Source organism: Diplotaxodon limnothrissa, linkage group LG20 (assembly GCF_057381915.1).
Source record: "Diplotaxodon limnothrissa isolate DT_005_m linkage group LG20, D_limnothrissa_male_GT1.1, whole genome shotgun sequence".
Classification (NCBI taxonomy): domain Eukaryota; kingdom Metazoa; phylum Chordata; class Actinopteri; order Cichliformes; family Cichlidae; genus Diplotaxodon; species Diplotaxodon limnothrissa.
Genome location: NC_140615.1, coordinates 23082880 through 23141503, shown reverse-complemented (window position 1 = coordinate 23141503; position 58624 = coordinate 23082880). Strand labels below are relative to the sequence as shown.

The window sequence follows — 58624 nt, the reverse complement described above, 5'->3', positions numbered from 1 at the left end:
GCACAGTATATAGAGTGTCCCTAATCACCTACTCAACCCAGCAAAGTTGAGCCAAATTACAGAGTGCAAATGAACTGTTGCTTGTTGAGTCTGAGCAATTGTTCTCTATTATATACTTTTAAATGGCACCTCCCAGGCGCTTTGAATATTGCAAACTGCCTGATAGAATAACTTCGCTAGTAGGTTGTAAAACCCATTAATGGTTTTACAGTTGTATTGTTTGTGCATTAAAAACCTTTCCTCTGTTCTTTATATCCTTTCTCGAAAGGAAACACACCTGTGATGGGCGGTCTTTAAGGAAAGACGTTGGGCAAGTTGGTGAGTGGGATATGTAATCTGGCACCAGTTTGGAGAAAAGTTAGGGTGGCAGAAAAAGGGGTGGATCCAGCTTTTCCCCGTGTTCTGACAAGTTCAGCAGCAGCAGTCTTTTTTTTTCTGATGATTCATACCTGCCTGACACTAGAGTGATTATGTAGCACTAAAGGAAGAATGGTTGCTGTAATTAAACAGCTTGAAACTGTTGTTAATTATTAAAATTGTAATTGGGGCAATGGTTTGTGGTGAGATATGCAGTAGAAACAACTTTCAAAGGGTGTAATTTCCCACCGTGCAATTTACATACCTTCTTTGAATTTCCTTTGTTGTATTTTACTTTTTTATCTCCAACAGGTTGCTTTGGAGCATTTACGTTTGCCTGTCTCCATTGTCATTTCCATGAGGTAATTATTCTGTAAAAGGTACATGTCTGAGCCACGATTTTCCCATGCACAAATATATCATGCCATCCAGAGGAGGGGGGCAGTTTCAAACAAATGGACTGTAACTGCTGTGGTGCCTGCCAGGATACAGGAGAACTTACAAAGCTGGGTATGTAAATGTAAGAGGCATGCTTAAAAAATCTCTCTTGCCTTGAATTTTTGACTTGCAGACTTGTGGACACAAACATTCTTTAGAGTCATCACATTCATCAAGTTGTTAACTGCTTTCTCACCCCAAAATAGAGTTGGTTAGATTAATAAAATAAGAAAATAGCCCTCAGTTGATCCCATGCTCACCCCACGCAGTCGAGTAACCAAATGCCAACATGAGACTCAGTCCAGCATGCAGGAGTGTAGGGTGGGGGTTTACGCTATGTTGAGTAATGTCCTCCACACTGACGCCCTGTATGCCATTAGCATGAATAAAGACATAGTAGGCTGAAGACACTTGGCAGCCTGGGACTCTGGGAACATGATTTCAAATAACAACTCCAGTTGTTCACAACAAACTAAGTTTAATCTTGTTCAAGTGAAGGGAACATGGATTCGACAAAGTGACCAGTTCCAGCTGGCAGAGGGAAAGTTATCAGATGCTAAAATGTAAGTATAGAATGGAAAATTATTGATATCTCAGTGACGTGCAATAGGAGCAGGCAAGTTGCCAACCGTAATCGGCAAATACATTTAATCAGGTTGTTTTACAAACTAAAAAACTTTGCTGAAAAATCTCAGATCTTTAAAAACAAATAATGATTTAAAAGATATTCGTGCTCATCGGTCATGCTGTATGTTCACTATTTATACTCTTTGACTATATGCTGATTAGCATTCTCCATGGAGCAGTGAAATGCCTTTCTATTTTAAGCTACAGTCACCCATACAAAATATGTACAGCAGTGGTGGAAGAAGACCTTTTAAGGCCCTGAAATGATATTTTCTCAACACTACAAGCTCAAAATTTTAAAGAGGTTTTTCTGTTTTCACATGCAATAGTTCTTTGTTTTTCTTTTGCCGTTCAGACTACACTGAAGTAGATGAGTCTCATTTATAACAATGTTATAACACCTCATTACACCAACCAGAATGCAGCACCTTATTAGTCAGAATGAAAGAGTAGCTGGATTGTGTTATCACTTAGAGTTAAAGCTGGTCAAACCAGATTTTAGCGCTAATGACGTAGGTTAAAGAGTAATTATTATAGGCAATAACAAAAGCAGCTCTAGAAAAAGCAGCTTTGATAGTTGTTTATTGAGTTAGTTTTTAAGAGTAAATGTAACAATACTGACTTGTCAAAGTGCTGCATTGAAAGTTCTTGTTAACACAGACAAAAACATTTGCAAAACAAAATGTACTTGGAGTTTTTTCAGAAAAAAAAGCCACATTTACATTGGGTCTTACTCATCAGTGGGTGTATGTTTGAGGTCTAATCTATTTAGGTCTTGCATGCATTTCCTTCATCATAAAACATTTACAAAGCTATTTTCCAAAGACTTTTTAGTCCTGCATTATCTAAATCCACTGGTTTTTGTGGCACAATTTCAATTCTAAAGGAGTTGGGGCACTTTGTAAAATGTAAATATTTTGCAGTTGTAGTTGCACATTGAAATACTTCTTTGTGCATTATTCCCACATGTCACTGGGATAGTACTTCAAGTAATATACTGCTTCGTAGGGCAACTAGAAGTCAAAACCTCTGACTTTTAAATGATTTAAAAATAAATGCATTCATTTGCAGAATGGTGGTTATTATTGTGTTAATATGTAATGTTACACATTTGCTTTTATACAAAATGTAACTTCAGCTTTCAAACAAAATAAGTCAAGTAAATAACAGTATTTACCCACATAAAGTGAGGTAGAAGTGTAAATTTGTATTGAATGGAAGGTATAGGTTAGTATTCTAGCAGGTGTTTTGAATGGAGGCAATTAAATGTTTTTCCCTTCTTTTTCTTTTTTCTTTTTAACTTTATTGTGAAATTATCTCTAGCTATGAGAACAAGTCAGAACATGGGGTTTCCTGGACAGTGGTCAGCCCTGTTGTGTTCACCTACAGAGTTATTCAGTGCAAAAACATACTGGATCCCACGAATGACACACTGCTCTGGGGTCACTTAGGAGAAGAAGAACTTAAACACACCTTAAGTAACTGCAAACCACCGAAGTGATTTGTTGTCATTGATGAAAATGTCAATAAGCTGTATGGCTCCCAGGTTTCTCAGTACTTTAAAGCCAGAGGGGTCGTTTACAAGATTCTCCCTCTGCCCACCACTGAAGAGAACAAGTGTATGGAGTTAGTGACCAAGATCCTGGAGGAAGTTCATGAGTTTGGTATCGACAGACGCTCCGAGCCAATCGTAGCCATCGGCGGTGGAGTTTGTCTGGATGTGGTGGGCTTGGCGGCATCTCTCTATCGCCGAAGGACCCCGTATATTCGAGTGCCGACCACTCTACTTTCTTATATCGACGCAAGTGTAGGGGCAAAAACAGGAGTCAACTTTGCTGGCGGGAAAAACAAGCTGGGAAGTTATGTCCCACCAGTGGCAGCCTTCTTAGACTGCTCATTCTTCCAAACTCTCCCACCACGTCAGATCTCTAATGGGATGGCAGAGATGTTAAAGGTGCTCGTCGCTGCATGATGGCTGATCAAGAGAATGAGGTTCCTGATGGTCTTGCATGTATCAGCCCATTAACTCCTAAATGTATGTAATTTGCTTGCAGCTCACAGTAGAATGATCTTATTGTTCAAGCCATTGTTGTTGATCTTCTTTGGTGTCAGACTTTTAATATTTTGTGGGCAGGAAGTAATAACTGGCGAGAACAAGATCCATACTATTTGCAAACAAGATAATAGTTGTGTACAACTTCTACAGTATTCCAAAAAGCACTGAAATGTATCAATAAGACAGCTGATACTTCCCTTGCTGCAAGTTTGTTGTCAATATTGGAAATGAAAATGGTGCTTGTTCTTAAGAGATAATGCTAAATTCATTTTTCCCACTGATTTTGTGTTTTGATATTATTCAGAATTTTTTTTTTTGCTCATCAATAATGCATACTACCATTTTCTCATCTGGACACAGAATACACAAAGCTGATTCAAGCGTCATAGTTGGATGTTTTGACATTTGGCTCATTGCAACTAACCCTCTTGTAACCACAATTTAACCACAGAAGTGTTTACTGCATTTACTTACTCACAAAAACCTAGATTTAAGCTGCTACATTTTAAAATATCCCTAATAAGATATACAACTTTAAGTGCCCATGCTACTGAAAGCCAGCTCCTTTTAAACCTGAAAGTCCTCATAGTTTCTAGTGTCTGTCTATCACCATGTGCTGTGAAGCATGCAAAAGAAAAAACTAAAGACACCCCCACCCACAAAAAATGTGCTTTGTTTGTTGTTCCTTCACTCAAAGGAGCTCACACAATGCTGTGCAGACAGATATGGTATGTGCAGCTCCGCAGGGGTAAGATTTCTTCATGCTTATTTTAAAACTGAGTTAAAGGATTAAAAAAAAAAAGAAAGAAAATTATGTGAACAGGTTCACACATTCTGATACTTTCAGTGATGTAGAAGATTTCAGCTTACTGTTTAAGAAAGTTTTATCTGGTATTTCTATTAAATACTTTTATATCTATTAAACATGTCTGGAGGGAATCTTTGAAATTCATTTTCCCACAGTACAACAATGCAATGCATGTGATTGTTTATTATTAGATATTCCAGTTTAGAATAGAGTGTGTGTCTTCTCTTTCACTTATTGCCAGCTATTAAGTGTTATTCTACTGATACACTTTAGATGGCTCTGATGAAGCACCGGGGCCTGTTTGAGTTGATGGAGACTGAGGGCAGGAAACTGCTGCATACCAAGCTGCAGGTTTGCAAGACCAGGCCTGAACAGGAAGACAGCGCCACAGCCATCATCCGCATCGCTATAGAAACAATGCTTGAGGAACTGGCTCCTAACTTGTGGGAGGATGATCTGGACAGGCTGGTGGATTTTGGTCACCTCATCAGCCCAGAGTTAGAAATGGTCAAGTAGTATTTTCTATTGTAACAATATTCTATAACAATATTGTAGCAATATTTGAGAGTATGAATTCACTCATTAAAGGGGACCTACTATGTTAATTTCCAGCTCAATATCTTCTACTCTTGGAGTCTTTTATAGTATCTTTGTAAAACTCACAGCTCAAAATAATCCTTATTTAAGGGTTTGCATATAGCAACCCAAGTGATGAAAAAGAAAAGCATAATAGGTTCACTTTAAATGTGAATTACTGTTACAGAGTAAACGTATTTAGATATTATTTTATTAGCAGTTACTTTTTGGAGATTATCTGCACACAATTAAGTGTAACCTCCATGTTTTGCACAGAGAATATTGCCAGCACTGCTTCACGGAGAGGCAGTCAACATCGATATGTCCTTCATGGTATATGTGGCCGTCCAAAAGGGACTTCTCACAGTAGATGAGAAGAATCGTATTATCCAATGCATGCTGAGTCTGGAGCTTCCTGTGTGGCACCAGGACTGCACTCTGGAGCTGGTGCAGAAATCCCTTAAGGAGCGTCTGAAGCACTCTGCTGGCTCTCTGAGGATGCCTCTTCCCACAGGATTGGGAACTGCAGGTAAAATAATATATAGTAAAACTTTTCTTTCAATAATCAATTGACATTACAAGTTACACTCTCTCTGTTACATAAAGGATGCTCATTAGCATGTCTTTTTTTTCTTATTTTGTAGAAATCTTTCATGGTATGATTGGTGATGGAATTCTTTGCCAAGCCCACAAGAAATGGACTGATGAGCTTTCTTCATCAGGAGACAAATGAATTTTACATGACAATATGGACAGTATAGACATGATATAGATACACAACTGCTGCTGATTTCTCAATTGCATGTCCACCACATCCCCAAAGGAGGGCTACAGGACTGAGATCTTAAGATAAGATAAGATAAGATAAGATAAGATAAGATAAGATAAGATAAGATAGAACTTTATTAATCCCTCGGGTGGGTTCCTCTGGGAAATTCGACTTCCAAAAAAAGCACAGCAACGACCGAAGTTAGTTACAGAACTGTTATATATATATATATATATATATATATATATATATATATATAGCTGGATAGCGTAGTGGTTAAACTACACGCCTTTGGAACAGAGGATCGCAAGTTCGATTCCTGCCTGGGGCGTCTGTATCCAGTAAGGGTCCTAAGGCTAGACCCCCTATGCTAAGCAAGCCTACCGCAGACATGAGCGAGACAGATAAATATGAAGGCATGCCGGCTCGGACGTCGCCCGGATCAACAAGGTCCGCGTCAGGTGTTGAGGAACCAGGGCACCCTGACGAAAAGTGGGCTACTGGAACAAGAAGGCATCGGTGGGCAAGGGACGAAAACAGGGCGTTGTTGGAATGCTACTACGCAAGTAACCCCGGCGGAAGGGGCTACATGAATAGGATGAGGGACCTATGGATTCTTCGATACCCAACATCCACAATGACGGCGAAACAACTAGTAGCTCAGTGTTCCAACATTCGAAAGAAGGGACTGCTCTCACAGCTAGAGATTGACAAGGTACAACACAAATGCTACGGCAAGGAGGAGTCAGGACGCCAGGTCAGGGGGGAGATATCATCACCCCCACCCGAGATTGGGTACATAGCCCCAAGTGCGATAGGAGAAGGATCGTTGAGTGCGAGAGGAACTGACCTGAAAAATAGGATCATGGCCAAGCTTGAAACCTGGATCCCCCGTAGCCGGTTACCAAGATTACGTGAAGTACCCTCAGAAGGTCTGCTAGATGATGTTAATGCAGCACTACGGGCAATACCTACAACCACGATTACCGACACTAACAAGCTGATCTACAATACGGCAGCAGTGATCAGTGAGATGCTTGGCTACAAGTTGAACAGCCACAAGGGGCAGTACCCTCCATGGAGAAGGAGGCTAGAGGGCAAGATCAAAGTAGCACGGAGGGAGGTTAGCCAACTAACGGAGTTGCAGAAAGGTGCGACAAATAAGGTGCCTAAGAAATACAGCAAGCTGTCCATACCTGAGGCCTTGGAAACTGCCAAGCAAAGACTCACAGCCTTGGCCAGCCGCTTGAGGAGGTACACCAGAGAGATAGAAGGCAGGAGAATAAACCAGCTGTTCTCCACAGAACCAGCAAAGGTGTACTCTCAGTGGCAAGGGAACAATAAGAGAACAGCACCACCAAGGCTGGAGACGGAGCAATACTGGAAGAGCATATGGGAGAAGGATGCAACCCATAACGGCAATGCTCAGTGGCTAGTGGATCTGAGGGCAGACCACAGCGGCCTCCCTGAACAGGGTCCAGTAACCATCACAGTGGCAGATATCCAAGAAAGGGTCTCCAGTATGAAGAGTTGGACAGCACCAGGGCCCGACATGGTTCACGCCTACTGGCTGAAGAAGCTGACTGCACTCCACGAGCGTCTGGCAGCACAAATGAACCAGCTGCTAGTTAACAAGAGACACCCGGAATGGCTAACTGAAGGCCGGACGGTCCTGATCCCCAAGGACCCCAAGAAGGGACCGGTCCCCTCCAACTACCGACCAATAACCTGCCTCAGTACTACATGGAAGCTCCTGTCAGGCATCATATCGGCTAAGATGAACAGGCACATGGGTCAATACATGAGCGGGACACAGAAAGGAATTGGCAAGAATACCAGAGGTGCAAAACACCAGCTACTGGTAGACAGAACAATCAGCCGAGACTGCAAGACCAGACTGACCAACCTGTGCACTGCCTGGATTGATTACAAGAAGGCCTATGACTCAATGCCCCACAGCTGGATACTGGAATGCCTAGAATTGTACAAGATCAATGGGACCCTAAGAGCCTTCATCAGGAACTCAATGGGGATGTGGCGTACAACACTAGAGGCCAACTCCAAGCCCATAGCACAAGTTACCATCAAGTGCGGGATCTACCAAGGAGATGCTCTGTCCCCACTGCTGTTCTGCATAGGCCTGAACCCCCTCAGTGAGATCATTAACAAGACTGGCTACGGATACCGACTACGGAACGGAGCAGTTGTCAGCCACCTCCTGTACATGGATGACATCAAGCTGTATGCCAAGAGTGAACGAGACATCGATTCACTGATCCACACTACCAGGCTATACAGCAATGACATTGGAATGTCGTTCGGACTGGAGAAGTGTAGTCGGATGGTAACAAAGAGAGGGAAGGTAGTCAGAACTGAGGGGATTGAACTACCAGAAGGCAACATTGCAGACATAGAGGACAGTTACAAGTACCTGGGGATCCCGCAGGCAAATGGGAACCATGAAGAGGCCGCTAGAAAGGCTGCAACCACCAAGTACCTGCAGAGGGTCAGGCAAGTCCTGAGGAGTCAGCTGAATGGTAAGAACAAGATCCGGGCCATCAACACAGACGCCCTGCCCGTGATCAGGTACCCTGCTGGGGTAATAGGCTGGCCAAAGGAGGAGATAGAAGCCACTGACATAAAGACAAGAAAGCTCCTGACCATGCATGGAGGGTTTCACCCCAAGTCCAGCACCCTGAGGCTGTACGCTAAGCGGAAGGAAGGGGGCCGGGGACTGGTGAGTGTCAGCACCACAGTCCAGGATGAGACAAGGAACATCCAAGAATACATTGGGAAGATGGCCCCAACTGACCGAGTGCTCAGTGAATACCTCAGGCAGCAGAAACCCAAGAAAGAGGAGGGAGACGAGGAACCATCATGGAAGGACAGGCCCCTGCACGGTATGTACCACCGGCAGATAGAGGAGGTGGCTGATATCCAGAAATCCTACCAGTGGCTGGACAAAGCTGGACTGAAAGACAGCACAGAGGCACTAATCATGGCAGCACAAGAACAAGCTCTGAGTACAAGATCCATAGAGGCTGGGGTCTATCACACCAGGCAAGACCCCAGGTGCAGGCTGTGTAAAGATGCCCCAGAGACAATCCAGCACATAACAGCAGGGTGCAAGATGCTAGCAGGCAAGGCATACATGGAACGCCATAACCAAGTGGCCGGCATAGTGTACAGGAACATCTGTGCCGAGTATAACCTAGAAGTCCCGAGGTCAAAATGGGAGATGCCCCCAAGGGTGGTGGAGAATGACCGAGCTAAGATCCTGTGGGACTTCCAGATACAGACGGACAAAATGGTGGTGGCTAACCAACCGGACATAGTGGTGGTAGACAAACAGAAGAAGACGGCCGTAGTGATCGATGTAGCGGTTCCGAATGACAGCAATATCAGGAAGAAGGAACACGAGAAGCTGGAGAAATACCAAGGGCTCAGAGAAGAGCTCGAGAGGATGTGGAGGGTGAAGGTGACGGTGGTCCCCGTGGTAATCGGAGCACTAGGTGCGGTGACTCCCAAGCTAGGCGAGTGGCTCCAGCAGATCCCGGGAATAACATCGGAGATCTCTGTCCAGAAGAGCGCAGTCCTGGGAACAGCTAAGATACTGCGCAGGACCCTCAAGCTCCCAGGCCTCTGGTAGAGGACCCGAGCTTGAAGGATAAACCGCCCGCAGGGGCGTGCTGGGTGTTTATATATATATATATATACACACACACACACACACATATATAAATACAGAGACAAATATAAATAAAATATACAAAGGGGATAAATAGAATAAATAGGAATAAAAAATAAAAATACAAGTGAATTGCACATTTCAAGTATTGAGTCTATTGCACTGTTGACTATTTACAAAAAGTATTGCACAAGGTATTGTACAGTGAGGTGAAGAGGCACTACAGCTTAGTTGTTCCCCCCTCCTTTGTCCTCCTGTTTCCCCTCCCTCTCCCTCCAGAGAGGAGTTAAACAGTCTGATGGCGTGTGGGACAAAGGAGTTTTTAAGTCTGTTAGTTCTTGTCTTGGGGAGAAGCAACCTGTCACTGAACAGACTCTTCTGATTGTTTATGGCCGTGTGCAGAGGATGCCCAGCATTGTTCATAATGTCCAGCAGTTTCTTTAATGTCCTTTTCTCTGCCACTGTCACCAGAGTGTCCAGCTTCATGCCGACCACAGAGCTAGCCCTCCTGATCAGTTTCTCCAGCCTGGATGAGTCCCTCTTTGTGACTGTGGAGGCCACTGAGTACAGTGAACTCATTGCCATGTTCAAGAAACCAGTTTGAGCTGATTTAAGCTTGGTCACATGGTGCGTTATCTTACTTGAGGCAGACATCAAAAGATCCTAAAGGGATGGACATGGTCAGAAACAATACTTAGGTAGACTGTAGTATTTAAACAATGCTCAGTTGGTACTAAGAGACCCAACGTGTGCCAAGAAAATATCCCCCACATCATTACACCAGCCTGAACTGTTGATACAAGGAAGGGTGGATCCATGCTTTTATGTTTTGTACACCAAATTGTGACCCTACCACCCGAGTGTCACGGCTAAACACAAGATTAGATCAGGGAATGTTTTTCTATTTTTCTATTATGTAACTTTGGTAAGTCTGTCTGCATTGTAGCTGCAGCTTCCCGTTTTTAGCTGACAACAGTGGCACCTGGTGTAACAAGCTATATTTGGGTTACTTTTGCCTTCCTATCAGCTCAGAGCAGTCTGGCTATTCTCCTCTGACCTCTGGCATCAAAAAGGCAATTTTACTGCTTTTCACTGGTCATTTTCTCTTTTTCAGACCATTTTCTGTAAACCCCAGACATGGTTGTGTGGGAAAATTCCAGCAGATTATCACTTTCTAAAATACTCAGACCAGGTCTTCTAGCACCAACAACCATGCCATGTTCAAAATCACTTAAATTGCCTCTCTTCCCCATTCTGATGCTCATTTTGAACTCAGCAGGTCGTCTGGTCATTCAACTCAACTTTAGTTAATGGTTTACAACACACCATAATATAATGCAAAAGCTTCAAAAAGCAGTTGGCAGAATAAAAAAAAAAAGAAAATATCAAAAGCAATGCAATAATTTTTGTATATACAGAAGAGGACTTTATCTTATAAAAAATATACATGTGTTTAACTAAACTTACTGTGTTGCATTATCCCTTTTAATTGAAAGTGTAGCATTCTAAATGACTGAATCTTTGTAAATTAAGTAAACGAGTAAAACTGAACACAAACCAAAGATGTTTGTTTATGTGAGTTTATTATATTATAATAAATTATAATAAGTATAATTAGTATCGAGAGCGAAATAAAGGCAAACTCCACCAACATTCAAATAAAACTTTTAATATTTCTCACAAGATAGTTTCCACATTGAGTACCATCGAGTTTGAGCTCACTAATCTGAAACCAGTGGGTACAGTAACTACTGCTACATTCATCTCTTATAAACTGTAACAATAAGAACAGTAGCAACATCAGCAGAGAACATTGTTTGTATGAACCACAGGAATGACAATTAGAAGACAAGGCCTAAATTGAGCTAACATACCATAGTTTTTCATTAGTGGTTTATCCATAACATGCCATAACAATTTACAGCTCAGAGAGTCATTATGAGAAACGAGTTAAGTGACAGCTTTAAGTAACTGCCACCACATAGTGTAATGTTTATATCTTTTCTTACAGTCACATTTTAGGGTTATTTAATTTATCTGTTCTACGTTTAGCCACAGATCCATGTTACAGGTATGTGGGTGTTGTACTGTTTCGAATCAGTCCCTGGACCTGTGTCACCATAAGAAACAATCTACAGTCCACTGAAGCTTCATCAATGACAAAAAAACCAAACAAACCAACACATTAACTCAAGGTTCACTTCTCAGCTTGTTCAAGAACTTGGATTTCATAGTTAGCATCCTCATTGGATGGCAACACTGTAAGATAGCTGAGCTGCTGTTGAGTAAATCTTGAGTCATATTCTCTACAATGTTCTTTCCACATACAAGACTGAACTCTAACCGTGTACTTATTTGCATTTTACATATAACCTTTGGGTAACGATCCATATATTGCTTAAAACAAAAGAGGTTAAACACCACTAAGAAAGGTGGCTTTGTTTTGCAGGTTGTGTCTTTGTAGAAATGTATTGCCTTCATGTGGCACACAATTTGGCAGTTATTACTGAGACCTACATTCAAAGTTGTCACCTAGAAACCTAAGAAACACTGCCTTCAGTGTAAAATGTCATTTGAAAAAACTAAAATGAAGAGCTAAAAATATGGAGTTCCAAAGTGTTCGGTACTACATAAATATATATAGTATTTGAATATTAATCATAGGTATATAAATAAGTCAAATATAATAACACTATTAGTCTACAGCATCATTACTGGCTTTGTGAACCTGTAGCACTGCACAACGACACTTTCAGGTAAATGCAGGACTGGGATTAGTGGCCATGTTTTTTTGGTAGCGAAAAAAAACAAACCACTCTAGAAGGTTAGCATGACAGCCATCTTTGATTATTTTCCTAACAGAAATCGTGTGAATATATTCACTGTATATATTACCCTGATCATCCAGGTTCCCCACTATAAGAATCAGTGGCTCAGCAGCTCATTCTTGTTCATATTCAAAGCCTCTACTGCAAAGGTGGCTGGCATTAGCTCTGCTCAAAAGGTCATTGGTGCCTGTTGCAGTAGCAACCTAAGGACCTGGTGGCACTCTTGAAGAAAGGCTCGCCAATTGCACTTATAGAGGTTACTTTGGTATAGTTAACAACCAGATCTGTATTAGATCTGTATTTGCAAGCAAAGTATGGTTGGCTGAGCTCAGCCTTAGAGACAGGATGATGAGTATGGATATCTGGAAGGAACTCAGAGATGTTGAGATGAAGCAGTTGGGGTGGATTGGACATCTACTGGGAGCTTCACTTTGGAGGTTTTCTGTGTACACCCATTTGAGAGAAGACCCTTGGGCAGACCAGGGATTATTTATCTTATTAAGCCTTGAAACACCTTGGTGATACCAAGCAGAAATTGGTAAGCTCTGCTGGGGAAAGGATATCAGGTATCGCCTGCTCAGACTGCTGCTACCATGACCCAACTTCAGTGGAGTGGAGTCAACGGTTGAAGAAGTCAGTAGATTTCTAAGTCAATCAACATACTAAGTAATTAATGATAATAATACAGAACACTATTTCAAATATTATGTCAGGGTATAATTATTAATTACTTATATATTTTACTCTGCATTTATAATGACTTATTTCCTAATTTACTTCCTTATTTAATGTTGAACACTTTGGCGTTCCATAATAACAATACTCGTGGTTCTTTTGTTTGAGGGACTTGTAGTGTAGCTCTACGAAGCTCAACACACCAATATAAACATCAACAAAACATTTTTTTTCCTTCTCTTCCATCTTCAGGGTAAAAAACAAAACAAAACAAGTTTAAGGCACTTAAATGAAAAGATAATTGCCTCGACACCATTTCAGACTCATTCATAAAGAGAAACCCCTTTGAAGACATGATGCTGCTTTACAGGCACAACTTTAACCATTGCATAGTTTGACAAAATGGAGGCTGTGCTGCAACAGGGCTCGTAGTATATGGCAGGTGGTTATTAAAAAGGCATACCTATGGAACATGCTAGAACTGTTCAAAACAAACTGTGGAAATATACAACCATCCAAGAATCCACAGCTTTTCACAAGATTCTGTATGCATTTGAAATAGTTAGTTTGTGCTCAGATTTAAAAGAAAGACAGGCAAACAAACCAGGTTTCAATTATCAGAAGTCATTCCAGTGTTTTGACAATGTCACGCATTTCATACAAAATCCCAAAGCAGTCTCCTTATACTCCTTGGCAATATAAATGTTCACATCATGAAAAAAAAAGTCCTGAATGTGAAATGTCACTGATGTGGTATATCAAAAAAAAAAAAAACCCCAACAAGAATAATTTAGGAAATCAATGGAAATTTGTAAAATCTGAGATTAACAGGTCTGCAGTATTACAGTATGGAGTCTGTGCTGGGATACTCTAAGTTTAACCAGTTATGTCTGTCTGATCACTAAAGATAAAAAAACATTACAATAATTGACTAACATCTATTAGATTAAAAAAAAAAAAAGATTTCTATAATTAAGAAATCTAGAGCTATCAAGAGACAACAGCTTCTTGTCAGACCATTTATAGCCTATTTTTATTCTACTAGTTTTGAGACAAATTTGGGGGTATTTTGGCAGTTTTGGCAATGAGGAATGTACTGGTAACATACTGGGTCTGTAATTGGCACTGGCTAGTTAAAGAGTGTGTGGTGAATGTATAACACTGAATAAAAGACTAAAATTATTCTCGTGTAATGAGTTCATTGTAATTATCTTAAAAGAGAGATTCTAGCTTTTATTTATTCATTTCTTAAATGTGCTTTCATTTATTAATAATGGCTCCATGTAATAAATTAGCTTTAAGGGGAATGTATTCATAACATCTTGTTTACACACGCGTGTGTATTTATATAATCTACAGATGATTTCATATTTGTCAAGCAAGAAATTTCAACTGGAAGACTGACAAAGACTCTAACAGCCAACACGTGCATAGCAATACGACAACGATGTATACACATCTTAATAAGGCATTGGCACATTCAAGTTCAATCTAAGACACACAGAGTGTAAAGCACTATAGTAATAAATAGATCTTTTTCCTTCTATTATTGCTATTGATTTAAAAAGCAGTGCTTATCTCACCACAAAATATCTACATTTCTGACCATGATTTATAATTTCCCTAGATTCTTTGGAATCAATAGAAAAAAAGGATAATCTAGCCTCTATCCAAAGATAAATGCATATTTTTTTTTAAATATAAAAACTTCTATTTTTGTAACTCATTGTCATCAAAGTATTGATTAAAGCAAACACTTAAAAAAAATCAGTCCTTGAAATCAGGGTCAAGGGCTTGAAAAGACATAACACGAGAAAACAAACAAACAATTTGGAAAAAGATTCAATACATGTAAACACAGGTGGGAGAGAGGAGGAGTAAAACAAACAGAGAAAGGACAACAAACAGAAGAAAGCCTTTCCAGCAGCTCAAAGTGTGTTTGCCACTGACTTGTAGCAGTAGGTGGAGGGGCTGAAAATGCAGGTGAGGAGTGTTCCAGTAGGGGGTGCTAACAACCCTCATTCTCATCCATGCTTACACTGCTCTTGCGACTGCTGTCCTTTGAGGTGTCTGGGGAGACGGATGAGAGCAGAGGGTCGCCCCCCCTCACCGGTGATAAGGTGTCTTCCATGAGGATGTCGCTGAGTTTGGAGCCCGACTTACTGTGAACGCCGTAGTGGCCCTCGGAGAAGTTGGAGTGGCCTTCGTTTAGCTCGAGGTTGCTGGGTGTTTCAGGAGTGCAGGCGGGGTGTTGTTGGTGATGGGGATGGAGTGTGTACAGGTCCTGGTGACAGTCCTCCAGAGCAGGTTCTTGCTTGATGGTCCGTACCCCAATTTCAGCAGAGCAGAGCGCTGAAGATGCAATGGCCAGACCGTGAGCCCGCGCCTGCATCTCTAATTCCTGTAAGCCAGAGAGCGACACAAACACGTGCAGGTTAGGCATTAGGTTAGTGAGCACTCCTAATCTTCTAGTTTGAGGTTTGAGGATGAATGTTAAAGTATTGCCTTTTCTTTGCTGAAAAGCAGAGTGGGAGATAGTTAGCAAAGCTGCCAAGTGAAGGTTTTTAAATATCCAACTGACTGTAACAGAGTCATTTAACATTTAAAACTTGCAGAAGGTTTTCTTTTTCCTCCTCTAATACACCGATGTGCAACTCTAATTAACTACAAAGAGCTCAGTGTTGATCACAGATTCAGGCTCCTCTCATCTTATGATCAATTTGTTACAAGATGACGATCTTAACAACTTTGCAGTATGAATCTGTGCCTTTCCTCGTTTTCCCTTAAGCTATCTCATAAAAGTGTATTCATTTCTTCCAACATTAGTATAAACGTTTTTCTCCTCCCCTTTGAAATCCCTACACGTGACACATTTTTGAATTTTCTCATCTTCATCAAAGCTTTTACCTGTATTCTCAACATCAGATGCCGGTTGGCATGCTCAAGCTTCTTCTGACGATTCTCCAGCTCCTTGGCCCTCTGCTGTTCCCGCTGCAGCTTCCTGATGTAGTCCACTGATGCCTTCAGGATAGTGCCTTTGTTCCAGCGCATATCTCTGATATTTAAAAAGGAACCATTATTTTTACATCCAAACGTTTAAATGTCAGTAGATAGTCTAATGTACGCCTCTGCAGTTAACAATTAAGAAAGAGGAGAGAATAAGATTGAGGAAAAATGAGCAGAACTTTTGCAGAGGTCATAAAGTTCTTTGCAGAAATTGTTACTACACAAGACGTTTATGCACAATAGGTAGCCTGAGTCACAAGCAGTCATAAGGATGACCCTGAGCTCCCTGAAAAAAACATGAATGTTGCAGCAGATGTTTTGCAGGAATAAAAAATGATCTTTAGTCAACTTTATGGGAAAACATCCCTCCTGAGGATTTCATTTGTACAGTTAAGGTTAAGTTAGGTCAATTTGGAAGTGGTACTTACACCTTACAGGCAACTAATAAAAATTGGCAATGCTAGAAAGAAAATGTGTGCCTGCTTTTTCATAAATGTGTACTCATTTAAACCAGGTCTGCTGGTGAGAATCTTGAATTTGTGCATGTGGGTGGAGGAACCAGCTGGACTTAATCAAAACAACCAGGGCTGAACAGACATAACAAAAGCAACTGGGATCTTTTTAGACCCACAGGCGAGGTCAAAGGGCACAGCGATGAGAGAAGAATATGGTTAAAAGCTGAATTTGACAGTGTAATTATTATAAGCCTCATATTACATTTACAAATTTACAACATTTGCCTAAATCGAAAGATCTGTATAACTACAAACTGCATATAACTGAATGACCAGCTAGAAAAATGCAATTAAAACACAAATCATTTCCGTTTGCTATTTCATAAGCAGCAAATCTCTCCACTAATCTTGAACACTGAGTTATTAATCTTGCATTAGACTGGCTGGATGTTTGTGGTTGCCATTACATGTATTTTTAGAAGAGTTAATGTAAGAATATATTAAGTAACTTACGGGTCATTTGATTTTGGAATTAAAGTTCCCAACTCCTTAATTCGATCATTGATGTTAAACCGTCGCCTTCTCTCAACTGCAGAAAAAAAACAGAAAGGGGAAAGTATAACTAGGAATATAAGTATAAATATATAGATATTAACAAGAATTTGCTAATGTACTTAAAAATGTAGTTTAATAGTTAACCCTGTGACAACCAAAAGCACATTTAAATATTCTCACTTACTCAAATTGTGGTTGTCCTTCTTCTGCCTCTCTTTTGCCAGGGCTCTTACCTCTGCTTCTGAACAAAACGCATTTTGGTTGATCGACTAACCCGACAAAGCACGTATACAAAATGTGCAGCATCCACATTTTAAAGCTGAATACTCAGACGTACCCACAGGGAACCCTTCAGGCCTTTGATAGGTGTCAAATTTGCCACAGGATCCTGACTTATCCAGCATATGCATGATGGCCGGGGATTGTGAAACTACATGAGTAATAATGTTGTTTTCATTATCACAATGTACAGAATTGAAATGCAATACAAGACAATAGAAGACATAATCATGTAAAGTCAACATCGCCACACAGAGGAGGATTACAAAAGCTGGACTGGATACAAAATGCTATATAATGAGCTGCGCAAAGGCCTGGAGAGTAGAACGTTACATTATCATATGTTGTTACAGAATTACTGTTGCCTGTGCGATACAGAAGCTGAACAGATATTGTTAAATGGCACAAGTTAAACATCTGTAAGAACTTTATTTATTTTTATTTCTATAGCTCTGAGTAATTTTCATGCTTACCAGAGTATTCCCTTTTGATGTTTGGCAGATTGGCAGGGCAGGAGTTGCTGATGGGCAGACCTTGCTGGGGCATACCCTGATTGCCATACATGTCAATGAGGTTAGCAGGCACAGGGATCTGGGGAATTGAGAATTAAAAGAATTGAGATTTAAAACAGAGAGAAAAAGACGTAATATTATGCATATTATTGTGTTAAAAAATGACAGTTACATATGAAGCGCAGCACAGAAGAGATAAATTACAAGGTCAAAGTATTACACCAAGGTTGAAATCTGACATCATGGAATTTGCTTCTGTTTTACCCCAAGACACATCAAATGAAACGCAGTCATGTTGTAAACTGGCTGGTATGGATAAATCATGAGCATACATACCGTGTTTGCCATCTGAAGTCCTGGGTCCATTAGACCGAGGATGTCATCGCTGTAACTGGACTCCAGACTAATAATGTCATCAATTACATCGTCCATCTAAAACCAGACAAAGTACAAATAAGTCCAGCATTACTGATCAATTAATGTCCAAGCATCATTAACCCTCTCAGGCTCAAATGAAACTTTTTGTTGCTAATGCACAACCAAGTCCTGCAGTGGTACTTCTGAGTAAAAAAAACCTCATAAAATATGTATGTGGGGTAATCAGGTTGTTAGTTTTTAACTGTTGCAAATCGGCAACGCCTGCCTTGAGAGAGTTAAATAAAAAAACAGCCTAAAAAACTATGGAGACCTCACCTCTTTCTCGCAGTTAGAGTTGAGGGTCAATAAGGCCATAGGGCTGTTAGGGGCACTGTTGCCCGGCCCTGGCGGCATGCCCCCGTGGTCAGAGGACTGGTTGGGGCAGGGCAAGCTCAACGCCTGAGAACCAAGCTTTCCCAGGTACCTCTTCACCTGCTGCTGCTGGGACCGTTGGATATGGTACTTGGTTGGGTTCTCCAGGTGAGTCTGAACCTATGAGTGGAAAGATGAGTGAGGAAAATGCCAAGAAAAATGAATATGTATGTGAGAGGTAGGATATCTGATCTAAAGATTAATGGGTGTGTTGATGGTTGCAGGAGGCTCCACAGAACTGCTCCAACTACTGAAAGAGAAGTTATGCAAATATGCAGCTTGGCCACAGTAGCAATGAAATAGCACCAAAAGATGGAAGCTCATTTCAAAATGAGTGCTGCTTTTTATAAGTGCTGTTTCAAAGTTGTCTTTTATTAAAAACAACTCTAAATATAGCTCAAAGTCTTGTCTGTTCTTTGTATTTTACAGTACAGAATATAATATTAAAATCAACTTGACAGAGACTTCAAATCCTACGATGCATTATGCATTTTTCTTTTGAGACGCTGTCAAGAGTTGTTATCTCAAAGTCTCAGGAGTAAACAGTTTCCACATATTTTTCTTCAACTCCACTACTTTCTGCGGCTCCTCAGTAACAGTCCACATATTTTAAGGAACAAATATTGCACACGCTCCTATCTCTGCACTCGCCGCTTAAGGATAAATTTGATTTCTGTAGATCATTAATCCCCACACAGCATTAATGATCCAGAAAAGCTCCTGCAGGCAAATAAACAAACTTCAGAGGCAGTGTCTGTCTGGCTGTAACATTTTAAATTGAGCAGAGCTGCTCCAATCCCCCTCGCCTTTCCAAGTTTATATTTAAACCTTCCCGTCCTGTGCTCGCTTACGTTTGATGCAATTACGAATCAGTTTCAGGATTGCAAAATGTGGACGCTGTAGTTTATGATTCAATTTAGATACATAATGCAGTATCATAAATGGCAAAGACACATTTGTGTCAGTTTAAGACGAGAAATTTCAATTTAACCTCTCACATTATCTTTGAATCTATATTCATTTTTAAACATACCTCACAAGGTTGATATCCAAGCATCTCAAGCATCATTTCCTGTTTTAGATGTCCGATTTAAAACAAACAAACAAAAAAAAAACAACAACTCTAAACTGAGGAGTGCTCTAGCTGTTTCCTTCTTGGTTGCACCAGACGACTAAGGCTGCTAATAGGAGGACAGACACACCAGCTCATCTTTTAAAAGGCAAGAAACTTCATTAGTTATGCATGTCAGGGAATCTCTGTCAAATACAATGAGCCTTTTTAAATGTGTGTTGTTTTATGTAAAATCTGTATTTATTACTTTATGGTGTATCACTTGATGTCAGGATGTGGTGCAAACAGTTAGAGCCTTTGTTTTGGAAGGGCACCTCTTTTACTGAATCTTGCCCGGGGTGCTTACTCTGCCCTATCCACTTTGTTAACCCATGTGGATGCTTGGCGTGTGCTCCCTGTTTAACACAGCACAAAGAATAAAGTCTATGTCATCCTTAGTTGTCTTCAGCTTTTTAATTGACAAGAACAGGCGAATCATAAGCCCAAAAGAAATTATGCATTTTGTTGTGCATAAACTTTAAATGTCTATGCTTATTAACAGACCTGAGGAGGCCACGGGCTGTAGATGAACTCTAAGCTACCCCTGGCATTTTCCTCTGCCTATGTGAAAACTTCCTCAGTTTGCACACTGCACTCAAGAGTTTCAATTACAGCGAAAGGTTATAAAAATTAGTTGTTGAGACTGCCTTATAGAGTATAGATATTACTTCGTCCCATCTGTTGAAACCGATTCCAAATAAAAGTGTGATAGTCATTCATGTGTGCAGGTTTGCAATGTTCCAGATGTATATTTTATTATTTAAAATCATTGGTATTTTCTGTACACTATGGACATTCCCGTGATCGGCCTTATAATGCATAACCAGTATTCTTATTAACTATGCACTCACTGAATGCAGATTATTGTAATCTAATATAAAGGTTTTCACCCAGCACTGTCATAGAGATCATATATGATGTATATATTTTGTGTATGTTCTGAAAATCAACAGAAATGCCTCTCAGTATTTGCAGATTTACACATTTTAATTCAATAAACTCTGAAATATAAAATAAAGCAGACTAGTTTGAATGACTTAAATCACTTTTACAGGTGTATGTAAATAAAGCCGAGTATAACCATTAGGTCAGGTGAGGTTATCAATCTTATTGTCTCTCTGTGACTGTCAAATTCTTCTTTCCAGAACAGAAGCTCTTTCAGAGCCTCTTTTCCATGTTCATGTACCATTGTTCTTCAGGGGATACTCATGTGAGCCACATTAACATCCTCTACAACTGGCTATTAAAAATTGACACTATAGCTAGTTTTACTTACAAGAGCTGAGTCACATTATCTAGTCACACTTTGTATATCCTGCAGCTAAGACTCAGATCACCTTGGGCCGTAAATTGTCCTCACAAGGTTGTAAAGCTGACACCACAGAGGGGGGCACATTTACAGTCAGTCAATGACTCATTAACAAGAACGACATCACACTCTGGGCAAAAGAACGAGGCTCATTAGTGATGGTCACTAACAACATTCTTTATTCTTTACACTGCCTTCACCGTTGGTGTATTGTTATGCAAATGACGTCACCAGAAAATGTATAAAATTTGATCCATAATTGGATTTTATGCCACTTACTTATATATATGATGAAATGATTACATTTTAAAACTGCAGAGGCTCCGATCCTGATAATGGACTGAACCTAATCAAGAGCTATTAATGAGCAACACAATTATTTGCAATGCACGCATAAATAATGTGTAAGCAAACAGTGAATTCTTGTTATCTATGGTATTTATCAAAGACACAGGCTGATTTAAGTCAGTCACATTTAGAACAGGCTCTTAATTTTTCATTTCGATGCTGAAACAACAACCTTTGTTGTCCTACATTTTAATAAGGCCCCGTAAAGTTTTGAAAAAGAGAAATGTGTTCTGAATACATATCAACTTGATGTATTTATTTATTTATTTTTTAATAATTTTGCTTTAAAACTACTGTTAACACTCTATTTCAAAAAACAAATCAGTATGTGGGAAAACCTGTATAATCCACAGCATATGCCACAGCACAACCAGCGGCGTTGCAAATGTTTGTTAATTAGTGTCTTATTTATTCATATGAACTCTTATCTCAGCTTCTTTCAGCTGCTCACTTATTTGCAGGGGGTTGCCACAGTGGATGGATCCACATATTTGATTTGGCACAGATTTTGATGTCCTTCCAGATGCCCTTCCTCCCAGGGATTTATGTCTTCTCCTAGTCCTAAACGTGTGATCTTCTGCTTTGTAGGCAAATGCTTTAACCCCTACATTATGGAGCCTCTACTAATACATGTTTAAGCACAATGAAGAATTCTTTCAAGTAGTAATTACATAGACAGTGAGTGATTTTTCTGAAAAGTCTCACATCTTAGTTATTTCTTAATCTCAGAATCGAGTTCAGGTCAGATTCAGTTCTCAAGTATTGCAAATTTTGCTGATAATCAACCCCAAACATCAAGAATGGAACTGAAACTCCACACTGTATACTGCTTAGTGTATCAATTTGTATTTAAACAATCCTAGTGGCACAATTAATGTTTGTCAGATTTCCCAAAACAATTAAATTAAATTAAATTTAAATTTAATTAAATTTTTTTCTCGTTTTTGTTAACCAGGCAGGTTCTTCATGGTCTATTTAGTCTTATCAGTTGTTTTTTTGCAACACTTGGAAGTGCTGAGAACAAAGTGAGATGTCTTTGCTTCTTTTTCAAAGTTGTATGTTTTGAGTAAAGGAGAAATCAGAAATGCTGGACAGAGTCACTGGATGTAAAATTTACAGCTTAAAAAATAAAGCGCTACTTTTTAAAATCATGGCAACTGTTTTGCTTTCTTTCTGATTCATGTGACTAGTTTGAGGCTAAAATCATGCCTTTTGATAATTTGTAAAGGTATTTGGAATTAAATCCCACTCTTAAAAACATGCTATAACATGCTGCCTCTGTGTCTTCAGGCAGATGATGCCGTATTGGACAGAAATATGACAATATACAGTAATATTTCTAATACTTGAAACTCTCTTTTTCATTCCCTGTTTTTCATTTTTGTAATATTTCCATTACAGTTTGAGATGACTTGCCCAGTCCTTTCAGCATAGATACAATGATGAGACATGTTTCCTCCTCCACAGCTTTTCTTTCCCAGCCTGTAGCGTTTAGCCTCTCACATTTATCTTTTGGCCCTCTGGGGAGGTCCAGACCTCCAGCTTGTAAGCCACTGCTGTAAGCATAAACGTACAGAAAGACTGTTTGTTATACACACAAAGACACAAGTCTTGTGTGTGTGTATAACAAATCACACGCACATGGGTATTTTTGGCCTTTCTAGGCTTCTCGGCCTCGTGTCCACGTGCAGACACAGCTTTTAAGTTTAAGTTGAAAAACTAATCCTTTAGAAAACTTGCATGGGAAACTTTTTATGAACACTGTTTGTCAGTGATGATGTTTAGACAGAAAACTCACAGTGTCAGTGCTTCTTATTCGCCAACAAGTCTTTGGGGTTAGGGTTATATCACCGTCTGTTAGTTTGGCAAGCTCTTGGCAGTAGAGTGTTTTTGTATTTTCATGCAGACAGAGATTTGTTTTATAAAAAACAGTGATTGTGTGATTGTGATTTTTCCTAAAACTATTTTTAAAAAAAACACCCATGTACGTGTTAACTAATCCTCCATCCTTGTCTCATGCATTTTAACACACCCACAGCTGATAGCTGGCACTGTCTAAAGATAGAAACAAAAAAAAAGTTTATAAGGGATTACTGTAGGAAGCCTACGCCACCCCCTCTCTCTCCCACAGACACACACACACACACACACACACACACACACACACACACACACACACACACACACACACACACACACACAGAATTCTAATATAGAAACAAAGAGGGCATTCAGGGCATTATGTGCACAAGACAAAGTATAAAGGTGCCCTAATTAAAACTACAAGCACAACTGCATACACCCATTAATACAGCACATGTAACACTTGGCTTTGAGTGAGTAAAAGTCTTGATTCATTTGTGCTACATTTACACACTGCAGGGTTAGGGTTAACTAAAATGATTGGCCGATCAATGAAAATGCTAAAAAACAAAATAAACAAACTAATAAACGAACCTATTCTGATAACTTAATTTGTCATTTGAGTGAATTTTAAGGTGAAAGTAGTTTCTAGATTCAAGTGCGGTGGAGCTAAGAATGTAAGGACTTGCTGCTTTTCTTTATCCATGTGATAGTAAACCGAAGATTTTGTGTATTTGGACTACTGCTTGTAAAAACGAGCCTTTTTTAAGATATGAAGCTGGAATTTAACCCTTTAAAAAAATGGTGACTTTCGTTTTTCACTAAAATGTAGCAAATGAATGAATGACGCAAACAACAATGCAAACATAAAAATAAGATAATTTCGAATGAATCTCATTCTAGTACATGTAACTAGTAGGTTTAGGCAATCTGTGACAAAGACATGTTTAGCAGGTTGAAATCTGTTTGTTCTGTCTTTACATTGAAATGAGCACAGGGGCTTCTTCTAGCTTGTTTTGTCCTCAGGGATTTCCTAAATTATCCCACATAATTAGATGATCTCACTGTTTTGGGTGAATTCAATGGAGCCCCTGAAGGCTCACAGATCCCAGCCTGGAACATCTCGACCTTGTCAAGCCATACGGCTCCTGTTGTTACATGGAAATAATTTTAGGCGTGACAAATCATTAGTTTATAAGCTGGAAAAAGGATCATTTAATGGTGTGCTTACAAAGCTGGCACACTTTGTGGAAGCACAGAACATACATAGAGTGACAAACATCTACAGGACTGCTGCTGCATATAAACTACGTGCAAGAAGTTTATCGTGGTGATGTTCATGATTGATTTAGAACAGATACATCACGTACTATTGCACACATCTACAATTAATCATTAGGTTTTCAGTTTCTGTAAAGGCCCAGCACGCAGAATAATGAATTATAGAGAGATCTTAGTGCCAGCAGCCAGCATTCAAACTTCACTTAACAGTCTTTCCAAAATACAGTTTAGAAATGTGGCATCAACTACTAACTCTTGGCATCTGTATCCATGGAAAACAAAAAAAGCTTGTTGTTTATCATCTCGTTTTTAGCCACCAACAGGCCCAAGGGCATAAGCAACATAACCCCCAAAGAGTCAGAAACACTGCAGAAATGAGCACAAAGCATCCAGCTGTACTAAGAGAGGACGTAGGGTTAGTGCAGAATGACAAACAGTGATTTGTATTTTTTTGACTTGCATGCTACAGGCATTCCATGATGGGCCAACCAGGATATATTAACAAGACTGCCCCCATTTTCTATGCAGACTAGAAGAATAGGCCACTTTGTCTCACAGTTAAGCTGCTAATGTGCTCTGCAGAATTTGCAGACAGCAACTGTGATGCTAATGTGAGCAGCAATTTATGGGTTTTCCTCTGTACTTTTGTAATGCTGTCATGCAAAAGCCCAAATTACCACCGAATAAAAATCGTGTGTTGTTTGTATAAAACTTGGGTTAAAATGAGCAGGAACTGCTAAAAACAAAACAAAAAAACTCCAACCAAACAAAAACAGAGATTATGATCACGTGAATTTGCTCATCATCTACAATCATATTGAGCAAAAAGGTACTAATAACTAACGTGATTAAAGTGATTAATCAGTGTTGGTTACTGCGGAGAGAAATGTTATTAAAGCTATCCTGTAATTTCATGAAATGAACACTGAAGGTTTTTTTTACATGTCATTGTGTGCTGAATCAGTTCTGAAATCCAAACCAAACTGAAACATCTGTGTGGTACTTCTGTGTATTTTCTTTTGTATATCGGTCACGAGCCGTCATATAATCCACAAAAATTGTACAGGGTACTTTGTTCTTTTTGTGGCGCCATAAATCCTTTGAAAAAGGAAAAAAAAAAAATCAGAAATCATTTTTTTAACCCTTTCAGAAACCTATCCTTCGTAAATTTCAAAGCAGTGTTTTTTTTTCTCTAAAATATTCCATGGAATGAAAGGGCTGGGGGCTAATTACAAGCATTCTTCACTGAATTAGCGTTCGGTGTGTGGTAAGGCTGTGCTCGCCTTTTTCTTGATCCCCAAACTGATCCCCTTCTTATTCCTAAAAAGGTCAGAGGTCACTTGGTTAATTAAGGGTCCAATCAGTCTTTACATAAACTCATCTGAGCTTAATGTTTGCACTTTTTGAGGTCCAGCAGCTCTGCCTGGTACCCCTGAGCTTTATGTGGACTCTGCTAATCTACCAACAGACAGGAGAGCAGGTTAACCCAGCTCAACAGCACCAAGCTGGAATGGCCTTTTCATTTGAGGACTTCAGTCAATGAAGAATTTCTGTAAGCTCTCGCCAAAGCAGAAAAATGACTCTAACTTGATGTATTGTACACAAGGTTAGGGTTCGGGGAGGGGGCGTCCTAAGTCTTTCAAAGAGCTGCAGATTATAGAGAATAAGTAATGTTTATACAGCGTGAGAAGGGTAATGTTTTCAATGGCTATACTGTTTTTGTCCTTTACTGTTGGCCCATGCCACACACATCCAAGGGTGATGAAAGTGTGGCTGGGCAAGCAACCATGAAATCTCAGAGAGTGTTGTGGGTGGATTTAACTCAACAAAGATTATTCAGTAAATCACAGTTTATCGGCATCGTTACTACTCTGAGATTAAACAGTGCAATTAAAATGTAGTAAATGTCTAGGTAAAATTATGACTAAAAGCTTTTAGCATACACACAGCTGAAATTGTTTGCCAAACATAATGGATAAACAGCGTGAATAGCTTCATACAACTGTCAGCTAACAGTATGGGTTAACAGTTGAAATCGCAAGATAAAACCACAACTAAACTGTTGACATAGTACCGATTAACTGATTAAACTTTTACCTAACAAGCACAAATGTCTGACATTTTTAGACCTTTAACTACAGGCATTATTAAACATAAGTATTTGTACGAGATCCTCTTATGTGTCACATATATTTTTCACGTGGAAGACTTGTTCCTGTTATTGCACAATTTTCTAAAAGAGGAAGTCAGAGACAAAACCAGCTGCTTATTGACAATCCATGTTAAAGAAATGCAAAATCTAAAAATGCACAAAAAGGCAAGTGTCCTCGTGAGTAATTACACTAACTACACAATATCTTAACACCTCGATATTGATATTTTTTTCAGAAATCACAAACAGAAAAGTTGAAAAAAACGCACTAAGTTGATATGTAAGGAAGACAAAATTCTCATAATTTGCACAAAAACACTTTCCAAATCACTACCACACAGTGTTTTTTTTATAGGGAAAGCCACTGAATTCAAGGTAAAATGCCGGAACAAAAACACTACAAAAAAACCCAGCAATTATACCAAAATCCTCAGAACACGACAAGTCGAATGAATTTCTAAAGATGTTTCATCAAGATTGCAACCTCTGAAAGCACATGCTGTGGACAAACAGAAAGACTTACCGAAATGCGTTGTTAAAATGTGCTCTCGAACACTACGGTCTCTACTCGTACAGAAAATCTTAACAGTCTCCTGTCCCTCAGACTGCCAAGGAATCAAAGCTATGAAAAGATGTGAATGTAGCTGAGCAAATAGGATTAAAGATGGCTAAATCCAAATGGCTGGAAGCACAGCATGCATTAAAGAGGAATTCTCTCAGGAAAGATAATCCCCATATACGCATTTTAACACACTTCACTCACTCCTGTTTTTTTTTTTTTTTTTTTACACACAGTCATAGTAAACCATGATTGCCCGACTATTCATGCACGAGTCACTAAAATCTATAAATACATCTGGACCATTCAGGCTGCACCAATGACACATACAAAGTTTAATTCCACAAGTGGAAACTTTACACAGATACCGTAACAGCCTTCTAATAATACACACCACCCCATTCTTTGTTGCTCCCTACCATCAGAAACTTGAACCATGCTTTCTTACCTTTAGCACCTCCATTGGGACCTGTGCAGCAGGTGGTAAACTGACCGGGACACTGACATTGATGGCAGGCGTTTGGGCCTGTGTAGTTTGTGTGTACTGGGAGGCCTGTTGTCGCTGCTGCTCCCGCCGCTCCTGCTCCTGAAGCTGTTCCCGCATCAGCTGTTGCCGCAGCAGGATGCGCGATGTCATGGCCGAGGAGCTCAGCGGGGGCTTGGATGAACTGTGTTGGTCTGACGGACTGCTGCGGAGGGGAGAAAGGGATGATTGGATAAGATAAGAGAGAAGGCAGAGGGTCGATTAGAAAGATGAGGTGAAAAGAAAGAGTGCTAGAAAGGTTAGAAAGGGGTCAAGAAAACCAGAAAAAAAGAAGAAAATTGAGGGACGATGGATGTAATAAAAAGCCAATGTTAGCATGAAGAAAACTGGCAGAGAGGATGACTTCAGGGGAAGAAGTCAAAAGGGAACTATTAGCTTTTGTTCTGCAAAAATTAATATTAAATGACTGGTTGATCTATGTTGATAACCTGTTATTTTAACCTTTGATGATCAGTCATCGTCAAAAGCTTGTCAAACAGAACAAGCAAAGCTATGGGAATTTGCAATGAGCACTTTTTGTTGCTATTTTTTATTTTACAAAGATAAATAATTAAGCAGCCCTGCTTATTTGCTCTTAGAAAACAAATACTTGAACCTCCATGAAATCACTTACTATCAAGATCTATTATCAATTAAGATGTCCTTTCAAAAAGGAAAACAATGTTGTGATTTTAATGACTTTGGAAGGCACAGGCATTTTGCATTTGTAGACAAAACAAAAAGAGGAACATTTTGTCTGTAAAGGTTGTTTCAGTTTTCCCACTCTTTTAAATTTAGATGGCTACTCCCCAGACAGAGTCCTGAAGTCCTAAAATAGAGAGTCTCTGCTGAAGCAGAAGTTGTCGGGACAAAGCCTCCATCGAGTGAGTGATCCTTTTGATAAAACTCAGTAAAATGTCTGGCCAATCCAGCTGTGCAGTAATCGCACTAATTAGCCAGCGGAGTCAAACAGCCTCAGCTTGCAGCGTATTCAGTGGGTGTTGAGCCCTCAACATACCATAAATCTCCCCTCAGCAGTGGATATAATCTCATTGTCTACAACCACACCCACTGAACCCTGCACCAGATATTAGACAAAACAATACTGTATAACAAATATATATAATAAAATATATTATAAAAGCAAAACACAGGCTGAACTCTGGCTTTTCTCTGGAAGCACTTCAGTGGTTTGGGTGTCTAAATTCAACAGCTACGTTTCTTCCTTTGTTCCTTTGTGCTTCACCCAATATATGGAATCAGGTTTAGTGTTCAAAAGAATAATTCCTTCTGCTGTGTGACTTTGGGCGATTGTGTTTCCTTTCATCCCACAAATTTCACAACAAAAGTCACTAGATCTAAAACTCTTGATTTCCTCTGCCAGAGCCAGAGGCTTTGATTCTTCTTTTTTTCCTTTAATCTACTTCAGTGATTAAATGATCAACGGTTTGTTGCAAGAACAAATTCGTTTCTGTTCCCTTTCTTTTGGTTTTACAGTTCAAATGTGACATTTGAATTGATTTGGAACTACAGATGGATTTATTGTTACATTCTTTGGATAAACTAGAGCTGATTAATAATAATAATAATGATAATAATAATAATTAGTCACGTTTGTTACATGTTGAATGCTTTTGGTTGGAGAAATCAGCTTTTGTTAAAATGAACAGTTTTTTTTTTAAAATGAACGCTTAAATAAAAAAACATAATATACACTGAATAGTTTAAGTACATAAATGTACTGGATAGTACAGTACCTTTATCACCTACTAGAAATCAGTACTCCTAAAAACTTGAGGAACTTTCTGCTTAATTTGGATTTTCACGTATCTGACAGCTACATTCATGGAGGTTTTAAAAACACAATGAATTTAACAAAGAAGCTGTAATGTGTGGAAAGAATATAAAAAGGGCAACACAGTAGCATACAGTTTAAACTACCACTTACTTAAGTGCTTGCTTTTTACTACGTGCTTCTAGATGCACAGAGTGGCTTGCTCAATTTCTGACCACCAGGAGTGCTACTGAGCAAAGTTTTTGGGTGGGTCCACAGTTTGTATGGCATTGTTTGAATTTGTGTTGTGCATAAATGTCAAGGTTATAGTTAACTTCAACTAAACTCAAAGCAAAAACTGGTGTGAAAAGAACTTTATGAACCTACATAAAAGTGAAAAGTTGGAAAGAAAACTAAAATTACATGATCAGTTACAGGAAATGTTTTTTGTTTTAGTCTTTGTAAATTTGCTCACATTTGTCAACACAACCAGCCTGAGGAGGCATTGGTGCGTGCTTATTGAGAATACAATGTGTACATAACTCTTAAGTCAAATGTTTGCATAGTAATAGCCATTACAAACTTCCTAAGTCTTGCCCCTGGCAAATAGCCCACTTATTAAAATAATGCAGTAAAATGAATACTGAAACTAATAAAACGTAAACTAAAAGGAATTATTTTTAACTAAGAAAAATTTAAACATGCAAACCTATTTTGAAAGCTAACTTAGCTTTACTGAATTAAAAAAAACAAAACAACTAAAAATAAAGTAAGTGATGAGTGACTCGGTGAAGGTACTAATGCTTTTAGAAACCTGTCAAATAAGTGAAGCTAAACCAAGTAAGCCTCTATTCTGCTCACAGGCCTTACAATGCTACAAGATTTCTCTTTGTGCATCCTTTTGTACTAGTGTATATGGTCCTCAGACTATCAGTATAATATTCCTTTATTTTGATGTTGCTTATGGGAGAGAAGATCCTGTATCCTGTTTTTGCTTGTATATGCTATAAGTTATGGTTCTTAGAAAGCATATAAAAATAGTAAAAAATTGACATTGGCAGAAGTAAAAAGTCAGAATTGCTCAAGAAAATTACAATCGACAAGTCTCTTATAATTTTATAACTTATAACCGCTTTGCAATTGATTAAGAAATAATTTGTAAAGATGATGTGAAAACCACACTGATTCTGAAAAGCTTGCTGTCCAGGCTTGAGCTGAATTAAACTTGTTGCACATTTATGGTGGAGTTTAGAGTTTTACAGCAGGACAAAAGTGCATTACCATGTTATTCTTTATTCATAATTGTTGGAAGAAATAATTGTAACCGAATTAAAATTCTGATACAAGTGCGCAACACTATGTAATTCAAAGCATTGTAGGAGGTAGCATTTTAGGCTAAAAATTTGATATGACATGATCTAGGGGTAGTGTTAAAATAAAATAAAAGTATGACTTTGGAGAGTTTTTTTCTCGTAAATTTTTATGTTCTTTTTGTTTTTTTGTAAATGCACCTGTTTTGTTTGTGTAAATTTGCTATTTTTTCATAAATGTGAAATTTTTTCTTATAAACTTTAAGAAAATTGCAAAATTTCTCTTTTCAGAACCCTGAAAAAACACATTTATTTCTTTAGCATCTTTAGCTGCCCTATTACAAAACTGTACAACATATGACCTCATGGCGTTTTTTTAATACGCTCTTAATAATTTGATTGACTTGTGTTTGTGTATACGAATGACCAGAAACCTCTCAGAAAGGCAAGGCTGAATGTCTCTGTCTCTTTCTCTCTGTTTCTTTCTTTTGACTGTTTGTTGGCTCTTTGCCAAACAAACCCATGAAAGACATAAAAAGCTCTTTTGTCCTTTTAAAATTTCATTCGTGTGTGCGCACACCTCCTCTTATGTTCGTGTGTATCTCAAGGGAAAAAAACGGAAAAAACAATGGTTGTACAGTCTTGAAGAGTCCCACCCACTCAACTCATGATTCCTCTGATTCTGCTCACTACTGTGCCTTCATCATACTTCACCATTAGTCAAACTGTCAGAGCTGAGACTTTGAAGCAGAATTCAGTGACACACTAAAGACAACAAACAACCAGGAAAATTCAGCTGCAATACTGCATCAAGACAGAAATCAAGTAACATTGTGGAGCGACAAAGTCTGAGAAGAGTCAAAACACTGAGCTGTTAAAGGAAAATACTCTCCAATAAAGATGCACTGCAGCTGTAAAACTGCTGGTAATTGACAGGCGATCATTCTGCAGACCTAATGACTTCTGTGTGACTGAATAATAACTCTACCATTACAGTCTCATCAAAAAAAACAAATAACTAGCATGCCAAAACATGATACCTCTTCTGTTATTAACTTTATGTCTTAAGTATGAGATTTCTAAGCTTTTCAGGTACTCGCTCCCTTGCTATAAGTGACCAGTGACCAGCTGCAATTAACTATAATAGACTGATAAATGTATATCCTGACATACAAAAACTATTCAGCACATAAAAACACAAGGAGAAATCTTCCAAGACTACTTCCCACATATAGCCCAGTGCATGGTGCCCTTCATGTGTACATAGTGTTGAACAAACATATAGATTCCAAAATAAAGCCCAAATGCACTGCAGCAATACCACAGATGCTGAGGCGCCATACTCACAGACAATCAAATGAACAGGGTCTGTACACTTGCACTCCTACAGCCTCCATATTTGTTTGTTTTTCCCTGAAGGTGCACCACCCGCCCTTGGAGAGCAGTGAAAGTCATGCTGGTGGTGCAGCGCTGAAAGTGTGTCAGAGAGGGGAGGCTCCAGGGCCCGGCCTGGAAGCTCCAATCGCCACGCAGAGTCCCAGGCATAGGACCAGCCCCGTGCAGAGCAACAGCAAAGCAGAAGAGAGGAGCGTGCAGGCGTCCACTGGAAACACACTGTCCATCAATATGCCGCTTTAAAACCACGCAGATAGTGTTACGCTTAGAGACATGTGCCGACACGTGTTGGGTAGATGGGCTACAACCAAGTAGGGGTCGCTGTCCTGTGAAAATCTTGTATCTCAAAAGTATCATAACTCAAAAACGTGTTTGCTTTTGCCAAGTGACACTGCATTTTAGAGAAACTGAAAGGATTTCAAATGGTTTATTTAAACCTTAAAGTCTCCCTTTATTTGTAAAATATGCTGCTTATTGTTTCCTCTCATGTTTGACCTTCACAGTGCATAATAATAAGTTTGACACTACCAAGCTGACTTCACATTCATCTGCTGAGACATTAACCTTAATTTGAACTATTTATGTGTACATATTAGCATGACTTTTTTACAGCTTTCATGGCTGATACAAATACTCACTTTCAAATGACAACTGCAAAAAAAAGAAATAGTACTAGAATGCAACATATGTTCTGCTGCTGCAAGAGGCTGGCACACTACACAATAGAAATGAACTGACATGAAAGAAAAAAAAAGACACACTATGTGCTTATTTTCATTAGTTTAAACATCACTCCCCAGATTAGGTGTATTCTAAAGAACCACATTAAACTCATTAAAGCTCAACTTTTCTCCCGCTGGTGGCCGTTCAGTGTGTTTTTCAGGAAGCAGACAGTGACTTACGCAGACCACACTGCATATAACTATACAGTGAGCACAGGATAAGAGCAGTGAAAATAGGCAATCTAATCAAAACACAGGCAAACTGAGTACTAGTAACAATCCTGTCTCCTATTTCTTTCTCTCTACCAAACTGCAGGAGTTGCTGCCCTTCTAGCAGACTACACAACCTCTCTGCTGGAATACAAATGAGTGATTATGACCCTACATGACAGTGTATTGATCTACTTGGACTCCTGTGCTGATCAAACATGCGCAGCTTGGTGCAGCTGGCATGATAGTATGAAGTCAGTCACAAGCAGGCAAATCATAGAAAATAGAAAGCATCTGTATGCATGTCTAGACCGTCAATTATGTGGGGTTTGTACACAGGGAATGCAATAGAAGTGATTTTTTTTGTTTTTTGTTTATTTGTCTAAACACCAAACAGAAAAACAACTGTACAAATGATTTAAATTAGGTAAATAGTTCAACCCTGCAAATATCTCGGTAAACATCTGGGTAGAAACTTTGTATTTACTGTGCATAAACACTGCATAAGCACAGGAAATGCCTTAGCATCATCAAACACAGACAAAACAGCATTTTGTTGTATAGCCTATAAAGTTATATATAGCAATGCCTTTTTGGAGATATGGTGGGGCCCTACGCATTATTAGGTACATGGTTTTAATGTTGTGACTCACAGATATCCTGACCTGTAGTAAAGCAGCAACTGTCACTGACTGCTGCTATAATAGCCGTTTTAAAAAAATCAAACAACCCAATGGTCTACAAAACAATGGCTATTCCATAAAGAACTGTTAAAATAAAACTTATACATAATTATTTCACTCTCAAGTACAAAAGCACAACAAAACAGGGTCAGTCATAAAAGCATCTAAAAAGAAAATCAGGTACTTTGCAATGTGCTTCCAGGAAGCCAGGACTGGATGGAATAACTAGAACTTGCTGGGTCTTATTTCTGTAATTAGGCTCTGTGCTCTTAGTAATTCCCCTCACTTGTGTTCGGCAGGATGGCCTGCTCTAGCTGCAGCTCCCTCTCTTTCCTGTGTGCTTTAACAATGAGTGAGTAGAGCTTCCAAGGACAGTAAGGAGGAGCCTTTGATACGTTTCCCTACAGCAGGTTGAATGAGTGCAGAAGATTTTCAAGTTCATTGATATAACAATGATGTGCAAGCACAACATAACAGCTTTTCATTGTGAGACTGATTTATTCTCGGCTTTCCTTGAAGGTGATGACAGACAATCAACACATTCTTTCTTCGTAAATGAACCATGGTAACGATTCGTTGCTGTAAAATATGACTCTGAAAAAAAATAAACAGACGCAATTATGTGCGTCTTAACCACAAGTTAAAATTTAATAATTAAGTCACCGTGTAAAGGTATTTGTTTTAGCTGTTTAACAGTGAAGTGTGTTTTTTTTTTCAACAGCTAATGCATGCAAGTAATTACTTGTTATAACCTCTATATATCCTTGTAATAACAACTTACTGCTTAAATAGTTAATGAGTCATTTCCGTCTTTTTTCAAGCGAACGTGCCAAAGATTCACTGGTTCTGGTTCTTCTTGTATTTTATTGAGTAAACAACGAATTAATTCTGCACTAATCAATAATGAATCATCTAGTTGCAGGCTTCAGACGTGATCATGCCTGAAGGCTACATTTCTTTTAACTGTTAAGAATAATGACTTGTGTCAATAAAAGCGACACTCAAAGGCCTCCTCTGTTATTGCAGTTCCTTCTGGGCACCAACAGAGGCAGACAAAGATCACACGTCAGGAATATTAAAACTGCAAACCCAAATCAATCAGTAAATAAAAGATGTAGAGTTTATGATTTTTCTTTATTTTTATTTTATTCTTTATGAGGAAATCTTAAGCAGATGTGCTTGAAAAGCCACATAAGAGGTGAGAATGCAGAAAGATAACCATGATTACAGGACAAGTTGTTCTGACTGTATTTTACTCCAGCCTCAACACCTGTCTGTGTCACTTAAGCCCCTCGGTCTTTCTTAGATCATGGATGAACCTTTTTGGCATCTCTGTCTAGGACACCTCGTGGGAACAAGCTGCTCTGGACACATAGTTTCATAACCCTCAAACTCTGACTCAGCTCACGACCACTGGCTCATTGCTTTGACCTTAAATGCCTATTCTGTACTTCAGTTCTATTGCAGAAGAACTTAAATTGATTTGTGGATGTCTCCATCATTTTACTAAATTCTCTTTCCCTCTTCCTTATTTTAATTTGAAAGGTTTATTTTCTTACCAAAATATTACTACAAATGACCAAGATCTTCATTTGCTTGTTAGACACTAATAAGTTGTGAAAACTACAATATTTCTTCTGTATTTCTCTGCATCCTTGTCATTTTTAGGTAAAGTAAAATGTCTCTTCCAAAGAACTCGATCCACATTCAAGGCCCATCATCTTTCCAAACATGCCTGTAAGGAGTGTGCATTAACAGTAAGCCTGAGGTTATTTTCTTCTCTCAGCTATCATTATTATGCAAAGTGCCCCAAGATTCATTATAATTTCTTCTTTACCAAAAACAAAAGTAAAAAAGTAAACAGAGTTTTGCAGCGTTAAAAGTTTTGACCGCAGTCTTTTTTTTTTTGGGGGGGGGGGGGGTGTAATTTATGATTCAATTTTTGCTGACTTAAATCTGACACTTCTTTATTTTCAGCTGTGTAAAAGAAAGTTTTTTCAGGAGACTTTGAGTTCCATTCATGTTTTACCCCCCAGGCCAAGATCCAAGACAGAGAACCCAAAGTGTAGACCCGACCCACAAAGACCCATTGCGAGCTATTAAAACAGATATTTACTGAGCAACATAAACCAAGTCCCATTGTAAAGTTTTCACATTCATTCAATTCTTTATTTTCAGCTTTGTATGATTTGAAGAAAGATTTTGAGGAAGTCTTTATATTTAAACAGACAGAGATGCGCTAACAACAGTTAATGAAATGATTAACACTGACAATCTTGCTAGCAATTGCAGTTTTGCCAGAAAACCTTGGGATCCAGCATTCATGCAGGTGTAACTTTGATACATACTTCCACGCCAAGATCCCAAATGACAAAAAGTTCAAAGCTCCATCCGCAAAAACCCAGTCCCACAACCCACATGACCAAAGGGTCTGCCAATAAAAAGGTTCAGAATACCACAGAATACCCCCAATGTCTTTGCTCCAATGGGCCACAGCTGTTTTTGTGGCTTATAACAAGCAGGGGTTTTAATGTTGTGGCTGAAAGATGTACGTATGGCATTAAATGTTAAAAGTGATCATTCTGGCATAAATTGTTACGGAAACATGTTAATTGAGCAACAAGAAAATTTCATTGTGAGGCTGATACTAAAGCAACACATTTGTTTGTTTGGTTTCTTCTGCCTAGTGTCTGCTAATCTTTACTGGCCGGGGATCTTTCTGTGTAAGACATTTGCATATTTATTCATCCATATGGATTTAATATAAGCTATGCTCAAAATCTAGTCTGTTCATTAGAAAGCAAAACTTTCAGCCTCTGTATTGACTGAGGGTGCAAAAAAAAAAAAAAAGATCCCTAGACTCACAGTTTCTGATATAACACATTCCCTGCTAAATTTATATAGCTTATTTACACTGCATAGAAGACTAGTTTTGCCGCCTGTCTCACATCTATATTAGGCACAAAAAGGTTGGCACGACGTCAGCAGCAGTCTGTGTGCTCTGTCAAACTGATACGCAGACAGCCAAAAAACAAATAGATCTATGAAAGCTAAGATGACATTTTGTCGCACACAAAACTTCAAATTTAGAAACTTCTTAAGCAGCTATTAGGAGACATCAGACAACTCGGTAATCAATCAAACTAATTATAACCATTTTGCACAAAACTGTCTTATGGCACAGTCATCGTGATTATTTATTATGCTGGGTCATCTTCATGTGATAGAAAGGGGAAGTGGGATACCTTCAATCAAAGCCACGGTTCAGACGACTTCACACATTCAGGAGAAAAATGACATAAAGAAAAACAAACAGCAAAGATTCAGAAACCGTGCTGATACTTTGCGTATACTTGGAATGGCTGCTGCTGCTGCTACACCAGCGACGAAAACAACACAGCCTCAGATTCAGGCCAAGGGTGTATAACAGTGTAATGACATTTCACTAATGAAAAAATTGAAGACATTAGTTTAAAAAATGCAGAACTAGGTTAAAGGCTAAGACTGTCCAAGATGACAGTTCTTCCTCAAACAGTTCTTCTAACTGGTGTTTTGATTGAATTTAGAGAAAACGAGAGAAACCGCAAATCTGCAAGAAAATATCAAGAACGAGAGGAAGGAAAAAAAAAAAAACTGGAGTCTAGCGAACGTCTGCAGCAAGAGTTCTGTCCGAACACAGTGGCGTACTGTCCTCTGGATGTCTCGCCCTGACAATGAGGCCATGTATCACCACCTCTAAACTACGTAACAGAGAGGAGCAGACACAAAATACAAAACCTCTGACACCATCCTGGTAATAGATGCATAATCGTCATCACCATCCTCATCACAGAGGGGCATGAAATGTTATAACTTACGACTTATATTACACCCCAACAGTATTTCATTGTGATTTGAAATCATCCATAAAGGTTGATATGCAATCATAAATTGCATAGAAAAAAGTTTATTATTTATTTAATAGTAACACCTGCCAAGGGATCTGTGGTTGTTACATGTTTTCTTACTTAATTTAAATTGAATCAATCACACCAACTGAGTATTGAGAATACTACAGTTCACTGTCAGTGAGGTGTTTAGAATAAGAACAAAAACATGGTCCCCTAAAATATTAAAACAAAAAAATAAGTCCACCTTCCAGTCATCTCATAGATTTTGCTTCATATTTCCCAGCTCTGGGATCAGTTTTCACTCTTAGTAAGAGTGAAAATTGTAAGACAGCAAAAAGGGCATTTTCTAAAGTTTCTCAGTATTGTTTTGATATGCTACACAGTAGACAGGAAATCTGTCATTTCATTGCATTAAACACGTGTATAAGACACATGTATAAGACATCAACCTTGCTGTGCATTACTTCCAGAAAAAGGGTGAAAGGTGAAACAACACATAGATCTGACTCAGCTAAATGTTTCTGAGGCCTCAGTGTGTCAAAGCTGAAACTAAATTAGTAAACGTCAGTGCTGCAAGCTGTTTTTTGTTTCTGTTCTGTGTCCTTACAAGAATAAACTGTTGTCAGGACTTGGAGCACTTTGTCCAGTACTACATGCACTTAAGTTATACAACTTTTTAATAGGCCAACAACTTGCTGAAAACTAAATTTTGTCTGCCTCTTTGGTTGCTGATTTATTTTATTGGTGAAACAACTTTAGAGCATTTAATATTAACTGTGAACTTATAAAGAAGGCAACACTCCTCCACTGAAAGAAACATCAGGTTTGATTGATTTATTTATTTATGTTACCACAGCTTATCTAACAGTTAATACTTTCTTACACACTTTTGACACTTCAAAGCTGTTAATGCACAAGGTGTAGTGCCATAGTAGACTTATGGCACTTTTTACACACTTGTTGTTATGCAGTTATACTTAAAAAATAGGTAGTTCTCGGGAGATTTAAAGAAAAATCTCATAAATAACAATAAGTCACCATTCTGCTTTAGGAGCACCTGAATATCAGCCATCAACACAAGACAGGCAGAGCATCACCTTGCTAAACTCTGACCTGTCTGCTCCTCTGTGAGCTAATATTTGAAGTTGATGTTGACAAGACAACACCCATGTGTTGCATAACTTCATGCAAGCAGGATGACCATAAGGAACGAGGGCTGAAACCCGGGACCAGCTTCAGTAACATCAATGAGGAAGCCCGCACATTCATAGACTTTGGACAACACTTTAAAAAGTCTGCAGCCTAATTATTACCTTAACCCCCAAAATAACTGTCCACAGCAAAAGAACTGACCTGTTTTTCAAGGGCTGACTCTTCAATTCGTAATACGTTTTAGGCTCCTCTTGAAAATCCTCTCCGACCTCGAAGTCGGGAACTATTCCCGATTCCGACTGCATACTTGCAGATGTCAACTTTTGGAGACGCTAAACCCTCTTTAAAAAAAAGCAGACGGGTGATATTCGTGCCCCAGTAGTCCGCACAGTACCAACCGTCAACGCAAGCCGCTTCTGCCCAGGATCCGGAGCTCTGTAGTCCTTCGCGGCAGCGGCTAAACTGCAGCTAACGGGCTGAAAATGATCCAGAAACTACAACTACCAAGATGCTCCGGGGATGTAAACGTCAGCACAATTCTGATTGGCTGCAGTATCCGACGGGATTTTTACCCCCCCCCCTTTTTTTTTTTTTTGCTCGACCAGTGAAACTGAAATGTCAGTTTCATTTCCATAAGCAATATTTATCCCGCAATGTGGATTTCGTAATAATTGGCTGTAAAGACTTATTTTGAATTAGTAGCGTCTGCTCCAGTGGCCGTGCGTCTTTGCGGTCTTAGATTTTGCATTTAAAGAAATGGTCTGCACATTTTGCCTGAATGCAGATACATTTAATATTGGTTAAAAATAATGGAGGGCGTTAATTTGCTATCACGATAAAAATGAATTATTTTATACCATGCCCACCGCCCGCAAAAAAATAAAAAATAAAATAAATAAATAAATGAAAAATAAAAATCCAGCCTTTGTGACCTGGGCATGCTGTTCAAGCAAGTTTGCGAAAGCATAACTACATTGTTTGCAAATAAAAATAAAATATATAGTGAGTTGTTTTTAAGCCTTTAAAGCACATATACCCAGAGTGACCTTGAAGTAAGTAAGAATCAGCGATGTGAGTTTCTAAAAATAAAAAAACAACAACCCAAAAAACAAAAAACACTGGATGTAGCAGTCAGTTAAATGAGTAAATCTGGAAGCAATCGCACAGAAACTGTTCAGAAAATCTAAATAAAAAACATAAATAACGGCACTTCTTACATTGCAGGTCATTCACAGCCTTGATATTTAGTCTCTTATTGGGTCATGCAGATATTGCACCCGACTTTAGACCAACCTCAAGACGAGCCTCATGTCTCTGTTTTTCCCCGTTTCCCTGTGCAGACTGACTGACCGCTCGTCTCCCACTCTCCCCCACGCGCTGTTCTCAGCACACCAAGTTTGGTCTCCTCAGTTAAAGTCTTGTCTGCCACTTGGGGGCAGTATAGAGCTAGAAAACAGTTTCGTGAGCCCGCGGGGGTGTGGGGGGGCACCCTCTATTATAAAATGGAAATTTAGAGGTAGTTCAATATTTGCATTCACCCTCATCCTGTTGAACTGGTTTAAAGTCTGTATTTTATCAATGCAAATAGAATGCAAATATGATTCTGCTGGAAAGCACATACCCGGAGGCTAAAAATAAAGCCTTAAATAAAACGATGATAGCTGAACAGAATGAGAAATGGGATCAGAATGTTTTTTTCTTCTTCTGTATTTCTGCAATACTATTTCTGAGACACATAGCAGAAAAAAAAACACTCACATACAGCCAGCCAAATGACATGACACAGGAGCTGTAGAGAATCCGATCTACAATATACAGATAAATTACTTTGGATGTGGTACTGATTACCCAGGCCCTCCAACTGCATTAGACCTGTAACATTTGTAGACTACTACAGCTTTTGTAATTACTTCCAGATATATCTTTTTAAGATATATTTTAAATAATAGTACTTAATGACACAATAAAGACTAGCAAGTACAAATTTTGTTCCACAGTCCAAAATATAATGTTCTCTCAAAAAATATTATGAAGTCAATTTATTTTGAAAATGATTCCAAGCACAGTGATCTTTCTATCTTTGAAACATCGTTTCTTAAATACCTATAAGAATATGCTGATTTTGCAAATTATAACACATAAATGAGTATTCTTCAATAAGCCCAGTGAAGCAAGAACATATAAATTTAAGGACCTGAATATGAGAAGAAGAAAAATCACTGTGAGAAGAGTCCAAAATTCTTAGTTTTAATGGCAGTGCAAAAGCCTGCTCACCATCCATCCACCCATCCACCCTTCCAGCCATTGTATTACACAAGGGGACCACAGTATGATGGGTGAAAGACAACACGCACCCTGCAAGGATTGTCAGTGTCAGCACATTAGTAAATAAACTTGATTCAGTGCCCTTAGGTAGAAAACCAATGTTTGTGTTCATGTTTTCCAAGTTATCCAAGTGTCAGTGCTATATCTCTTTTTGGCAGAAATGGTTTGTAAATAAATACTTACACACCTCATAAACTTTTGTGGCAGTTGCACGTTTAATTATTTTTTTTTTCATTTTGCAGAAAAATATAGTGTTTTATGGCTTCCCATTTTCTACCTATAGCAAAAACCGAGTTTGCATGGACAAATATCTGGTCAATTGTTGAAATAAAGTTATTATAAATTGAAAACCTTCACAATTTATAAGTTTAGCTGAACTCTTAATCTTCAGCTAAAAAATTTCTACTTCACTTAAATTTGAGTTCAGGACTGATTTGTTAATAATATTTGTTTAATATTTGAATATCTGAATATACACATTGTTTTGTAATGCCAAAACATCTTCAAACACTGGTACTGGGAGAAAATAAGAATACTTTGGTATCAGTTAATTAGCTAAACAAACAACGACAAACTTCTTTAAAACAACCCACATATCTTGCATCATCCTGGCTATGTGCCCTGAGATAAGTGAACACAGGGATAACTATTCAAAGACTAACACACTATTATTTACTCAAGGATGTGCAGATTTGAAAGGCATTGGCAGCCAGTGCAAACATTTCTGCCATATAAAATAACAAGAACTGCAGTGGTGGTCATCGATAACGTCTCAGGTATGAAAAAACACTCTGGTTTACCTTTGTTTTCAGTCACGGCTTTTAACTTGAAGTCTGTCAGCCAGTCATCAGTGACTTGCAACCGTTTGCCAAACAACATCCCGGAATATGAGCCAAAGGTGTCCGGTTGCTTTAGTAAGGATGACTATCAGCTGCTGATCAGCTTGTCTGTTGAAAAACACACCAATTCAAGAGACAAGGACTCATTTTAGCAAATTTATTACCATAATGAATGTCGGATCACTTGATAAACTAAGTATTATTATTTATTATAAGAATGTTTATTTGTGTTTCAGAATGACAGTTTAAAAAAAAAAAAAGTAAGTAAAAGCTTGTGTATATGTCACCTTTCAATATAAATATAACAAAGTGCTTCACAACATAAATGATTGAACATAAAAACAAAAGAAACATTTTAGCTGCTTTTTAAAAGAGTCCACAGTTCAGTGGGAGAGAGTTCCAGAGTCTGTGGGGGACTGCTGCAACAGCTCTATCTCCTTTAGTTCTTGAACTTATATGAAGCCCAGCTACCAAGCCCTGATCACATGACCTCAAGGACCTGGTGGGAATCTATGGCTGTAAAGATTCACTGACGTATGCCAGTGCTTGTCCATGCAGCTCTCTAAAAGTCACAAGCAGAATCCTAGAGCAGACAGGAAGCCAGTGAAACTGAATTATCAATGGTGTGGCATGTGAGTACTTAGAAGACTTAGTCAGATGCCTCGCAGCGGCATTCTGAATAACCTGCAAACATTCAAAGGAAACTTTGTTAAGACAAGTGAGCAGTGAATTACAATAATCCGGGTGTGACGAAATAAAGGCATAAGTAACATTTTCCAAATAAGGGGGTGACACGCTGAAACTCAACTTGGCAATACTTCTTAAGTGATAACGGCAAGAGCAAACCAGAGACTTAACATGAGCATCCACAGTTAAAAAGTTACCCCAAGATTCCTGATAGAAGATTTACCAAAAGGGGCGAGGAGAGCTTTCACTACCTTAGGCACAAATCGGTCAGGGACACAAACAAGGGCTTCATTTTTCAGGGAAAGCTGTCAGCCATTCAACTTCTCAAGTTGCTTAGTAGTCTAAGCACCCATGCAAGGTCTGTAACTTAGAAAACTCATGCATAACAGAGATATATAACCGAATGTCATCTGCATAGCATAGATAAACAATGTCCTTAACAGTGGTAGACATATGCTGAAGAAAGCACAGTTATAACAGAAACAGTAAAGACCCCAAAACAGAACCTTATAGCTTGGAAGCAGCTACAGAGAAAGATTAACTTGACAGATTTGAAGACAGTCTCAGCAAAGCAGACCTCTATACACTCTCAGAAAGAATATTTTCAGTCCGTGTCCAAGTGTCGAAACGTTTCTCCCACTGAAAATGTAACGTCCAGATGAACAGAATCAACTTTGTGGAATTTCCTTTCCTGCATGATTGAGCATGCATCAGGACACCCCCATGCAACCATCCAGTATTTCAGCCTGTTACACATAATGTGATTGTCAGCAGTCTCAAACATCAGCAAAACAAAACACTATCCAGCACATGCATCAAAACAGCATTTGAGAGTACAAAAATAGCTGTTTTGGTTTAATGAGCTTCAAGAAAGTCATAGTTTATCAGTGATGCTGCATTTCTCCAGGACTTTATGAAAAACTGAATGGCAGTTAAACACAGTTAGATGTGCATAAAATTTGATGCACACCCCTTAAGTAAATATTGTGTTTTCATTGTTCAATGAAAATGATGAAGATTGATAACTTGGAGAATACTTCCTGTGAGCAGTTTTAATGAGTATTTTTGAGGTTTATTGACTGAATTGCAAAATCCGATTATAAAAGGAGGAGACATGCTTGTTGCTACCAACAAAAATACAGAAGGTTTCTTAATAAGAATCCCGACTCCTGGAATAAATTAAAACCACAGCTTGCCAGATGATAGAATAATTTCTAATGAGGGTAACGAGGGTAATGAGGGAATCCTACTCTTTTGTTTATGAGAGCATTTTTCCTGTAAGGAGGAGACTCATTGGGCAGATGGTTTTGGGGGATCTTAATGAGATACTTATTCATGTCTGATGTCAGAAATCCAAGAGCATGGGGGTGGGGATACCTCGCCGTGCTGGCAGGCAATGGCATTTACAGCAGACTGCAGTGACACTAGTGTTTTTGTTTTTTGCTAGGGGTCTAGGGTCAATGAAAAAAACAAAACAAAATAAAACAAAAACAAACCCAAACCAAACAAGAATTTTTTAGTTTATGTCAAAGAGTTTCTATCTAACTTCCCCTTTGAGAAAACTGAATGCTATATGTGACTTTGGTGCCTGTTTCCTTTGAAGAATTACCAGATGAGCCAGAGTAAAGGCAGTAATGAATATTTTAGGGGCATCGTCACTCCGGAACAGAAATGAATAGCACATGTGAAACACACACCAGTCCTGTGTCTTCTATGTTACACAGGTCCAAGATGTGTGAAGCGTTGTACACTTAAATTACACAAAATGTGCTTCTGTGAATATTTTTAAGACCAAGATCAACTTGTGGTGTATGGAACAGTTGTAAGTATGTTTGATGTCAAAGCACTTATATATAAAATAAATATCAAATATCAAACTGATCTTTATCAAGAAGTGACCCTGAATATGGCAAGTAAAGGGAAACATATATAGCCAGTCATATATTCAGTAAAACATATTTATAGTAAATCTATTTAAAAAGAATAAATCAATCTTAAAACGGTTACTGGTGAATGGTTTGTTACAATTTCTTTTGGTATTGGTTTTGATTTTGTTCATTTTATTGATCATATTATTGATGTAGTTGTATCAGTAAAGACTTGCTAGTCGCACTGTGTATTTTTTTGATCGATTTCAAGAAGGTGTTGACAATAACTAATGAGAATTCGACAATTTGATAAAATAGGACCTATCTGAACTTACCACTGAGTGAACAATATACTTCCGCTTGTGAAGAATGTAGAAATTTTGAAGATAAAAATTCGAAGATCATTTTATTTAAGGGCTACCACGACAATATAAACACATATGTGTGTAGAACACTGTGTGTTTGTTGGGGTTTTCATGATATGAAATCAAGCATAAATTCAAAAGGTTCTTGAAGATGCAACAGAAAGCCAGTCTCTCTTCATTGTTATGGGGATCCAGTGTGAACCAGGCCGGCCGGCATCTGCTGGATGAGAGGGAAGGAGGGGGGCAGAGCAAGGGAGGGAGGGTGGAGATGCTGGGCTTGTTCACATAATAGCCGGCGGGTGAAGGCGTGGTAACTGTGGCTCGATACGAGGCGTGTGTGTGTGCTACAGTATCCTAGTACCGGAGGATGAACATGGACAGCGGCTGCACGGCGGCTCTCCTCCCTGGTAAAAGCGGCCGTGGAGAAAGCTGAACGAAGCTGATCAATATGCAGGGGAAGCCTCACGTTATCAATACCAAAAGCAGGATATAAGGGGTGCAAAGGTAAGGCGATATGTGGTGCGGTGGGGCAGATTGAACCAGCGTCAATGAGCTGTGAGGAGACAAAAGTAGACTGAGTCATGCCTGCATGTGATGTGAGGAGGGAGCATCAATGAAAATTACAACAGCATGGGTTTGGCTCTCAGCCGCGACTGGTGTGTTTCCTCAGTAAAATAGGGTGTAGTTTTTTCCCTTTTTTGACACATTAAGCTAATCATGGGGCTCAGGTGGAAACCACCCATGTACAGTAGCCTACAGTAGCACATTCATTGTTCTCCCTGCATAGAGGAAACTGGCCCCGGTGGGCTTGTCTCATTATTGGGTACCGTGGGCCATATAGGCTGCTGATTGTAGAGAATAAGACGATATGAAATGAGATCGTTAGATGCATGTTTAAGTTTAAAAAAAGTAATTTATTGGCCACTGGACTGAATGAATGCATCATGCAGAAACCTATAGCACACTGATTTAGGGAGTGTGACTTGGTGAATAAAAAAATCCTGGATGAATCATCATTTTACCCAGAACAGCAGCAAATCATGCTTGACCAAAGCAATTATCATTATTTGATTTTCTCATGTATAATTATCTATTCTCCTGCACATGTGCTACAAGGGGGAAATTTAGCGTGGATTAACAAGGACAATAGACGGTTTGCTACAGTTTCATTTCAAGTATAAGCCGAGATATCTTCCTTGACGCCTCCATGTTACCTTCGAACTTTTTTCGTCTTTTGACTCGAACACTCTGGCTGGAAGATAAGTACAGCTAAACTTGACATTGACCTGCAGATGCTATGTCAGAGGTGAAGGAAGAGATGCGTGTGTGGGCGTATTTAAAGCTTCAAACAGTGTAAACAGGAATTGTTGTTGTAATGGTTGTGTCTGTATGACACACATGTCCAGCATGAAGCTTTGTTGCTTTTCCCATTTGCTGAAGAGGAAATCCTGTGTCGTTTATCACCAAAGTTGGTGGGGTTTGTGCATTTTGAACAATGATTTGAAAGGTAAAAGTGTCATAAGATGCCTGGTAAAAACCGACCTGTTTTCTCACATCCTTCTAACTTGTTACTTAGTATGAGAGCCCAATGTGGATGAGATGCTCTTTTCTGCATTTAATGCTACTAAAAATGTCTCAGCCCTCAGTTGGCAGCTTTCCATTTAAGAATCATAGCCTCCTGAGACATCCTGAGAAATGTGCTAAAGACAAAGTGGGAGAGACCTATTTTTGGATGGGCCTTAATCTTATATTGATATGCTTAACACAGATGGACCGAATTTGATAGATATAATATGGTAAAGTATAGAGCAGCAAAATGATACAGGTCAGCAGGTGAGGTTTTGGGACTTAGTTTGTCCTATGAATAAGTACAGATGGATTAATAGATTTATAAACAAAAAAAATCTTCTCATCCTTGGCATACTGTGCCATTAATTTGAGATAAAGGTAACAAAACACAGTCTGATTGCATCTCAGCCCACGTTGCTGTTATATGGTGATGTTCAAAGGGTTACTTTTTTATCCAGATCATTGAAAGTTGGTCATGTTCCATTTTCTCCACCCATGCATGTCTGTGCCTCTGTGCCACATTCCCGTGCTCTGCAGAAAGTCACTGCAGTAGTTTGCAAAAGAAAAGCTCTGCAGTTTGAGATACCAGTGTTGTCAGTGGGGACAGCCTCAAACGAGGGCAAATATAGGAAACCTCACCAATGTTCACCGCTCACAAGCTAGTCTTTGCTTTTTCGGACACTCTGTTATGATCTATCTTAAACGCAGAACTGAATTTCTGCATTCAGATAGTTTTATGATATCTGTAACCTGAGTATGCAAACTATGATTAGGAAAAGTGTAGAGCTTTTCAAACCTTGTGGCAAACAAATGAATTTACAAGATAAAGGGCACAAACTAAAAACACTATCTCAAAAGGTAATATTGCTTCGTTATCTTCATTTGACATTTACATAGCAAGATATTCCAACAAAGTAACGAGCTCAGATTTTAAGCCAGAAATATCCACGCTCTTTTATTTCTAATGAAGCTCTTTTGATGTCTCTTGTCTATGTCTATGTGACCCTGTAGTGCTTTACTGCACTAATTTCCTGCATTCTGGTGAAATATTAGACACCAATATGTACCATTTCTCATGTATGTACCATGTATAGAAAAATAATTTTGCTTATACTGCAGTATAACACTGATATTAGACCAGAAAGACAAATGAGATAATGTAGATTCATAAGCCTAAGCAGTGATACAGATGGCAGTATGTTTCTGTCCTAGTGTTTATTAGATAGACTGGTGCAGGCATTCATACACCTATTAATATGAGTTGTTCACTTTGCTCCAGCTGTTTTTTTCTTTTATGAGCAAATACATGCAAAATAGTATTACATATGTATTCATATATACGCCTTTTTTATCTGCTTGTTTTGTATTGGTTAGTAAATCTGAGTATGGTACCTACTAGGCATCGGCTTATGGGATGTGTTTATTTAGGTGACTCTTTTAGTTCAGCTGCAAAGAGCTTTCAGAAAACGACTTGTGCACTTATAGCTTTGTTAAAATACAACAAAAATATGTTTAATGCAGACGTATTAATATGTTCAAGGATTGTTGTGGGGTTTCGGTTATGATTTCAAGCACATCGAGCTAGGTTTCAGTTATATTTTACTCATGCACCATCAAATGAAATGCAAATGCTGTCTCGTTTTGAAATTGTATAGCTTTTCTTCTTTTTAATAGACACAGTCATAATTAGTCAAAATCAGTTCTTGCAATAGGAGATGGAACAAAATTTCAAGCACTCTGAGCTCTGAAGAGCTTATGAAAGGACAGGACCCGAAACTAAGATTATCCTGGATGTTTAGTATGCTAGTTAGCTTTTCTGCTGGCAGCTTTACCCTGCTGCAAAGAATGCTGCTACTTGTAAGAATGCCAAAAAATATATATATCACAGTCTCCTTCTGTAGATGTCCTTTATGGGTTGGAAATAGAAATTCATGCTGCATGATGACATCATTCACATGAATCTGTCCCCTGTGATGCAGCCCGTCCTTGTTGTATCAAAGACATGCTGTGTCATAAAAAAAAAAATAGATATTTATCCCAGGTTTTAATAGATCCATAATATCATAAGCCCCATTGTGTTCTTGAATTTCCCAGATACCACAAACAGCCAGACAGGTTCTCTTTGTGAGAAGACGTACACAGATACCATTTGACCACTGACAGCATGAGTCATGGTGAGATATCAGATGAGGAGATAATCCTTTGCTGTATGCTTCGGCCCACTGCCTCTATAACCAGGGTTCACTGCTCTGTGCTTGGACCTCTTCTTTTTTGACTGATATAAATACTCATTAAAAATCCTGTCAGGTTTGTTTCTTTAGGAGAGTTCAGAGAATACTAAAACAAATGATTCCAGTGATGTATTTTTAATCATTTAATTTATCCATTTCTATTTCAGACAGTCTCTGAAGTCATCAAGGGTCATCAACAAGAGTACTTCACAGATTTAGTATTATATGTAACACTATCATATAGCAACAGATAACTTTGCATTCTTTCCCACTGACACCTACATAACCCACCTGCTGGTTCTGTTAAAGATCCAAGTATGACATGCTGGCAGTGGGCTAAAGGAGCCCAGAGTAAAGACAAGAGGTGGGCTACAGATGTCTGGTCACTTCTATTTAACTCCCCCCACCTCCCCTGCCCCCAGATTCTCTTCCCTTTCAGACTTGTAATCTTCAGTCCCAGACGATGCTGATTCAAGTCAGTGGAAGACATTTATCCGACTTGACACACAGCTCTCTAGGCGTGACTTTTTTTCCTATATATGCCATAACATTCCCCAAGTCCCGTAAATGGAGATTATCTGTAAAGTCAGTAGAGTCCTCAGCTGCAGAAAATGATCTGATGATCGTACATCGTCATAGCATTACAGAGGAACTGTAAGATCTCTTGAATTCAAAACACTGAAGTTAGTGAGTTTCCCTTTGCTGCTACATTGTATTGGATGTCACATCCTGTTTGTAGCCACTTGAATTCACAGGCAGATTTCATTTTTGTTCCTTTAGGCTTCATGTGTCTGTACCTGTACCTGTAATTGTATTTTGGAGTTCATAATTTTTTCCCCTATGTTTATATGCAACACATATGAAGTAAAATAGTTTGGAAAAAATGCACATAGTATAATAATTTCTGTCAATTTACAATCGTACCAGGTGGCTTCATGTAAACACAGACACTTGTCTGTGATACCAACCTTCATCAATAATGCATGAAGACAGGAAACTAAGATAAGATGTGCTGGAGTCTGGACATGACATTTAACCAGTGTGATGTATTAAATACTGACGGCCAGTTTACTCAGGAGGCAGAGAAATTCTCCTGTTGGCTATTGTACAACTTGCAAGCTTGACATTTTCACTGTCGAGTATATAAGACAAAAATTAACAGCATTTATTTTCAGTTTCTCATAACCAGAAGGAGCTACATCTCATCATCTGAATGTCTTGCCGCAACATACATGGGTAGTCTTTGTTAACAGTTGTAGCAGCATATAAGACGGAGGCCACATCTGCACCATCTCCAAGTCTCTGCTGGGACATTTCATTGTAGCACGCATACATCTGAAAAGCTGCCTTTATACCAACCTCAGGCTCCCAGACTAAAGCAAAACCTGCAGCCTGCGGCACCATGCTCAGCCAGTGCCTGTCCAGTCTCTAGAGAGACAAACAAAAAGACTGACAGTTCTTTGATGTCTGTCTGCCATGCCTATTTTTACACAACGGTTCAGTGCTTGTCTTAGCACCACGGGGTTCAAGGTTGCCCTTTTATTTGATTTTATTTGCTGAATGGGTTACGTTTGGTTGACCTCATAGAGCTGTCTGCTGGCTCATAATAATGTATACATTACAGCATGAAATGTCAGATAAAGGTTTGTGCATATAGTTATTTCATAACCATTGGTTTGAAATCACAATCCTCGCTGTATCTCAGTTGTGTTTAATTCTCTGAAAAACTGAAGGGTTATCTGGGATTGCTGGGTTGGATTTAAATAACAGTTCTTGTACTGATTACAGCTTTCAGATGATTAATGGTGTAGATTCCTAAAAATAATCAATCCTCCACCCAGTCACTTCATTTATATTCCATAATAAGTGTATGCCATCCCAAATGAATTTGACTCTCAGCTGCTCATCTAATAACTGCTCATAAAAATTCCTCTGTGAAGCATGGCTGTTTAAGAAGCTGTTTTCTACTTATAAACTTCTTCACATTAAGCCAGACAGTAACAGACACAGTGCTGAAATAACAATAATATAAAAGTGAATTAGTCTGACTTAACAGACGATATAGACGTGGTTAACCGCTTATAGTTCTTGTGTGACCCATTTTGTTCGTATTAAGAACCAGAGTGTACTAAACTGTGGTCAGCCATCTGACTCAGCCTTCCCCCCCTTAGGTCAGCTGTTGATTTCACACTCTATAAGCCCACAGTAGAGGCCTGGCTCCTCACTCAAATAACCTAAGGAACAAGTTGCTGTTTACACCTGATGATCTGCTGCTGATGCTCAGTCAGAGCCAACAATTTCATGGTCTGGATCCACGAGAAGAAACGTATTAAAGATGATATCTAGTCAGGGATGCATCCACACCTGCACTCTCCCTGGAGAGGTTTACCAGGTACAGCAGCTGCGTGTTTTGCTACAAATGTTAGAAGTTGCGATCAGCCTCATTCTGTCAAACAAGGAGGCCGCTGGATCTATCTAGTGTACCTTTTTCAGTTTCTGAGGATGTTTTGTTGAAAAACTGGTTAACCTCAATCTGTCATTTTTGTGTTGTTTTTAATTTATCAAATGCACAGTGCTTTCAGTGTTTCCTGGTCCAGGTCAGTTTAACTTTATCTTTACAATAAGGGTGGGTTTTTGAAGCGCAAAAATGCTATTAAGTCAAAATATGATATGAAGTTGAATTAGTTTTGCTATGATTTGCTGTGAACACATTTTTGCTGTTTGGGACTTGATTTCACTCTTTTGGCAAAAAGGTAGAAAATTAATTATAGTGGAAGAATATGTAATTTCTATTTGCTGTCAAGATGGTAAAAAATGTAATTAGATTTCATTTGAAATCTTTATAATTATCCAAGAATGTATCAAGTCATCATTCAGAGAAAATGCCCTGTAGGACTTTTATTCTAATATATGTTGTATTTAAGAGTTATATTAGTGTTGTATAAGCTTGACGTAAAGAAGTAATGTGTGAGATTTTGTAAATTTGCAGTAATTGTAAAACAGAAGTTGATCTTGGTAAGTGGCACAAAGCAACAAGAAATAAAAATACTCATAAAAAAATGATTTTGTTGGAAAAGCTGTGCGACTAAAAGCTAAATGTGAAAGGTTCAAAATGTAGGGACTTCAAATCCCTCATTTGGTTACTATGGCAACAAATCCTTGACACAATGGTTTTATTGTAACAAACAACGTCAGTGTCATGTTTTTCTTTTTTTTCCTTGAGACGGATCATTGTGCTTACTACCTTGGCTTTTGCTCACTTTGTCTTTTGTAAATACGTTAACTGTTAAATGCCAGATGCCATCATGGTAAAAAACAAAAAAACAAAAATTCTACTAACACATGAATATCTTGATATAACTGTCTCTTGTGTTTATGAAAGCTTTCACAGACCTTGAACTTCCTTTTATCTCCCCCTACAGATGACTGAGGGCAAACTGTGCCAAGTGCACTTATTGGATGACAGGAAGCTAGAGCTGCTGGTTCAGGTACAAAAAACTAAAATCAATAATTAAAATGGATCCAAGAATTCTGTGATATTTATGCATAATGTTAAAAGGACTTTGGGTAATCACCTATGCTTACTGCAGTTCCTATTAGCTCACTGGAGTGCTTCATCATCTTAACGTAGTGAGTAGAAGCTGAACATAATGAAGCATTTAGCAGCTGAAAAGCTGAATATTTTTCTCCTACGCTTGTGAAGCTAAAATTTGAAATAGTGTTTAAGGTAATGACAAGTGGACTTATATAGTACAGGTGGCCCAAAAGAGTCACAACTGTCAACTAAAATTTTCCTTAAAAAGTAATGACATATCAAAGGTGTGTTCACAACTTATTTTCCGCTGCCCCCAAGTGGACAAACTCCAATTTATTGCATGTTCCCTGAGCAGTTGGACTCCCTCTTTAGCTAAATAAGCTAAATATCTGTACTGTGAAAACAGCCAGGGCATAGCAAATGCAGGGTTCCTCAGGATTGTGGTTTGATACTCAGGTCTGGATGTCAGTGTCCTTGTGAAATTGTGTGTAAACCACTATGAGTGGTCAGTAACACCAAGAAGGTGTCATATAAACGCTGTCTATTTACCATCAAATAGTATAGTGTCTCATCAGCACTATTCTTTTCTCTGTGTACCCATTTCCAACAGACTTTTCAATGAATCAAGTGTATCTTTGACACACTGACTTTTAAAAATTGTGTATAATTTTGATTAAAGTAGTTGTTTATATCTACGACTTCCTTCTCAGCCGAAGCTTCTGTCTTATGAACTCCTTGACTTGGTTTCCTCCCACTTCAACCTCAAAGAGAAGGAATTTTTTGGTCTGGCCTTTTTTGATGACAAGTATGTAAATTGCAGTGTTTCTTTTTTTTTCAGTGATATGGATATTTTTACATGTGTGCAAGTGTATGTTGGCAGATGATTACAAAGGGCAGCTTTCTGATGTTACAGTTTGTTTACTTTTGCAGTGGCCAGTGTAAGTGGTTGCAGATGGACCGCAGAGTCCTTGATCACGACTTTTCAAAGAAGCCCGGGCCCATTGCCCTGAATTTCTTGGTCAGGTAAGAAATTCTTGTTTCATGCAGAACCCAGGTTCCCCAGCAGGGTGCAGTACTTTGTTAACGTTGCGTTTTATAGTTTAGTCAAGAAACTATCCAGAGATTTTTATAGAACTCATTTGTGATAAAGCTGATGGTATAAATCAGTGTTTGGAAAGTCTTTGACTGTCTTTTATGGGGGTTTTTTGTGTATGCATTTGATTTCACCCTTCATAGGTTTTATGTGGAAAACATAACACAACTTAAAGATATCATAACAGTGGAGCTGTTCTACCTGAATGCCAAATCTGCTGTCTACAGTGTAAGTGCTTTCTCTTATTTTTACTCGATTTTGAAACAATGCAAAATGATCCTGCTATTTTCATCACAGTTTGTGATGATTCATTGTCTCTGGACCCTCAGCTCAGCAGACAATAGCTGCAGGGCACACTTTTCTTACTCTGCTAGCTGGAATGTAAAACACACAGCGTAAGAGAGTAGGATAATACAGGGGTTGATTTGGAGAATAAGCAGAGGTTACAGTAGGGCAACGCAGAGCAGATTCTATGTTTGGATCTGGAAAGCTTTCTCTCCACAGGCTTCCACTTCTGAATCATATTTATTTTTTATTTTGTTTGTCTATTATGTCTCTCAGGGGATTATTGAAGTGGAAAGTGATAACGTCTTCAAATTAGCTGCAAATGCCTTGCAGGTTAGTGCTTTTAATAGCCTCGTAAACATGCATTAATTGCCACATCTAAAAGCATGCCATCTAATAAGATATATGTTCTGTTCATCACCAGGAGGCTAAAGGAGACTATACAAGGTAAGAGCATCATCATCAGCTGGTTAAGAAGTATTTAACAGCAGCAGGAGGAGTTAATAGTAAGCTCTTAGCGAAGACATTCAATGGGTCACTTGTTTCTCCAGTGCAGACAACAAAAATCAATAGCAGTGTTATGTGAGGCTCACCACATAGTGCTGAGCAGCTAGCACCAGGCAACTAATGAATCTCAGAGTGCTGATAGAAGCTAAGTATTGCAGAGTAGATACACCTTTACAATGTACACAGTAACGGATAGCTGTGTTTAACTGTGGTGGCTTTTGCTATTATACTTGGTGCTTTCAGAGGTAATACTGCATGTTATTGTGCATGTTGGCACTGGTTTTGGTCAGCTGATGAAGTATGATGGTGTAGAAATATTTCTTCATGTCAGTATGTTCTGTATTATAGTTGCTGCTAAGGCCACAGCTGTTTCTGAGGACACAGTGGTTATATGTTCACTATTTCCTCTGGGATTTAGGGTGGATTTAACTTTTAGGGCAAATTTCATACTCACTTTAAAACTTGACATGGGTATTGGGAATATAGTATTTTCTAGGTAGATCCCAATATATTTAGAGCTATTTTGAAAATTTGCTTTGTCGATTAAAAGAGATTATATATATAAATATCACCAAAAACAAAAATCAAAAACACCACCGCGTTCAGATCCTGTACTAGAATAAAAGAGATACAGTGAGAGGTGTTAGGAAGGTTCATTACTACTTGTGTCAAGATTTTTAAATCAACTTCCAAAACGGTTACATTTGTCTTCTTTTCCGTTTTAGTGATGAAAACACTCGAGCTGATTTGAAGAAACTACCTACTCTTCCCACCAAAGTACTCAAGGAACACCCATCTCTTGCATACTGGTAAGTTCACAGGAAATCATGTTTTTACATTCAGCAACAAAGTGCATAAAGCCCGTAAACAGAGAAAATACTGTAAGACATTAGTAAAATCTTAAGTTTACAGGTAATAAAAGGAGACTTATGCTAATTCCCAGCTTCATATTTTCATTTTGGACTCTACCTTTGCATGATCCTTGTATACATTATACTGGGCCTATTTGGACACTACTGGTTCATCCTTATGTCTGAAAAAAAAAAATCAATTTTAGCTCCTCTCTGTTTAAGGTCTTCTTTCCTTTAAGCAAGCTTTCTTCTGATTGGCTACCCCTCACAAACAGAAGAACAGGAGTTGGGCGGGGCTCCAGTGTTCTCAGCCAGAGCTGTGTGCCTGAAATGACCATATTACGGATAGCTGCTGTATCTTATGTCATATAGAGCCACAGCCAAAAGTCTGAAACTGTGTTTATGTATGCTAATATATAGCATATAGTATACATGCCAACACTGTTAAATATAAGCATCCAATACAGAACATGATAATAAACATAATAACTCTCCTTTAATTAAATTGAATGTGTAAAGAAACTTGTAGAATACCATATATACTCGTCTTTTAACAATCAGTTGATCAATTAAATTAAAACAATTTGTTTACACCTCAATTTATCTTTCCCCGGCTAACTATATTGCCTTCTCATTTATGCAACATTACAGTGAGGATCGAGTTATTGAATATTATAAGCAGCTGAAAGGTGTTTCTCGAGGACAGGCCATTGTGCAGTAAGTAATTAAATTGTGTTGCTACACGAGTAAGAGGAAGACAGTGAATCTTTTTAGGCTTTAAATTCATTAATCTTACTCTCACCTCCATTAGCCCTCTCCCCATCCCTTTCCCTCTCTGGCACGCCTTTTCTCATCATCTGATAGAAATCAATAGCTCCCCTTCAGTTGCAGCGAGATCACACTGATTCACTAAACAGAGATCAGATTCCCACATTTGAGATGTTCAAAAGCAGCTGGAAGTTTGAATAAATGTTTTTTGTTCCAGGTATTTGACGTTGGTGGAATCACTGCCAACGTATGGCGTCCATTATTATGAGGTTAAGGTAGGCCTTTTTGTGATTAATATGACATGACAGCTGTTGCACCTGGAACTGTGTCAACCATAGGAGCTCTGTTCTTGCCTTACAGGATAAACAGGGGATCCCATGGTGGCTTGGAATCAGCTATAAGGGCATTGGCCAGTATGATCTCCAGGATAAATTAAAACCTCGGAAGGTAAACACTCCCTGGAGCTCGATCTTTAAAATGGCTGCTGCTTTTTCTCTGCTCCACTAATCTGACTGTGAACATGATAGCACAAGGCATGTGTAAGGACTGCTGCTGTTGCACACGGTGTGTTAATTCACGCATCATCTGTTTCACTCGAGCAAAAGGCTGAGCTTCAGCTGTGCCAGACAAGGCTAGACTTGAAAAGAAAAAGAGCAAACTCTCAGTGTAGATGAGGCTGTCACTTATCCTTAATGAGGTTAGTGAGTTTTGAATAACTCTGGAGAATCATGGAGACATTGCGAACTTGCTTTTCCCGTTTCATTGGTATTGTTTTAGCTTGTGGGTTGACAGGAGAAACACCCATATGAGTGATTTGTCAGCTATGTCTTCCACTAGGTGACTTCAGTACATCCCAGTGCAGCGGGATGCAGACATGCACCGAACTGCTATTACGATAGAATGTGAAGGTTCAGTGCAATTTGCATTAAATCACTAGCAATGCCTTCCTGTTAAACCTCTGTATTGCTCAACATGATGCAATCCATCGCTGCCTGATGCATTGCAAAACTGTGCAAGCTGACAGCTGCAGGGTGCGCTTTCGAGAGGGAAAGAGAGTGTCAGCTCGTGATGTCAAAGAAAGAAGGGGTTGGATTTGGGCGTTAGCCTGCATGTTCGCAGAATACCTGAGGAGACAAGTCAGGAGCTGACATGAAGACAGTACAAACTATGTTTTTGTATTGACAGCAAAGCCAGGGAAGACTTAATAACTTTACACACAGGACGTGTGAGGATCTATTATTCTGGTAAGGCTAAATACTACACGTCTTTGTCTTGCCAACTTTGAATGTATTTTATGACTTAAATATTTATCACCCTTTGAAATTATTTGGTTTACGCAAACCTGAGCGGACAAAACTCTGTGTAAGCTTTTGTTTGTGTCTCATTCGGATCTTGTCCAGACGTACAGTGAGTCAGAAACCTAAATGGATTGATCATATTAAGCTGTTGTCAGTGAGCACCTGGGTGATAGGGGGATGGAAATGATGAGTGTTTATATGACGACCCCTTATGGTATTCGTCTCTCTCCAACACCTGCATTATTGCAGACTTTGCATGCCAGGTAGACAAGACTTTAATCACAGTTTATGTTACAGTCTGGCTTTTTAATAACTGTGGTTGAAACAGACTTGAGAAAACACCTGCTCAACATAGTTTTTTTGATATTAGTCATGACCATCATGGTTATCGTGTTCTAGGTGTTTTTGGAAAAAGAAATACATGAAGAATTTTTTTATATGAAGATACAACTAGACATTACTCTGCGCATTATCCAAACATCCAAGGTGCTATATTTCAGAGTGTGAACAACACATATGCTTTTCTCTCATTGGGAATGGTTTTTCGTGTTTTTACCACCAGCTGTACCAGTGGAAGCAGCTGGAAAACTTGTACTTCCGTGAGAAAAAGTTTGCCGTAGAAGTTAATGATCCACACAGGTGAGCAGCGGGGGATCCTCGTGTAGAGATGCTTGTTGCTATTCTTACAATGACTGTTTTTACAAGTTGATTATTATGTTGTTTTCATTTTTGTTTAGCTCTTAACACTGATATCATCCATCTTTAGAAATGTATCTAAAAAAAAATCATCATTTTCACTGCAACTTTTAGTTTAACTGTGACCAAAAAAGCGTAATGTTTTCCGTGGTTTGTTTAGGAGAGCAGTAACCAAACGAACCTTTGGGCAGACGGGGCTACTCATCCACACGTGGTATGCAAGCCATTCTTTAATCAAGACCATTTGGGTCATGGCTATTAGTCAGCATCAGTTCTACTTGGACAGAAAGCAAAGCAAAGTAAGTGTCAGCTATGAGTCACTGCACGTTTTTATTGCTCTTTGTTTTACATCGTTTTCTTCATTCTTGTAGGCTAAACTCGGAACAACAAGAAGTTTAGAGGAAATTGCAATGGACCTCACAGAGCATGGAGGGGCGAAAATAAACAGACTGGGTGATGTGGGCCTTAAGAATAACTTCATAACAGCCAGCAATGGGAGTTTGGTATCTACAGGTTGGTTATAATTATTTTATATAACGAAAGCACATTTCTGTATAACTTGTTTGTATGCTTTTACATGTAAAACTGTAACTTCAGATCAGATTTATCGTCACAAAGAGCTATAAACATTCAGCTGAATGAGATTTAAAAAGAACAGGTGACACGTGAAGGAGTCACACAGTACACATGCCATGGGTGTGATTTTTATATTAATGGGTGTGGTAGGCTATGTTGGCAATTTCAGTTAGAATTCTGTTTTTCCAGGTTCAGCAGACTCTGAAATGAGTGAAGAGCAAAAGAAGGAAAAACTCACTGAACTAAGAAAAAAGGAACAGGAGATTCAAGATATTTTGGCTAAGAAAACAAAAGAGCTGAAGAAGATCTGCCTGAGAGAGGCGGTGAGAAATCATTTTGTGCTACAGTTATATCGGTCTATTTTTTCTCAAAAACTCCCTTTAATAAACCGCTGCTCTGCTGCTGGTAGATTAATTGTTTCTGTTGTTGCA

At 38.8% G+C, this 58624-nt stretch overlaps 2 protein-coding genes across 9 annotated transcripts in view; one reads left to right on the top strand and one right to left on the bottom strand.

The window, feature by feature from the left end:
- Window positions 1-11004: 11004 nt before the first annotated feature.
- Window positions 11005-40041, bottom strand: mitfb (melanocyte inducing transcription factor b). Of its 8 annotated transcripts, none has more exons than XM_085345356.1 (10): window positions 39994-40041; window positions 27490-27730; window positions 18323-18538; window positions 17966-18061; window positions 17591-17708; window positions 17176-17268; window positions 17023-17079; window positions 16797-16872; window positions 15730-15877; window positions 11005-15223 (listed from the first exon to the last, which is right to left on the bottom strand). In XM_085345356.1, the coding sequence occupies exons 1-10, from the start codon at window positions 40008-40010 to the stop codon at window positions 14831-14833; spliced, it is 1455 nt and encodes a 484-aa protein (XP_085201482.1). In that variant the 5' UTR covers window positions 40011-40041; the 3' UTR covers window positions 11005-14830. The 8 variants fall into 8 exon arrangements, with proteins under 8 accessions (XP_085201482.1, XP_085201476.1, XP_085201478.1 ...); XM_085345350.1 differs by lacking the exon at window positions 39994-40041 and adding an exon at window positions 38902-39129; XM_085345352.1 differs by lacking the exon at window positions 39994-40041 and adding an exon at window positions 38902-39129 and having other exon boundaries at window positions 17023-17076.
- Window positions 40042-50919: 10878 nt separating this feature from the next.
- The window catches only part of frmd4bb (FERM domain containing 4Bb), an 11405-nt gene continuing 3700 nt past the window's right edge, over window positions 50920-58624 (top strand). The window contains exons 1-15 of the mRNA XM_085344197.1: window positions 50920-50976; window positions 52007-52072; window positions 52830-52924; window positions 53050-53142; window positions 53356-53440; window positions 53774-53830; window positions 53922-53944; window positions 54730-54813; window positions 55507-55572; window positions 55841-55898; window positions 55984-56070; window positions 57484-57560; window positions 57778-57916; window positions 57989-58130; window positions 58383-58516. Coding sequence (XP_085200323.1) covers window positions 50920-50976; window positions 52007-52072; window positions 52830-52924; window positions 53050-53142; window positions 53356-53440; window positions 53774-53830; window positions 53922-53944; window positions 54730-54813; window positions 55507-55572; window positions 55841-55898; window positions 55984-56070; window positions 57484-57560; window positions 57778-57916; window positions 57989-58130; window positions 58383-58516 — 1263 coding nt within the window. The remainder of the gene's footprint in view (window positions 50977-52006; window positions 52073-52829; window positions 52925-53049; window positions 53143-53355; window positions 53441-53773; window positions 53831-53921; window positions 53945-54729; window positions 54814-55506; window positions 55573-55840; window positions 55899-55983; window positions 56071-57483; window positions 57561-57777; window positions 57917-57988; window positions 58131-58382; window positions 58517-58624) is intronic.

What these genes read in the sequence shown, in the direction of transcription:
- mitfb (XM_085345350.1), bottom strand. Translation starts at nt 39,005, where the DNA reads ATGCAGTCGGAATCGGGAATAGTTCCCGACTTCGAGGTCGGAGAGGAT. An exon ending in ACTCTAACTGCGAGAAAGAG is followed by an intron (nt 18,062 to 18,322) that starts GTGAGGTCTCCA and finishes GTCTGGTTTTAG; the next exon opens with ATGGACGATGTAATTGATGA. An exon ending in ATCTGATGTTGAGAATACAG is followed by an intron (nt 15,224 to 15,729) that starts GTAAAAGCTTTG and finishes TCTGGCTTACAG; the next exon opens with GAATTAGAGATGCAGGCGCG.